This window comes from Heptranchias perlo, chromosome 4 (genome assembly GCF_035084215.1).
Source record: "Heptranchias perlo isolate sHepPer1 chromosome 4, sHepPer1.hap1, whole genome shotgun sequence".
Classification (NCBI taxonomy): domain Eukaryota; kingdom Metazoa; phylum Chordata; class Chondrichthyes; order Hexanchiformes; family Hexanchidae; genus Heptranchias; species Heptranchias perlo.
Genome location: NC_090328.1, coordinates 83,267,144 through 83,339,232, shown reverse-complemented (window position 1 = coordinate 83,339,232; position 72,089 = coordinate 83,267,144). Strand labels below are relative to the sequence as shown.

General features: G+C 42.7%; 2 protein-coding genes across 2 annotated transcripts; one reads left to right on the top strand and one right to left on the bottom strand.

The window, feature by feature from the left end:
• Nucleotides 1-46,855: 46,855 nt before the first annotated feature.
• On the bottom strand, nt 46,856-52,581 carry hint1 (histidine triad nucleotide binding protein 1). Its single transcript, XM_067983253.1, has 3 exons — nt 52,417-52,581; nt 51,338-51,442; nt 46,856-47,187 (listed from the first exon to the last, which is right to left on the bottom strand). The coding sequence occupies exons 1-3, from the start codon at nt 52,525-52,527 to the stop codon at nt 47,023-47,025; spliced, it is 381 nt and encodes a 126-aa protein (XP_067839354.1). The 5' UTR covers nt 52,528-52,581; the 3' UTR covers nt 46,856-47,022.
• Nucleotides 52,582-56,971: 4,390 nt separating this feature from the next.
• Nucleotides 56,972-70,990, top strand: lyrm7 (LYR motif containing 7). The gene is made up of 5 exons (XM_067983252.1): nt 56,972-57,437; nt 58,307-58,379; nt 62,565-62,635; nt 66,782-66,863; nt 70,470-70,990. The coding sequence occupies exons 1-5, from the start codon at nt 57,420-57,422 to the stop codon at nt 70,541-70,543; spliced, it is 318 nt and encodes a 105-aa protein (XP_067839353.1). The 5' UTR covers nt 56,972-57,419; the 3' UTR covers nt 70,544-70,990.
• Nucleotides 70,991-72,089: the final 1,099 nt, after the last annotated feature.

The window sequence follows — 72,089 nt, the reverse complement described above, 5'->3', positions numbered from 1 at the left end:
TTGGATATGGTCTCCTGCTCAGTGCCCTACCCCTCCTCCTCCTCCTCCTCCTCCTCCTCCTCCTCCCTCTCCTCGGAGCTTGACCTGCTCTGCGTGGCCTCTCTGCATACTTCCAGTCGTGTTCAATGCCCAGCGGAAGGCCTAGCAGGTCACCCATGGTTGCCAGAAACCTTGTGCAGCACACAGTTTTAAATGCCACCAACAGTATTGCAGGACCTGCCTCTATATACTATTCCAACTTGCTCCAAGTATAGGAAGCTTCAACAAACACGTACAATTGTACCAGCAGACAGAAGTAATAATCCAGCAACTAACTTGCCACACCTGCATGATCCCTTTAAATAGCACTGGCGGGGGTCCTCCAGGTCATCTACAACCTGTTCAGCTGTGCATGGTTAAGACAGTGCGTTGGCTGGAGCATTGAGTTCCATAATCGCATCTGTCCTTTTAAATCAATGTTGCACACTGATCTACCACATATTCTCTACTTTACGTGGTGCTGGCGTTCGTTAACACGTGTGCAAACGTCTTTACCAAGATGGCGTCTGGCGCACATCATGCTAGAAGTGTGCGCGCTTATTCCAGACACTATTTTGGGTCCTTAGGAGGCCGCGTAGCATCTACAAAACCGCCGCTACATGACCCAATTTATAGCCCAATCTGTTTTAATAGTGTTGGATGAGGAATAAATGATCACCAGAACACTGGAAGAACGCACATGTTTTCCTTCTAATAGTGCCACAGGATCTTCTACAGAGGACAAGTAGAGCCTCAGCTTAACATCTCATCCAAATATGTTGGGGCTGTGCCCATTCCACAGACCTAAGTGTCCAATATGGCAGGCGGCACTCGCCCGCACATTCTACGCCACCCTCCATATTGGTAAAGGCTCCAGTAAAGGCCTCCAAGGCCCACACCTGAAACAAGCGTTAGGATCCTTGCATATCAAAGTAGGGGGCCTCATGCCTGTTTTAGGACTTCTTCCCAAAATTGAACTACCCTGAATCCAGCTGCCGCCGGGCCTGCTGCCGCCGGGCCTGCTGCGTTCAGGATAACCAGGTTTACCAGGAGCAGGAGTGCTCCTCACGCTCCGCAGCAATCCCAAAGACCCTTATTGGCCCTGTCTCGGCCTCCTTCTGATCACCTCACCCCCCCCCGCCCCCCCACCTCCCCGGACTTACTTGAGGTACGCAGCCGGCGTCTCAGCCAGTGGGGGTATCTCAAACTTCTTTCAGGGGGAGGTGAGGGTAATCTTGGCACCTTATCAGGCAAAACCAGCACCTTTCACCACAATTTGTGGCCTGTTGGGCAAGTTGGGTGCCCTAGATGAGCGCCTAGCGATGCAGGCACCAACCATTGGTGTGGAAGTGAAGTGACCGCCCCCTAACCCTGCTAACTTTGGTAGGGTCAGTTACGGAGGTTTTTGCAGCACATCAAACATTCCCCCCGCCCCCAACTCAACCATGGATTTTGGGCCCCAATATTTTTAATTTAACAACGTATACTCATTCAGAAACCTTCCAGTTTACCAAAATATTCTTCACCTTTCATTTTTATAAACAATGTTTAGCATTGTTCACAATGGTTGCCACTGAGTCCATGTTAAGGAGATGCAAATAACAATAAATTATTGCTGGATCAATTGTAAAGAGGGTTCTAAACCACTAGTGCTAAAATGCAGGACGTGGCCATTATTAATCCAGTTAAACTGCCAGTATCAGCAGTTTTAGCCTGGCTTGAAATCCTCTAAAATAAAAGCTGTAACTAATTTATGTAACTGCCGAAGAAAAGTCTTGGATTTTCCAGTTAGCAAGAAACATGTATTTCAGGAACTTTGATGATCAAAGTCACATCACTTAAAATGTTTGTTGAGGTGTCAAGTATCAAGGGCCTGCCCAAAAGGTCACAAAATTGCCCTAAATCTGCATCTTTCATCAACCACGCTTTAAATGTAAGTTGATTTGTATTCTAAAACATGAAGGGGAGAAATGATTTATCTCCCACATAAAGAGTTGTAGTATGTGGTGAAGATGGAATGTCAACAACATTCAACATTATCTGGTGATGGCCTAGGAAATTGATGTTCCTCGTGATGCAAACACACTGAGTGCATTTAAGAAACAATTAAATATAGCAATGGTATGAATGGACTAATACAGGCCAAATGGTCTTCCTCATCCATAATTATCTTGTGATTTTGTGAAAAGGTTCAGATTTCTGGCCAGTTCTGGGGCAGGAGTGAGCTGTACTGGTGGGATGGTCTACACCTGAACAGAACTGGGACTAATATCCTCGCAGAGGTTAATTGCAGCTGGGGAAAGGGTTCAAACTAATTTGGCAGGATCCGTGGGAACGGTCGCCGGCACAAGGTAAATCCATTGGATGGCTCGCGGGGAGGTGGGGGGGGTGGGGGGGGTGGGGGTGGGGGTGGGGTGGGGGGGGTGGGGGTGGGGGTGGGGGTGGGGGTGGTGGGGGTGGGGGTGAGGGGGGGGGGTGGGGGTGAGGGGGGGGGGGTGAGGGGGGGGGGGGTGGGGGTGAGGGGGGGGGGGTGGGGGTGAGGGGGGGGGGTGAGTGGGGGGGGGTGAGGGGGGGGGGGGGTGAGGGGGGGGGGGGGGTGAGGGGGGGGGGGGGGTGAGGGGGGGGGGGGGTGAGGGGGGGGGGGGGTGAGGGGGGGGGGGGGGGTGAGGGGGGGGGGGGGTGAGGGGGGGGGGGGGTGAGGGGGGGGGGTGATGAGGGGGGGGGGGGGTGAGGGGGGGGGGGTGAGGGGGGGGGGGTGAGGGGGGGGGGTGAGGGGGGGGGGTGAGGGGGGGTGGAGGAGGAGGAGGACCCATCAAGAGAGGGGGAGGGGAGGGGATAGCCTGGACTTGGTAGCCCAAGGTTTCCTTGTAGGCCCGGAGAAGCACTTCTGCTCCTCCTGGCCCACAGGAAACTAAAAATCGAGGCCACAATCATTTTTTTTAATGAGGCAGGTCATTAGTTTGTAGTGAAGTTCACAATTCAAAGAAGCAGAGACTAGAGCACTTCCGTTGACTTTTTGAATCGATGTTAAGAACGCAAGAATTTCACAATGCATTGTGCTAGAACGCAATCGTGAGTGGCGAGTCACTAATCTCAGCTGTGTCACAATGGGCAAGCACCTAGTGGAGGTAACTTGCTTCCCACATAACACTGGAAAAATCACTGGATACATTCATACACATCCTAGTGGCAAGTTTTAGAGTGGCATCCTTTTGGTCTCTGAAAGCATCTACCATAGAGAGGGGAAAAGGGGAAAAATAGGAGCTAATTTATTCTCAAAACCAACAAATATATGATTTAAAGTTGAGCTCACTGTTTACCTGACCTTGAACTTCCTTGTGATATTTTTCTATGTTAAAAGCACTATATAAATGCAAGTTGTTTTGTAGTTGTCTTTTTACATTTCATTAGGTTGTCAACAATGTTCAATCAGCCAGCTACTAACGTAATTGGTATATCATTATGACAAATAAGATCGCACAAGAAATATGTCCCACTTTAGTAAACAAAGAAAATGCAGTGAGAAGACAAAGAAGTTGCTTTATCTGCATTCAAAATAAACAGCAAAGTTTTAGAGAAAGACAATTGCCTGTACTTTTGATTTTTTGTATGCAGCTATGCAGATCTCATTACCTCTATGACATTGAAACTAAAACGGGTAGATAAGATGGAGATGAGCTTTACAGTTGGGACATTGAATGAGAGATATCTGCTGTAATCAGTATCAGGCACACCGAAGGCTGATAATTCAGAAGATGTAATCACAGTTAACTGCTTTAACATTCGTTTGGATGGGTCTCCAAATCACCAAAAAATAAAACCTGTGATGTCCAATTACGCCTCATCTAATTTTTAGCCATTGTACTAATGACAGAATTAATCCCTCACAATACAATATTTCAGAAAGGACCATTAAAATATTACAAATCACCATCAGACATACTGCTGCAATAATCAGCTGCTATGAAAAAGTGTTACCCGGTTGTAAATATACTTTGAAGTATTGTAAGGTTCTTGGACTGGACACCAATTTGGTTGCAAATAATTTTTATTGCATTCAACCGAGTCTTGACACACTCAATGTCTTAAGCAATAGCCATACAGAGAAATAAACGATATTACCCACTTTAGCTCTGGATAGAGAACGTAACCTTTATCGATTCTTTTGTTCTTGTCTCTCTACAAATAGTGAAGGAAAGCTTAAGATCTTTATAGGACTGTAGTCATGCACAGCCATCCCTTAAAAGGAGTTGTTTTTCAGTTTTCTAACTGGTCTTTTGATTATTGTCCTGTTTGTTTGTGATATAGGCTACCCTCTTATCTGGGAGATCACTGACCCCTTATTCAGCATTCCTTGCTAACAAAAGGCCTCTCCTTGCTGACAAAGCTTTTTCTTGCTAAATGTCATCCATACCCTGAAGAATTCTGGGAATGAGCAACTTGACCATTTTATTATTTCTAGCTACACTACAAGTCCACAAGCTTTTTATAAGTGAAAAGAAAGCAAAAACTGTAATCATATAAGATTAAACCAAATCCTAATCCTACATATCCATGTATATAAAAATAGGGTATCTTACAGCATAGAAAATAAATTCATTCAGATTTGGATCATTCTGTCTGCAAACTTTGAACTGTGCAACACAAAGAGATTTTTCACCAAGTGATTGTTGTTTTATGAAGAGCATCATGAGTAATGATTCTGGCAGTCATTATCCATGTCATTTGACAATATAAAAAGTTTTCATTTCCACAAATACTTCAGATGTATGGCTAAAAGCATTGCTCAATATTGATTTGATTTATTTACATTTTATGGTAATCCTATGTGGAACCCTGCAGCCACAGATTAAATTCCGAAAATAAGGTTATTCGTTTAAAAAAGAAATGTAAAAGTAGTGAAGTGGATAGGATGTAATAAGATCCGTGAAAAAAATAAACAGAATAAATTAAATGTGAAATTATGTCATCAAGTGTGGACAAAAAATATCTAATGTTGCCAACTAATTAATCCCTGCAGGTAATAGCTCTCTGTAATTTCAGATTGATAGTATTCACATTTCCACAGTGGTAATGTCACTCATTTAAATATTCTCTTTCCCACCTCACATATCACTCTACCGCCAAAAACACACACAGGAAAGCTCTCTCTCCAGGTAACAAGCAGAATGCAAGAACCCAAATAGTCTAATAATACAAGTATGTTCAGTTCAGTGGATAGCTCTTTATCTAATATAATATATATATCTTACTCAGAATACTCATATTCTGAGCATTCCTGTTTGCTATGCAACAATTCCAGGACCTACTGGCCTTCTTTGCATTCAAGTGGTATAATAAGTATTACTTCAGGGACTAGAGATAGAAAGAGAGATAGATGTATTAGTGCCATACCTATTAAGTGCCCCTTGCCCTTAAGAAAACCTTTCGAACAGTGTAGACTTCGCCTCTCATTGGATTCTGCAAGTTACCATCATGAAATAAATTCTCTTCCTCTCAGTTCCAGTGTCATTGCTAGCCCCCTTTCATTCCCTCATTGCTATAGGCACAGCTACAGTGGGAACAGCTGCAGACAATGGAGAAAGCACCTACTGATGGCTTTCCGTGACCAGTGGGCAACATAGGGACTGGAGTGCATAATAGACACTGATAATAAAATTATTATTTAATTGTTTTTTAATTGATCTATCAAGATGACATGGGGTGCCCCAGTGTCATCAATAGAGGAACACATTTATATCTAACACCACCACACCCACACCCCTATTTTTAAGGGGCATAAACTAAAAAAAAATCACCTACTGCTGATAATCATCAACACCATTCTTCTAAATAAAGGTGTCTCATCAATTGCCCACTCATTGGGTTGCTGATGAAAACAATAAAATTCCTTGATGATACAATGGTACAAATAATTCAGACATTTTGTAAATTTCACATTGCTAAGTTGTAAAATTAGAAATCTAGAAGAAGTGTTTGGCCATGATGGTGTGGGGCAAGCTTGATGGACCAGTTGGTCTTCTCCTGCCCATCAATTTTGTATGTTTGTATATCCCTTTATCCCCCTTTCCTTCAACCAACAATGTAATATAATCTAACCTATTCTCAAAGGTTGATATGGGGGGGAATTTTAACCCCCCTGGCCCAGTGGAAATTGGACAGGGACAGTTAAAATATAACACGAGACTTGCTCGCTGGCCTGCCATCCCAAACTGGCTGAATGCAATTTTAAATTGCGGGCACTAAGGACACCCACCCGAAGCTGGAGGGGTCCTTGTTTAAATATGCAGATCAGATCCCGATGATTTATCGGGGGCCCGGCTACAATCTTAACACCGGGCCTGCATGGGGAAGCCCACGTGGCTTCCTGGATAGGTTCAGTTGAAGTGGATCCAGGACCAGAAGAGATCAAAAAAGGTAAGTTTTTAAAACAAATTTCAGGTTTCCTTGTGGGCCAGGAAGAGCCAGAGTGCTCCTACGGGCCCCATAACAAAACTTCGGGTCTCCCCTGCCCCAGGCTTCCCTCCCCATCCGTCGACCATGATCCCCTCTGGATGCCCCCACCACTTACCATAGTGCCGGAAACCATTCCATCAGGACCCCAGCGGCGGCCTCCTGCTGCCTGAAATCCTGCTCCCACCCGTTAGCAAGGTAGTGATTCCTGTGGGAATCCAACCTCCGATATGAAAATCAGGCCTGGGAACTAAAATCTCTCCGGGCCGCACATGCCGCCGACATGCGAGCTTGCCGCTTACCCCAGCCCACCATGCAACAATCCCACTCACTGGCATAATCATCTCCATGGTCTCTGCTTCAATCATGAACATTGGTGGTGCATTCCATACCCTCACAACCCCGTGCAAAAATGTTTCTTCTGCTCTCTATCCTAAATCTCTTACATTTAATTTTATATCTATGCCCCCCTTGTTCTAAACCCCTCAACCCATCATCATTTTAAATCCTTTTATTAAATCACCTCTTAACCTCCTCTATTCTAACAAAAACAGCTGCAATTTTTCAAGTGTTTATTCATATTAGTATTTCTTCATAGCAGACAGCATTCTAGTGAATCTGTGCTGGATCCTTTCTACTGCCTCAACATCCTTCCTATAGTGTAGAGCCCAAAACTACACATAGTACTCCAACTGTGGTGTCACTAAGGTTTTATATAGATTCACCATTACATCATGACTTTAGTATTCTACACCTCTTGTCAGAAAGTTCCCACTCAGGAGGAAGCTGTTAGTAAGTGAGAAGAGCTTTCACCGGGTGATGCATTGAGAACTATTGAAAATTGAAGACCTTGGAATGGAAGAGAGGGAGAATGACATCCCTCCACAGAGGGTGGAGAAATAACAATTCTCTGCTGAGGAGCCCAGGGACTCAGCTCACAGGGGCCAAGTCTTCAAAGAGCTATGATTAGGGAGCATCAATCTCATGTGGAAGCAGTGGTGACAGTTTCCATGCAAATGGCAACACGTTACAGAAAGTTTCCCCCAACATGTAGAACACCGTGTAGAGAGTGACAGCCCAGGAGATTTCTGCAGCAATAAGGCACCTGGAGGAACTATTAAGACGAGTGATGACTTCTGGAGTGGCAGTTATCACTACTTCAATAGATGCTTTGATCAGAATACTTTCACAGGGCATTCAAGATCTAGTTAGGACAATTTGGTCTGTGGTGACACCGACCAATAGCACCACTGAGCCTGTGCCCTGCACCAGTAGGCTGCATGAAGTGGTCACAGATGTCACTGTCTCTCCAGAGAGTTGCAATGAGCCTATGTCCTTAAGGATCTCTCTAATGACTGCACATGAGAACCAAGCACCCCTTGACACCAGGGAGAAAGGTTGCTGGAGGCTGGTTCTTCTCGGACAGCTACTTCACTGAAACAAGAGTCGCCTCTGGCCTCTAAAGCTCTAGGGGAACCTTCTCAGCCACCCACCATTCAATATCATCTCACTTTAGGGAGCAACTCGTAGAAGTAGTAGACCAGGAGCTAGAGCAAGTTAGCTAGCATCAAGGGTCGATACGGTGTTAAAAACTAGTTGTAGATAGGATGAATCGATTTTCCGGCACCTTTGGGTGAATATTGTTTTGCAAAGTAAATATGGCTTGACCACATAGAGTTCTGAGTTCATTTCTGTGTATGCTTGCTACTTCTGGAAGCTGTATGATAGCAGACTTTTGTCTTATGAAGGAAAATGGCAGAAGTGTTTGACAGTGAGGATCTTTGTGAGGTTGTGGAGGAAGGTGTAAAGTGACTTTACTTGGTGAGTCAACTGTTGTTTATTAAAAGTATTGGTCTATATGTTGTGTCCTCTATTCTCTGGCCGCTGGCTGTCCTGTTCCACATCCTCTCCTTCCTATAAGCCCTCCTAATGCTGTGAGGATGGAGGGGATTCCCTTCCATCTTTATCATCATCCCCTTCAACATCCAGAAGCAGCAAGCCTTACTTCCTTATATTATATAGTATACAGCAAGCTGCTACAATGAGTCTGGAGACTCTCACTGGCATTATGTGCCATAACAGCAAGAGATAGCCTTGATCACCAATCAGGCATCCTTATACATGGCTCCAAATCATGAGGGCTGGTATGGCAGATTATCACTGATGAAAGTGTTATGACAGCTTCCTAGGCATTAGCGTTCATGTGCATACCAGCTGCATGTTAATTGAATGAAAGCTTTTCCTCTTCATAAAATTAAGGGAGGGTGCACATATAAGGTTTTCAGTGCCACATGCATTCCCTCAATTGCTCCTTACACCTATGGAAACTTTGCCAGTCTGTAGAATTGGATAGCTCCCTCTTTGTTTCTCTGGTTCCCTTGGGAAGGATATGAATTGCTTGACCCTCCAGAATAGAGCATCAGTCATTTTTTTAACATACTGATAAGCTGCTACCTGTCTAATCTGGCAATATTCACCTAATGCTGTCTAGAAAGATCCGGTTGCAAAGAAATTCAAAGTTGTGGTTACCTCGACTGGTACAGACAATGCTGTTCTTCTGGTAGAAGTGGGCTGCAGATCTTCAGCCAGCAGCTGACATAGTTCAGTAGACTCTGGAGGGAACCACAGTCTTCTGATGCAGTGCAGAGAAATCTAAGTAAGAACTTCATGGTCTGTAAACCCTGGTGAATGGGTATCTACATATAGAGAAAAGATGCCTTCTGTAATCGCTCACTCTAAGATCCTCCAATTTTGCCTTTTTCATTTCCCCTTCATAACATAGGAATAGAGGGATTCCTATTGGGAAGTCCATGTCCCCATTGCAACAGTGAACTCTCTGCAGAGCTGACTAAGTAGGGCAGTAAAAGTCCTGACAGATCCTCTATATCACCTAAAAACTTAAATCAATATGCAGGCAAAGTAGAACCAACCTTTAGCTGTAACAATTAAAATGGCCTCCTCAATACTGCCTCAGGCTTACAGTCTCTTCAGCCCATACCATCACTTGTATAGTGGCAGTAATAATTTGGGGCAGATATTAGGTGGTGGTTGGGGCAGTTGCCATGCCCACTTGACTCTATTTAAATGTGGCAGGATGGCCTGGCCTACCAGTGGACTGGGAATGGCAGGTTTTTCAGAGGACAATTCGGGTGCAGTTTTTTAGCAGTGGACTTCGGGCTGTAACCCTTACCACCCCACTTTACTCTGTTTTGCAAACCAAATCTGACCCAAAACGGGCAGTAAATCATAGGAAAATTCAGTTCTATAAATCAGGGGCAGCAGTAAAATGCGATAAATTGATTTACTCTCGTGGCTGACTTTAACTCACTTGAGACAACCAGATGTACTAAAAAGCTTTCCCATTTAAGATGTACTCTGCAGGAGTTTTGTATTTCATCAACTACTCCCAGTATAGTTTCACTTAGAACCTTTAATATCTATCAAAGAAAGGAGACCACATGCAAACTGACTGGACTGGTTTGAACCCAGGCTCCAGAGGTGAAAGGACTTTCAAACTCATTGTTCCCTGCAGTAAAGTAAATTAACAGAATATAAATAAAGATTTCTGGTGCTGCAGATATGAGGTTGTATAAACTGTTCAGGTGGTGCATTTTTTTCTTCATTTTTTTCCCAGCTTCAGTGGAAGGATGTCAAAGTAAGAGCGGGGGAATTCTGCTTGTAAATAGGTTCTGTGACAGAGCATGAAATATGATCATTTCTACAGTTCATTTAATTTTAAAAATCCCATGTTTTGAGTTGGTGTAATCCTTGTGGATTTCTAGAAGGTGCACCATTTTATAAAAGATCTTTTACTACGCTGTACCACTTAGCCTCAGACCATATCTGTCAAAATAATCATGGATGAGTTTTAGTCAAAATTTTGCCATTTCTCCAACGCAATTATGATGCACCCTGTTATGTACCTTTTATGTACTCACAGAAAACTGTTTTAAAAAAATAACCTGAAAAAAAAATCCCATGGTATAGTGCAATGTATTTTTAAATCCAAACCTTGAAAAATTGGTCCACATGTTTTTAAGGATCCAGAAGTCCATTGAGATGGGGAAGGATTACATGGTGGATCAATCTTTTGAAAATCAAAAAAACTGCGAAGTGCATCTTCCAAAGGGAGCACTTTATCTTTAAAGATGCAGCAGGCCTTTCAAACATGAAAGCTGGAGCTGGCTTCAAAAACCGCTCGCTGGATACACTTCAGCTATCATTGAATAGTTCCAAGGCTAGTCTCACGGAATTAAAAACTTCAAAAGCTATCAGCAGCACTTTAGAAATATAGTATTGTGCCACTGAGCGGGGTCAAATTCAACTGAATAAATATTTGAAAAAGAAAAGAAAGTAACGGATGAAAATTTTAAAATTGCAATTACCTGCATGAAAGTGCTTCTGATATTATTGTGTGACAGGAATAGATTGACAGTGTGGAACTGTTTGATATATAAAATGCTTCAGTTGGTTTCTGCTCTCTGTATCAACAGCACGCCTTTACTAAGAGGGCATGCAGATAGGTTCCCTGGCCTCTTTTAATGTCACTCTGAACTACATGCTGGGAGGAGAGCAAACATAGCACAGTTTGGCCTTACCCTCTGATAGTCCCTCTCTCTTTTATGGGAAACTCCTACTTTTTGTCTGACACTTTTCAAGATGTCGGCCTTAGCTCAGTGGTAGCACTCTTGTTCCTGAGTCAGAATGTCATGGGGTCAAGCTTCATTTTAGGACTTGAGCCCAAAATTCAGGCTGACACTTCATTGCAGTACTAACAGAGTGCTGCGGTATTGAAGGAGTTGTCTTTTGAACGAGATGTTAAACTGAGGTTCTATCTGCCCACTCATGTTAAAGATCCCAGGGCTCTCTTCAAAGAAGAGCAAGGAAGCTGTCCTGGCCAATATTTCTCCCACAACCAACATCACTAAAACAGATTGTGTGGACATTTATTTCATTGCTGATTGTGGGATCTTGCTGTGCACAAATTCGCTGTCCTATTTCCCGACATTGCAACAATGAATACGCTTGAAAAGTATTGCATTGGCTTTGAAGCGCTTTGGGACATCATGAGATTGTGAAAGGTGCTAGAAATGCACGTTTTTTTACAGCATCCCAGGTGAGATCATCAACTCAATGCCGACGGATTTGTGGGAGAAAATCTATATCCTATCAATCTGTCCTTCACACGCTACTACACTATCATGGTGTGCCATCGTGGATATGTTCCTGTACAGGAATACAAGAACCTGTAATAGTTTATTCCAGAAAGGCATTTTTCTGAATTAAGTTTCTAATGCTGTTTATGAATACTACAGAGAAGAGCCTGTGTAGGACATCTTCATTGAATCCGCTGGTCTATCTAATTTTGAACTATATTGTGGGCAATTTTCATGTTGCTACTGCCCAATTTGCGTTTCAAAATGGAGCGGTATCGACATCAAAATAGCAAATCTGGTTGCAGTGCGACTTACTGCTTGGATTCTGCCCATTCCAGTTTTTTGGGTGGACCCCGATCGAAGCAGCCAGAGCTGCTGCCAGAAACAGACAGAGTCCTCATTAATATAACTAAATCGGGGTTAAATGAAGCCATTGAGACCCCAACACCACTTTTGTCTTTGCCCACATTGCGACTGCCAGTTGCTGCCCCCGCCACAAACCATGGCCGGTACAAGTCGGGAGATCACCATTTCCAGTGATATTTAAAGTGGTCCTTAGCTGCTCTCAGGTAAAACAATAGAAAGTTTTGGGAGACATTTTGCTTGTATTACATAGTTTATTTTGCTACTTGGCCAATTTCAAAATGCTTGTAGTTGTTGTAGAACATTTTGAACTCTTAAGGGGCTTCTGACATTGGACTTCTTTCTTCATGGGGATCCTTCCAGGGATTCCACACTGGCAACAGGAGGAGGAGGAGAAACAGGAGAAGCAACAGCATCAAGAAGGTGGAACAAACAGAGCTACAGCTGGAGAGAGAGCAAATCAAAGGAGTTTTTCTCACGGGAAGCCTTACCCTCCAAACAGAGTTTATAGGCCGAGAACAACATACTTGCAGTTCTCTGAGGAGCACTGCATAAGGAGGTTATGCATTTCAAGGGAGGTTGTGACAGGGTTGTGTCACCTCCTCAACAAGACCTACAACCAACTGCCCACCTAGCACAGCATGGTCTATTGCAGTCAAGGTCAATGCAGCCCTGAACCGCTACTGAATCATGACCTTGAACTTGATGAGGAAGAGGTCACTGATAACATAGAGGATGACAAGGAAGCAGGAGGGGTCCAACAGTCGCCTGAAGCCAGAGATCTTTGGTTGCAGCTCATTGAAGAGCGCTTCAGCTGAACAATGTGTTGTCATCATGAGAGCCGGCATCATGTTCCATTCCCATTGCACGAGTGCATCTGCTACTGGGCCGGAGCTCATTACTTCTACTGATTGTGGGAGAGCAGACTCTTGGAGATCACTGATTTAATTGAAGCCACTATCCATTTTTCCACCAAGGCTGTCCAAGGCAGAGCCCAAAGAATGCATTGCTCCAGTATGAGCATCCCTGAGAGATGCTATTAATGGTTCCACAGACCTTTAATGGGGGGCCCAATTGCAGCTTCCATTGAGGTAACCACATGCTCCATGGTTGACTGTAGAGTGTTGATGTCGTGCCACACAAGTTGGTAGTGGAGTCCTGCAAACTCTTCGACATGTTGCAGAAGCTCCCTGGCAGGAAGTCCAATGCATTCAGCAATTACTGGTGCACAGAAATCATCTGTCTTTTAAAGGATAGGCTTCTAAAGTCTGTATCTTTGCCCTTTTCTGCAGTTAGGATGCAAGCTGGCCCTCCAGTGAGCTGTTTCCTAGGTTATCATTTCCACCTGCTCCTGTTCACTGGTGCTCAGTGAAATCACCCAGTGCAGACTCCTCTAACTCACTACACATGCCAATTTATGTTCTGGTGCTTGGAAGGGTCAGAACGACTGGCAGTGCATCTTCTGGAGAGTGCTGCCCCTCAGGCTGTATGACTGCAACACCCAAGTCATCTGATGGAGTTGGAAAAAGGGGAAGGGCACAAGAGTTTGTACGTAGTGGCTAGGATAAGCAATAGCAGATGAGCGGCAGTGCAATACACCACCAGGTTGTCATACTGTGTGTGTAAGTGTGGGTGTGAGAGAGTTAAGTAGAAAGAGAAAATAAAGGGAAGATGCCCAAACACCCTGCTGTGCCTAGCCTCTAGTCTAGCCATCTCTGATGCTGCATGCTTTCTCTCTGCCAATAATGTCTATGGTGAATTGTTCCATTGGTTTAATGTCGCTGGACTGGCAGGAGCTCCTAAAGTTCTGGTTGTCGCCCTCCTGTTGTGTGTCGGCTTATCCTGCAAGAAGAGTGGAAGTGGTTTAATATGTGCTTTGTTTAAAGGTTTTCAAGATGTATGAGGCAGATTAGCATAGTGTGTTTCATAGCAGAAAGAAGCAGCACGGCTGGCTAAGAGGGGTAGGTAGTTGTGGGGGTAGTAGTAGGTTTGAGGGTATGAGTGCAAGCAAAAGGAAGTGCAGTGAAATGTTTCCTGCTGATTTGAGGAGAGTGAGAGGAAACAGGTAAAAGAAGGATTGATAGTATTGCAGCTAGAGTCGGGTCATACAGGGCTATGCAGAGAATATGAGAGAGTGGAGGAGAGTTTTATCTTGACAGTCTTGGTCAGATCATTATTTTTTTTTCCTGCACTACAGCCAGGTCCTGGGATCAATGCTGCTGGCATTGACATTTTCTGCCACTTCTCTCCATGCCTGTTGGCTAATTTTTCTTGGTACCCATCGCCTATTGGAGGGGAGGAGCACCTCCTTCCTGCTGCTCAGCTAGTCAATCAGCACCTCCACCATTATATCAGAGAACCTGGAGGCTCTAGTTGAAGTCTTCTTTCTTGCTGCACAATCTCGCTGCCCGCAATCCACTTCTATAAAAAGCACCTCTCCTTTAAGGTGCTTCAGGGTGCTTTTAAGTAGCAGTTGTCCGCTGGATTTAATGACCTCAGGACATCCAAAAGCGCTTTAGAGCCAATAAAGTACTTTTGAAGTATACCCAAGAGAATATTTAAGGCAGACCCCAAACTTGTAATAAAGATGAACATCCATTTAACATACCCCATATTTGTGTCCTCTGACGCTGTGTATCCAATTCAACAGCTCATTAGATACGTCACTTAAGGCCAGCCTTTCAATAAGGCCAGGATGCCATACCCCACCAAAGGATCTAGAAATGCCAATACCAACTGTTTCAGTTTTGTATAATGCATTGAAAGAATCACTCCAATTCTAAATCATGAGATTGAGAGAAAGCATGACAAGTCAATTCATTTGTTCTATAGCCAAATTAGCAACAATTTGGCAGGTTATTTGATTGAGATGCTGCAATTTCTCATTCAAAACCATTACCATGTGCTTTGACATGATTGATAGTAGTGATACTGGTTTTTGGCTTTGGAATCTTACATCGATCCCTTCTTTTGGATAGGTATGTGTTTGATGGAACAACCCAGGTTGGCAGAGACATTTTAAATTGACAAGTAATGGAAACAGCCATGTTCACAGATTTGGCTTTGAGAAACCAAATGCCAATACAATCAAAGCCTTTGGGTTTTCTGGGATCAAACTTTTGAAGGAGATGTTTAAATTTCTTGTGCTTGGTTTTGATTGTATTGATCGGGCTGATTCAATTGAACTGAGTGGTAACCTTTGATTCCATGTGACTTTTCAACAAATATGGTGGTTAGTAACTCCACCTTATTTACAGAAGTATGGTACATGGCTCTGATCTTCAATAGCAGCAATAGTGGAATATCAGAAATTAATTTGATTATTATTTCACTGGTCATTGATGCCTGTCCAATAATCATGCATTTCAGAACATCTTGCTTCTGATGAGCTGACAGAAGGGTCTTTTCACAATGGCACTTGGTCTGGAGATTGGGTTTCCTTGTTCTTTTGGTTACCTCATCCACCTCATTTAACAAAGCATTTTCGCTTTTTTAGCTATCGCTGCACAGATCTTTCATTAAACTAGAGTTGTGATGGAAGCTAATGTTATGCCAATGCTTTTCAAATTCAAATACATTTCTGATATTCCACTATTGCTGAATGGGAATGTGATGCGCTGCAGCATTATATGTGATCTGTTTGGACTAAGGAAATATTGACATTTTGACTGGTAGTTAGGACATCTGTCTCGGCAGCAACATCCCACTTGAGAATTCCATATAGCCAAACCTTGCATCTGGTATTCTCTTTAAGAAAGCTGGGTTACCAGAGAAGCTAGGATGCAAATCAAGTGGTGGTGAGTTGTTCCAGCTGATGCTTTGTTGAGTGCTTTCAGGTAATCAACGACATAATTAATGATAGACCTAAGTAGGCATTACTTTAGTTGGCAGAGCAAACCACTTAGGTGAGACCATTAGTAACAGCTGAGGAAAATGCAGTATTACTATTGTGCGTTTTTTTTTTGCTTTCTTGAGGTGTTTCATGGTGATCTAAGTCACCAATCAGAAGAATAGTTGATTAAGGAGTAGATGATGAAATTCTGTCAGTGGTATCAAATAAGTGAAAATGGTAAACTGTAGTCAAAAGGACTATTCCCTCTTTGGGACTACATCTTTGAAGTTGCTTGATTCCAAATTTTGACTGCAGAATATCACCAAGCTATGCCTGGAATATAGAGCAGCCCACGCCACTTTTCCAAAAGAGATCATAGACAGAAATGGATACTTGCTAACTTATTACCTGCTGAATTAAGAATCATTCAGAGTTAATATGTCAGGATTCTCAGACTCTATAAAAGTTATGAAAGATGCAAAATGTCACAAAGGTTTTCAAAATAAATCTGCATTCAATGTGCATAAACTAATAATAGAGCATTCTGTATGATTTTTAAAAATAAAAATGCAAATGTAACTTGCAGCAAATTACATTCTTGGAAAAAATGAGTATGTAATAAAAGGAATCAATGATAAAGGAGAGCATGTCTAAATATGGATTGTATTTCATCAATCTCTTATTGAATTGCATGCTGAATTCATTTGCATGCTGGTATTGCAACACCACAAATCTGGGCTGTCTCAAATTAAGACATTTTTAAATAGATCCCACTGCTGCGTTAGTAAGAACCATGCATCTTATTATAATATGCTATTGTGCTGGCATCTGAACAATATATTAAAATATTAACAAGAATATTAAGAAGATAATGAATACTTGTACATAAAAGATAAGGCACTACTGTCAGCTCCAGGACTGAACTATCAAAGAATTGGAAATAACTGACCTTTCAGCTTCTCAGTGATTATAGTTATGGTGAGTCTTTCTTTAAAGGAAAATGAACAAAATAATAAGCAAATAAATTTAAGAAATTAAAACAAAAGCAAAATACTGCGGATGCTGGAAATCTGAAATAAAAACAGAAAATGCTGGTAATACTCAGCAAGTTAGGCAGCATCTGTGGAGAGAGAAACAGAATTAAGGTTTCAGGTCGATGACCTTTAATCAGAACTGGAAGATGCTAGAGAATAACAATTTATAAACTAGTACAGAGCCAGGGAAGAAGGGGGTGGGGGGTAGTGAGAGAACAAAGGGGAAGGTCTGTGATAGCGTGGAGAGCAGGAGTGATTCAATGACACAAGGGATGATGGTGCAAGGCAAAAGGCAGTAATAATGGGATAAGTGAAGAAACAAAAGAAGGGTCCAGAGGAGGTGTAAATGGTTATAGCATAATAGCAGATGGGGAGAGAAGCATGGAAAATCTGGCAAAGAGGAGTAGGCTCCCCTGGCCCTGGAATGTGGCAGAGAAAGCTGGGTAGACCACAGGGATGCGGACCACCCCACAGGCTATGTACTGATAGGGGATCCTCACTCCAAGCACCAGCCCACATCTCCTCCACTCCCAGTGGCTCTGGTGAAGCCATCCTCCATTACCAGCACCTACTGTCCAAGAAAATGGGAGCGGTGGTTAAGATCTAAAGTTGTTAAACTCAATGTTATGGGCTGAAGGCTGTAAAGTATCTAATAGAAAGATGAGGTGCCATTCCTCAAGCTTGCATTGAGCACCATTGGAACAGTGTAGGAGGTTGAGGACAGAGGGGTCAGAGTACCCGGGTAAATTGGAATCAAAGATTGGCAGGCAAAACTGTAACTGAACAATGGGCGGCCTTTAAAGAGAAGATGGTTCGGGTACAGTCTAGGTACATTCCCTTGGGGTGGAAAGGTAGGGCAACCAAAAACAGAGCTCCCTGGATGATGAAAGAGATGGAGAGTAAGATGAAGCAAAAAAAGGGGCGTATGACAGATGTCAGGTTAATAACACAAGTGAGAAGTAGGCTGCATATGGAAAGTACGGAGGAGTGAAAAAGAAAATAAGAGGGGCAAAGTGAGTGTATGAAAATAGACTGGCGGCCAACATAAAAGGGAATCCAAAAGGTCTACTGTAGGCCTATAAATAGTAAACGGGTAGTAAGAGGAGGGGTGGGCCGATTAGGGACCAAAAAGGAGATCTACGAGGCAGAGGGCATGGCTGAGGTATTAAATGAGTACCTTGCATCTGTCTTTACCAAAGAAGAAAATGCTGCCAAAGTCACAGTAAAAGAGGAGGTAATTGAGATACTGGATGGGCTAAAAATTGATAAAGAGGAGGTACTAGAAAGACTGGCTATATTTAAAGTAGATAAGTCACCCAGTCCAGATGGAATGCATCCTAGGTTGCTGAGGGAAGTAAGGGTGGAAATTGCAGAGGTGCTGACCATGATCTTCCAATCCTCCTTAGATATGGGGATGGTGCCAGAGAACTGGAGAATTGCAAATGTTACACCCTTGTTCAAAAAAGGGTGTAAGGATAAACTCGGCAACTATAGGCCAGTTAGTTTAACCTTGGTGTTGGAGAAGCTTTTAGAAACAATAATCCGGGACAAAATTAATAGTCACTTGGATACGTGTGGATTAATAAAGGAAAGCATGGATTTGTAAAAGGCAAATCGTGTTTAACTAACTTGATTGAGTTTTTTGATGAGGTAACAGAGAGGGTTGATGAGGGCAATGAGGTTGTTGTTGTGTATATGGACTCTAAAAAGGCACTTGATAAAGTGCCACACAATAGGTTTGTCAGCAAAATTCAAGCCCATGGAATTAAAGGAGCAGTGGTAGCATGGATACGAAATTGGCTAAGTGACAGGAAACAGAGAGTAGTGGTGAATGTTTTTTTTTGGACTGGGGGAAGGAATACAGTAGTGTTCCCCAGGGGTCAGTACTGGGACTACTGCTTTTCTTGATATATATTCATGACTTGGACTTGGGTGTACAGGGCACAATTTCAAAATTTGCAGATGACACAAAACTTGGAAGTGTAGTAAACAGTGAGGAGGATAGTAATAGACTTCAAAAGGACACGGACAGGCTGTTGGAATCGGAGGACACGTGGCAGATAAAATTTAACACAGAGAAGTGCGAAGTGATACATTTTGGCAGGAAGAATGAGGAGATGAAATATAAATTAAATGGTACAATTCTAAAGGGGGTACAGGAACAGGGAGACCTGGGAGTATATGTGCACAAATCTTTGAAGGTGGCTGGACAGGTTGAGAAAGCAGTTAAAAAAGCATACGGGATCCTGGACTTTATAAACAGTAGCATAGAGTACAAAAGCAAGGAAGTTATGTTGAACCTTTATAAAACATTGGTCCTATTCTGGGCACCGCATTTTAGGAAGATTGTGTAGGCCTTAGAGAGGGTGCAGAAAAGATTTACTAGAATGGTTCCAGGGATTTCAAGGACTTCAGTTATGTGGATAGACTGGAGAAACTGGGGTTGTTCTCCTTAGAGCAGAGAAGGTTAAGAGAAGATTTGATAGAAGTGTTCAAAATCATGAAAGGTTTAGATAAAGTAAATAAAGAGAAACTGTTCCCATTGGCGGAAGGGTCAAGAACTAAAGGATACAGATTTAAAGTGATTGGCAAAAGAAACAAAGGTGGCATTAAAAACTTTTTTACGCAGAGAGTTGTTATGATCTGGAATGCACTGCTTGAAAGGGTGGTGGAAGCAGATTCAACCATGGATTTAAAAAAGGATTTGGATAAATATTTGAAGGGAAAAAATTTGCAGGGCTACGGGGAAAGAGCGGGGGAATGGGACTAACTGGATTGCTCTTACAAAGAGCCAGCACAGGCTCGATGGGCTGAATGGCCTCCTTCTGTGTTGTAACCATTCTATGATTCTATGAGTGGGATTGGGATGGAAAATTAAAGTGGCCTTTATTTTTATCTGTAAAGCACAGTAAGTTTGTTAAACACACGCAATCTATGAAATTAACTTTTCAATTTCCACTTGTTTCCTGACTAACTCACTAATTACTGTCAGTCAGGAATTATCCAAGTCAGTCTTACGCACGGAAATAGAATTCACCTTTCTTGGTAAAGTATTGAGGGTCCTATAATTGTCCTCTGGTCAGCATCATTCCCAAATTCATAGCAATCAAAGTGGCTTCACCAGAGTCTAAACTGTCATGCAACATTACATAGTAATTAATATGAGTCTTGTGGTAATAGCAGCCAAGTCTTAATCTGGCACATTCAGGATGTTTTCACGCACTCAGCAAAATAATCCTGTTAGGCGTGAAGTTTCTGTCATTCTATATGTATAGAAAGGACTGCTTCTGTAGAATGGGTAGTACTGCAATATTTGTCGTGGTTAAATGTGCAATACCCAGAGTGGTTAGAATTGCATTGCCTTTAGTTAGAACTGCAATACTTGGAGTATGTAGAACTGCAATACCTCGAGTGGGTAAATCAGCACTATATGGAGCGATTGGAACTACAATACCTGCAGTGGTTAGACTTACATTAACTGTAGCTAGAACTGCAATATTTGGAGTGGTGAGAGCTGCATTACCTGAACTGGTTAGAAGCTGGTATGTTGGGGGGCAGAAAGGGAGACAATAGTGGAAATGTGAAGTCTGCTGGGGTATAGTATGGACAAAAACATCAAAAGTGCATGGAAAGGGCTCACCTTCATTCGGGGAAGGAGTTAGAGTTAACTTGTATTTATTTAGTGCCCTAACGGTTCCTAAGGACGTCCCACAGTGCTTCGCGACTAGTTTCTTTTGAACCGCTGTTATTTCGGCAAATGTGAAGTCTATTTCTACACAGCATCACCTCAAAAGCAGTATGTGATAAATAGCCAAGACTAGATCATTCTCCTGTAACCAGTGCTCAGTAACCTACCACGGTCAGGCAGGGCTCCTCGACCCAGTCCTCAATAACCTGCCAGGGTCAGACTGGGCTCCTCTACCTGGCTCCTCCAATGACACCTGACTAGCCTGCGAGCCGTGGTTCAGTTGGTAGCACTCTCACCTCTGAGTTAGAAGGTTGTGAGTTTAAGTCCCACTCCAGAGACTTGAGCACATAATACCAAGCTGACACTCCAGATGGAATGCTGCACCGTCGGAGACTTTCGAATGAGATGTTAAACCAAGGCCCCGTCTGCCCTCTCATGTGGATGTAAATAATCACATGGCACTATCTCAAAGAAAAGCAGGGGAGTTCTCACTGGTGTCTCATCCAATATTTATCCCTCAATTAACATCAATAAAAAACAGATTTTCTAGTCATTTATCTCACTGCTGTTTGTGGGACCTTGTTGTGCATTTCCTACATTACAACAGTGACTACACTTGAAAAGTACCTCATTTGATGTAAAGCACTTGGGATGTCCTGAGATTGTGAAAGGCGTTATATCAATGCAAGTTCTTTCTTTCTTAAAAGTCTGCACCTCTGGCAATGCAGCACTTTCTCCATACTTCACCGATGTGTCAACTATGTGCTTAAGGCCTGAAGTGCAGCTTGAATCCACAACCTTCTGACTGGGATGAGTATGTTGTCAACTGAGCCAAACTGGGACTACAAACAGGGAGTTGATATTAGGGCAGACGAGGAAAAGCAAGAGGGAAAGTTTATGCAGGAGATGGAGAGGGGCCTGCAAGATGACCTGGGGGTCTCGTATTAGTTGGCTGTGGGGAAAATGATGACAGGTGGTGTCTTTATACTTGCTTGCATTAAATTTCATCTACCCACCTACATATTTTGTCTAGCTCAATTCTGTATTTTCTGGGCTTCTTCCTCTAATTCGACTGCTCCTCCTAGTTTGGTATCATCTTCAAATTTGATCACTTTGCCTGTTGACGATGGTTTCTCCAGCTTGATAACATTCTCCTTTCATTGCCTCTATAATATGTAGTTCAACATTCTGTTGGCTGTGTTATTTGCTGCTCTGCATTGGTTGGACCTGTTGTGTGAAGAGCTAACGGTGATGATATAATTGACATGATGTCAGGTTAGCAATTCAAATTCATTTCAGCCATCTCAGCATAGCCACTCACGTAGAAATATTCTGCCGAGTGTTTAGGAATTTGTTGGCAAGTATTCAATGCTACATATAGAGAGAGAGAGAGAGGAATCGAGCTTGGCCGCAGCAGCGGTTGTATTCGGACTCTGCATGGAGGCTGCAGCTAGGAACGTAAAACCCACAGTGAGCTGTTGTTAGTGCAGGAGCTCGAAGCACTATCCCAGGCATAGCCTGCGGCTCTCTCCTGCTGACAGCTCGGGCATAATATTATTCTTTTGAAGTAGAAGTGTGTAACTGGGGTTGTCACTTGAAGGCCTAATTGTTGTAAGTATTGGGCCAGAATTTGTTGCCAAAATAATGGTGAGTTTAATGCGCATGCCGTTATCAATGTGTAAACTGTCCAGCAACTTGTGGCGAGGAGGAGATACCCCATGAATTGCGAATCGCCACAAAGTGCTGGATGATTTGTGCCGCTCCGCCGTAAGCCTCGTAAGAACGGCAGCTCGCCCTCAACCTCCCTGTGAGTTTTATGAAATTGCTGCATTTCTACTTTACTTGTCAATTAAATTTGCTGCAGAAAGTTAGGGCTAATCATTAACAGCGTAAGTATCTTTTTAGTGAGGAGATTTATGTTCCTGTCATGCCATTCAACCTCTCCGGCCCAGAAATAGAACAAATGAAACTGTGGCATCTCATTCTTAGATAGTAAATTGTTGTTTGAGATTTTTATAATGTAAAATTTACCTTTTAAATTTTATTTTATACTTTACCTTTCTATCTTTTTTCTCTCTCTCTTAATACAATCTCTCTTTCCCTCTCTTTATTTCTCTTCCTGTACCTGATTTGACTCTAATTCATCCTATTTCCTTCTCAATGCTTAAAATCTCATTGGTTAAGGAGATAGACTATTGGTCCAGTCATTCACCAAGGTCCCAGATACCCCGTTATCAGCTCCTACTTCCAGCAACTTGGAGTGCAAAAGGGTGAGGGAAAAAGTCTATCTAACGGGACATGCAGTGAGATGCCCCACTCCAGCAAATTCTGGACCATTGACTTCCTGGGATGAATAACAGGGTAACTTGCTGAATTCAACAGAAGGCAATTCTTTCCATGTAGCTTGACAAATCTCTAACTTCTCTCATCCATTGTCTTCCCCCAGCAGAAAAATCAAGAATTGGTTGGCTTTTTTCTTAAGGTTGTTTTCAATCTTAACTCCACTGGTATGTAACTATACATCCATATGGTGCTGCTCATTTAAGGCTGAATAAGCACATTTACAAGCACAGGCATAAAAGCATGCATTTTTGGTGTTGAACAGTAGGTGTGCATTCCTTTAAAGATACAAGATATAATTTCTCTGCATTCTTGAAACGAATTGTCTAGTCAGGGGTAAGTTGATTATCCTGCCTTTATCAGAAGGCCAATTAAGCCGGAGACATTGCGGCTCCAGTTTTGTGGACCAGATATTTGCAGTAGTGTGTGATGTCTGAAGTGTTAGTGCAGCGCTTCTAAATCACAGAATATGCCACAGATGTGTGTCTTTGAAATAGTAATCTGGAAAAGTTCACTCCATAATGTTCAGATACTTGGGCACTTTTGCCAAGACTGGCAGATTTAGTCACTTTTTTTTTCATTGCAGATGGCTCAGAACTATGTTGCAGATGAAATGAGAAAGAATCATGGGGTAGAGTTTCCGCTTCAGTTGCAATTGGGAAATTGCACCCAAAATGCAGTTAAAATTGCACTGATTAGGTGACAGGTCAAGTTTCTGCTAAAATTCATTTGCATAATCACAAACATAATTTATTGCATGAACTAGCGCAATCGGGCAGCATAATAAAATGTAATAATTTCTTTTTTTCTTTCCATTAAAAAGTATTCCTTGATGTATTTAAGAGTGGTAACCCGGTGCAGTTTTATTAATACAGCTGAAAATGGGTTTATCACCAAAAATAAGCATTTTTAATAAGGGTGTCCAGTAACCTGATTTAAAATCACCGAAAATGACTTTAAAAAAATATTCTGAGCCATTTACTAGTTTCATTGGTGCACCCTAGTCAGTTTCTTATTAAATTAAATATCTTTTGATATGAAAAAAACTTTTAAAATATTCCTACTAGTGCCTGTGCGCCTCAGAAAATGAGCACAATTTGAAGAGCCTTCCCGAACCAGCGCAACTGGTGGGATCTTGCAATTTCAACCTGGGGGTGTGGCCAGTTTTGTGGGTGGGGCCTGATTCGGGCAAATTGAATCTTGAACCAGCGTAAAAGATTGCAGAAAACACAAGCGTAAGTTGCTTGGGCGTAACTCACTTACGTTTAAAATTGCCCGATCTTTTCCATTGGTTCGGCCATTTTCAGTGATTTTAAATCAGGTTACTGGACACCCTTATTAAAAATGCTTATTTTTGGTGATAAACCCATTTTCAGCTGTATTGCGCTGATATAACTAATGGAAACAAGCGGAAACTCGACCCCTATATATCTTGTAGCATCCATTATAAAGTGATTCCAAGGTTAGAAATCCTGGCCACATGTTTGGATTAAGTCTCTTGGATCCTATCCTGTTGTTGAGAACTGTATAATGAGAACCTTATGAGGAGCTCTAAATGTCACAAGTGAACAGGTGGTGGCACCCAAGTGTTGTAGTGACAGACAGCTGTAGGATCAAATCTTAACAAGCCTGACAAAGGATTTCTGAATGTGCAATAGAAGATATTACAACTGCTGCATTCAGTTTCTGTTTTTGTGGACCAAAATAGCTGTACCAGTTCCCATCTGCACAATTATCTCTTGTGATCAATGTAATGTAGCAAGCACTGCTTTATTAGAAAACTCGAGGATCAGGTATGAGATTGAAGCAGGCTAGAAAATGAGGTTAAAATTGAAGTCTATCTTTAGACTAACATTGAAAGATGCCTAGGAGAAAGATGAGATTGCTCATGAAGCTTGTATTAAGCTGTGTTAGAACAGTAAGACCAATCAGTGGGAAGGCCCCACGTTTTCCATCTCTCACTTCTCTCTCACTTTCTTACTTGCCCAAGGCTCCCACTTCCTTAGCATTCAATGCACTCTTGATTTCATTAGTGCATCTGTCCATTACTTCATGATCTTAAGAACATACGAACATAAGAGCATAAGAAATAGGAGCAGGAATAGACCATCCGGCCCCTCGAGCCCGCTCTGCCATTCAATAAGATCATGGCTGATCTTTTACCTCAACACCATTTTCCTGCACTATCCCCATATCCCTTGATGCCTTTAATATTTAGAAATCTATCGATCTCTATTTTGAATGTACTCAATGACTGAGCCTCCACAACCCTCTGGGGTAGAGAATTCCAAAGATTCACCACCCTCTGAGTGAAGAAATTTCTTCTCATCTCAGTCCTAAATGGCCTACCCCTTATCCTGAGACTGTGACCCCTGGTTCTAGACTCCCCAGCCAGGGGAAACATCCTCCCTGCATCTACCCTGCCGAGCCCTGTAAGAAATTTGTATATTTCAATGAGATCACCTCTCATTCTTCTAAACTCTAGAGAATACAGGCCTAGTCTACTCAGTCTCTCCTCATACGACAATCCAGCCATCCCAGGAATCAGTCTCCCTCTATGGCAAGTATATCCTTTCTTAGGAAGAAGACCAAAATTGTACACAATGCTCCAGGTGCGGTCTCACCAAGGCCCTATATAATTGCAGTAAGACATCTTTACTCCCGTACTCAAATCCTCTTATAATAAAGGCCAACATACCATTTACCTTTCTAAATGCTTGCTGCACCTGCATGTTAGCTTTCAGTGACTCATGTACAAGGACACTCAGGTCCCTTTGAACATCAACATTTCCCAATCTCTCACCATTTAAAAAATACTCTACATTGCTGTTTTTCCTACCAATGTGGATAACTTCACATTTTCCCACATTATATTCCATCTGCCATGTTCTTGCCCACTTACTTAGCTTGTCTATATCCCCTTGAAGCCTCTTTGCATTCTCCTCACAACTCACATTCCCACCTAGTTTTGTGTCATCAGCAAACTTGGAAATATTACATTTGGTCCCATCATCCAAGTGATTGATATAGATTGTGAATAGCTGCGGCCTAAGCACTGATCCCTGCGGTACCCCACTAGTCACAGTCTGCCAACCTGAAAAAGACCAGTTTATTCCTACTCTCTGTTTTCTGTCTGTTAACCAATTCCCAATCCATGCCAGTACATTACCCCCAATTCCATGTACTCTACTTTGTTCACCAACCTCCGTGTGGGACCTTATCGAAAGCCTTCTGAAAAATCCAAATACACCACATCTTTTGGACCATTCCACTTATTATTCCTCTCTGGATTTGTCTCATAGCTATACATTTTGTCCCCTCTCCTTTTTCTGATTGTATTAATATGGCCATCTACCCATTTAGGTTTTGAATAGTCTGTAACCAAAAAGTTTAACTGGTCTGTTTTCTTCACAGATGCTGATTAACCTACTGTGTGCTTCCAGCATTTGCAGTATTTTGCTTTTAATACCATCCAGATTGAGTTTGTGGCAGGAAATTAGGACAAATTCATGGTAACTGGTTTTAAAATGGAATAAGTTGAAAACTAACATGACTTCTGCCCAGACCCACCTGAGGAATTCATGCAGTCATGGCAATTAGAACGTTGTGATTCAAATTGTGTCTGAGTATTGACTGTTTAAAGTGATCTGTGCTTTGGAATTCCCTGTAATCTCTTTCCATGTTCCTGGTTTCTTTTCATTCAATAACATAGTACAAATCAATTCAATTGACGTTTGAGCTGAAGTCCCTTTTGAAATAATTGATTGAAGTTTCCTTGTTTGCTACAGCAGCTTGTTCAGATTCCACCCTTCAGGGAGGAGCAACTGAGAAACAGAATGCAAATGGACATGATGCAGCTACTCTTGGGAAAATGGACATGCATAGAGGCAGCATTGTAGTACAAGTGACCCAAGCCTTTTGTCTCCTAAATTGCTTTGCTCCAGTTGCTATGAAGTTAAGTACCCAATGTTAGAACTGTTGACTCTTCTTTTTTTGTGACTCCTTTTTTTGTCTTTTTTTCTTTTTCTTTTTTTGTGTTTTTAGGCCCCCCTTTTATAAGAAGGGGGGTTTAGGGTGTGTTTATGTGTGAAAATCCAGAAGAAAAACCAAAACAAGTTCAAATTATAATTTTATTATTCCTGTCCAGGATGCACTCCAGCCCCTGCGGTGCCCACCGGTCGCGGAAAGCCTCAAGCGTACCGGTAGACACCGCGTGCTCCATCTCCAGGGCCACCCGGGCGCGGAGAATTCCACAGAAGAGAGGCAGACAGTCCGAGCGACCGCCCCCACCGGCCATGACCAACCTGGACCTGTGGATGGCCACCTTGGACAGGCCCAGGAGCAGACCCACGAGGACGTCCACCGACCTGCCCGCCCCCCCGCCTCACCGGGCGGCCAAAGATCAGGAGCGTGGGACTGAAGTGCAGCCAGAACCTGAGGAGCAGCCCCTCCAAATAATCAAACAGGGGCTGCAGTCTCCCACACCCGGTGAACAAATGAAACACGGACTCGTCCAGGCCGCAGAAATTGCAGGCGGCCTGGGAGTCCGTGAAGTGGCGTAATCGCCTATTGGACACAACTGCTCCGTGCAACACTCTCCACCCCAGATCCCCAATGGAACACGGGTGGATCCCCGAGTAGAGAGCCCTCCACTGGGGACCCCCGCCTCTACCGGACGGCAGGATCTGTTGACTCTTTAATGTCTTATTGTAATGGTACTGCAAACAGATAGGATAAAGGTATAAACTGACCCAGAGGCTCCTCAAGTCACAGCACTGAGGACATGTTGTACAGACCAGAAAGGTGGTCTGTGAGTTAGCTGAATGGCAACTAGATAGTAGTTGCAATACTGTGATTACCTCTATTCTGAGGTCAATGAAAGGGTAAATCAGTCTGGTTTCACATTGCTTATGGCTTTTATTGACACTTAGAAGTGAACATTATCTGAAAACTGAACCACGGTCAGCCCCTGTGGTTGGATGTGCTGCCAACAGTTGGCAGGTTAACAGTAATTCACCACTTGGATGACTTAATGGAGGGAAACTAGAGCCTGTAGAACTGTTCTACAGCAAGGAATAGATGCCTTGTAGAAGAATATATAAAAATAAATTTGTAAAATTGATAATTAAAATTAGCACAATTTGTAGATGGAGTAGTGTTGAAATACTGAGACATGGGATTAGATCCAACTCAGTCATGTCTGGTCTGTCTTTTGTCTAATAGTCTAAGAGGAGATGAGTTTGTGTTAGTTTGGAACCAGTCCTTGTGGGTTGAGTCCCTAGTAGCACTTGTGCTATTGGCCCTGTTTGTACTAAATTGGCATGCAATGTCCATTCTGAAGGAAGTAACCATGGTGCTTTGGTCTATCATACCAGTTTTATCCCTGTGCTGGGAGTTCCTGATGCTAAGGCTACGCATGAAGGATGTTGGTGAGTGACAAGTTGAGCAACAATTCATTTTCTTTGGTAATTTTAAAGCAGGAAAATATTGACATGGCAGTTCTAAATCTGACAGTGTGATCCTTCTTTGATGTCTGGGTCACAGCCCCTCACTGAACCCCACAGCATGAGACTTCAAAGAATGATGGCTAAAATCTGCAACAGCCTGCCTGTTGGAGGGAGGGCTTTTAGTCGTTGCTTCAATGAACCCTTTCTTGAGATGAAGAGTATATTCAGGATGGACTTATTCGTGCCTTGGGACCACAGGAATGCATATTACCCTGAGGGAAGGGAGACGATGGAGCAGATGGAGTTATGAGTCCCCTAGCCTTCTCCCACTGTGTGCCTTAATCCTGCCTTCAGATTAACTTTTTAGCAATGACTCTGTGACTTTTCTATTCCCTGCACCAGTCACCATGGCCTCTTCCCTGAAATAATGGTGCTCATTAGATGCTGGAGTCAGGCTGTTCTTGAGGACACAGGTTTCCCTGGGAATTTGGTTAGGAAATACAATGTTTGTTTGAAAAATTGATAGAACTCAGATTTATCTGAATCAAACTGCTGTCCTGTAATTGCTCACTTGAAGGCAACTGTGAGCATAGACCATAGTAGCAGTTGACAGCAATGTCCAGACTAATTGAGTCATCCTTGTTGAAGACACAATTAAGTTAGATTAGAAACTTCATTGCATTGAAATTAGAAGCAACACAAACTCAGTGTGAATCTGAGTAATTCTGTAAATGTAATTGAAATTAATACATATAAGGGAATTCATTTGACACATCTGATTCATTCTTCTTTAGCTACTTACCAAAAAAAAACCTCCCCAATCACAGCATTTAATTATTAATTGAGTGATTGCAGAGTTTATGCTGCCATGACTCTACCCAAAAGTCCACCCCAGGTAGTATCCTGTCATCTGTTCTAAACCATTTGTATTGGTTTCTTCATGTCTAATTGTCCTGCAGATATATTGTAACTTAATAGTGCTCAGGATTAAGCTTCTTTTTGGGTGCACTGACAATACGGTCAGTGTGAAGTGGTTTGGCTTCACTAACTCTCTAATTGCAGTATGACTGTAGTCTGAAAACAATATCAGGGCCTGAACAAATACCTGAGGTGGACGTGTTGGAGTGATGCTGACTAACCATGAATTCCTTTATTGTCTAAAGTGAGATTTTCCCCCGAGTTTTCAGGCTGTATAGAATGATCTGGTAAGGTTTTTGGGCTTCACGCTCAATTTTGATAGGCAAATATCCCACTTACCCAATTCTGAGGAATTTAAGTGTAGTTGTCTGATCTTAAGCTCAGAGATCCTCCTACATCCATTTAAAGATCAGGAATATGAGTGGTGAATTAGGTCTTCGGTGGTAATGCAAAACAGGAGATAGTAACTCGGCAACATGTTTTACAACCGGCCCGATGGTCCCGGGTAGACGCCTAAAACAGGCGTTAGGACTCTTAAATTAGGGGCCTAGCGCCTGTTGAAGGACCCTATCAAGAAATTTGTCAGTGATGAGCAGGGCAGGCATCGAGCCTGACCAGCTCAGGATTCTTCAGCAGCTCCCGTAGCCGCCAACGGAAAAGTAAATGAATTTTTAAAAACTATTCCCCCAACTCCACAGGAGTTGTGATTAGCGCCCATAGTCCACCCCACCCCCCGCCCCTGCCTATGGCGGCGTGACCAGCCAAGTATGATTGAGGCCCAAGGACCAATTTCCATCGATTCTTGGTTCAGGGTGCACACTGTTTGCGCCTGGGCCTGAAAACGGACGCAGACCAAAATCTACCCCTAAGACTCTTGCATTACATTTAACAGGTGCTGAAAGCCATCCCACTGACACAATAGTGATCCTCTTGGAGAAAAGTAACTCTGCTCTGACAATTCTGTTAATAGTTGTTATTTGAAAAATATAATGCTAAAGCAAGAGTCCCCACAAATGTTTTCCATGGATGCAAGAAAATGAATACAACCTTTAAAAATGTAGTACTGTGAGCTTAAATATATCATTGTCCATCAACATAAATGTTGCAGTTTGTTTGTGTCTGCTTTTTTGTAGGGATGGGGAAAATATCCACTTGGAAACCCTATCCTACACCCCAAAAAAACACATGGGAGTAATTTTGAAGTTAATGCAAATGATAATCGGGAGAGATATATAACGGGCGGCTGACCTGATATCACTGTTTTACACGATTGTCCAAAGGTCAAAATTACCCCCATTATTCTTTGCTCAAACTTTCTTCTCACTACTGCACTTTCCAAATGACTCTCTCTTTTGCTGTTTGAGTGTAAGTAATTCTATGAAATCCGTGGGTGGTGGTGGTGAGAAATCACCCAGAGTTGCTACTACAGATCGCTGTCCAGTGACCCCTGCTAGAACTTATATGTGTGTGCGTGCATGTGTGTACAAATTAAGTACAACAAAAGAAAATAGGAAATGCAGGAGGAACATTTGTACTAAAATGATGTTAAGTCCGTGGCATAGATTACCAGTATGGGTGGTGGAACAAGAAATCGTAATGTTTCAAGTAGGAACTGGACAGGTTCTTGTCAACAAATGGGATTCAGGGTTATTCAAAATGCCCCAAGGAAATGATAGATTCCAAGTAGCATGGAGTAGTTGTATGGTCAGAGAGCGTGAGATTTCTTACTCTGTAGCAGGGAAATGGGTGTTTGTGGTTCACGAAATGGCCAGGTGAATGATTTCAGCAGCTGTCAAGAGAGTTTGTGATTGTAATTGTTTCTCCTCGCCTGCCTCCAAATAAGCCAAATTGCAAAAGGCAGATGGCACAGTATTGAACATGGCATCCTAAGTTTAAAGGAAGAACAGCATTCTGCAATAAGTACTAAAGTGGCAAAACCATTTTTTAATCAAAAAGTCAAAAATAAAGACCTTTCTTGGCAATACCAGCCTGTCTCTTAAGGCAGATAGGGGGTGTAATTGGTCATCAGCAGTAGCGCAAAAAGGGCTGATAGCGAATCGCAGCCTGTTTTACACCACCCCTGATTTTCTTTCCATTTACTTCAATGAAAAAGAAAATCGAGCATATTGTAAAACGAGGCTGCCGACTTATTATCAGCCCATTTTACGTTACTGCCGGTGATCAATTTCACCACCGAAGTGCCTAAACAGCAGCTCTTGAATCAGTAGCACCAGGTTTTTCTGGGATCAGTTTACCCTTCACTGCACATGGTGCTAAAAGGGAAAGTTTGAGTGCCGAGGTCTCTGACTTTGATTTGCATGAAACTTACATTGTTGAGCCTCTTCAAATACAGTCAGGTGCAGACTCCAGAAAAGCTATAAGAGGAAGTTTTGTGTGCAGTACTATTCAAGAGCAAGGGATTAGGACCCATTTTTCCTCTCGCATCCAATTTTGGGGAGCTACTTGAAGAGCAGGGCAAAAGAAAGTTGGCCCTAACAGGGACCTTCCTGGTCTGTATGGCTTAGCTATTCTCTGGATAAACTCACTGAACCATCAGGAGAACTGTTAAGTTAATATTTCAGAAAGAATGAGATAGTTCATTCCTATTAGGGTCAGTTTTTTATTCATAACATTTAGAACCAACATGTAGATTGCATTCATAAACGGTTGCAAATACTAACAACATTTCCTTTTAATGCTCAAGGTACATTCTGCCAATTTTGAAACGACAATGACACCTAGTGTCCAAAACGCAGAAAGAAGCCTGAGGCGGAGAGAGCTACTCTGCAATCCATTTCAATGATTTCTGGCTGTCGTCTTCTACCATTTGACCTATAGAGAGTAGTTATGGTCTGTCTCTAAGGGTGCCATCAATCAAAAGGAAGAAGTGCTTGGTAAGGAGCCATTATGTGGAACTCAAGTTAACTTGAAGTAACATATTGTTCATCGACATTTGATTCAATTGACTAAAGAAAAATATTCTGGTAAATAAAAATTAACAATGTACTGTGGAAAAATGACATTTTTTGTAAATAAAAGACACTCCCATGCTATATTTTGGTACAGTACTAAATATTTAAAATAGGTCATTTTTTTGTTAACTATATTAATCACATTTGCATAGTTAACAGAAAAAAATCATATGACCTATATTAAATATTTAGTACTGTACCAAAATATAGCATGGGAGTGTCTTTTATTTACAAAAAATGTAGTTTTCACAGTACATTTAGTTTTTATTTTCCAGACTTTTTTTCTTCAGTCAATTGAATCAACAAAGGATGACCAAGAAATTGAAAGAGGGAGAAAATTGAATATGAAAGTAAACTAGCAAGAAATATAAAACCAGATTGTAAGAGCTTTTACGAGTATGCAAAAAGTAAGAGATTATCGAAAGTAAACATGGGTCCCTTAGAGGCAGAAACAGGAGACGTTATAATGGGGACAAAGGAAATGGCAGAAATGTTAAACAAATATTTTTGTATCTGTCTTCACAGTAGAAGACACAAGAAATAGTGGGGAACCAAGGGTATAATGAGAGTGAGGAACTTAAAGTAATTAAGGTTAGTGGAGGAATTATTGGGACTAAAAGCCAAGAAATCCCCTGGACCTGATGGCCTACATCCTAGGGTTTTAAAAGAGGTGGCTACAGAGATCGTGGATGTATTGGTTTGATCTTCCACAATTCCCTAGATTCTAAAACAGTCCCCGTGGAGTGGAAAATAGCAAATGTAACCCCTCTATTCAAGGAAGTAGGGAGAGAGAAAACAGGGAACTACAGACCAGTTAGCCTGACGTTAGTAGTATCATAGTAAGTTACGGCACAGAAGGAGGCCATTCGGCCTATCATGTCTGTGCCGGCCGAAAAAGAACCATCCAGCTTGATCCCACTTTTTTTTTATTCATTCATGGGATGTGGGCGTCGTTGGCGAGGCCGGCATTTATTGCCCATCCCTAATTGCCCTTGAGAAGGTGGTGGTGAGCCGCCTTCTTGAACCGCTGCAGTGTGGTGACGGTTCTCCCACAGTGCTGTTAGGAAGGGAGTTCCAGGATTTTGACCCAGCGATGATGAAGGAACAGCGATATATTTCCAAATTGGGATGGTGTGTTACTTAGAGGGGAACGTGCAGGTGGTGTTGTTCCCATGTATCTGCTGCTCTTGTCCTTCTAGGTGGTAGAGGTCGCAGGTTTGGGAGGTGCTGTCGAAGAAGCCTTGGCAAGTTGCTGCAGTGCATCCTGTGGATGGTACACACTGCAGCCACAGTGCGCCGGTGGTGAAGGGAGTGAATGTTTAGGGTGGTGGAAGGGGTGCCCATCAAGCGGACTGCTTTGTCCTGGATGATGTCGAGCTTTTTGAGTGTTGTTGAGTGTTTCCAACACTTGGTCTGTAGGCCTGTAGGTTATGGCACTTCAAGTGCAAAACCAAGTACTTTTTCAATTAGTAGGGAAGAAGCTAGAATCTATTATTAAGGATGTAGTAACAGGGCACTTAGGAAATCATAATATGATTAGACAGAGTCAACACGGTTTTATGAAAGGGAAATCATGTTTGACAAAGCTATTAGAATTTTTTTGAGGGTGTAACTAGCAGGGTAGATAAGGGGTAACCAGTGGATGTAGTATATTTGGTTTTTCAAAAGGCATTCGATAACGTGCCTCACAAGAGGTTGTTACACGAGATTAGGGCTCATGGGATTGGGGGTAATATATTAACATGAATTGGCAGAGGGGGGCGAGGAGTGAGGCCCATAAAGGAGGCGGGAGCGGGGGCGAGGCCCGTAAAGAAGGCGGGGGCGAGGGCGAGGATCGAGGCCCGTAAAGGAGGCGGGAGCAGGGGCGAGGAGCGAGGCCCGTAAAGGAGGCGGGAGCAGGGGTGAGGAGCGAGGCCCGTAAAGGAGGCGGGAGCGGGGGCGAGGCCCGTAAAGAAGGCGGGGGCGAGGGCGAGGATCGAGGCCCGTAAAGGAGGCGGGAGCAGGGGCGAGGAGCGAGGCCCGTAAAGGAGGCGGGAGCAGGGGCGAGGAGCGAGGCCCGTAAAGGAGGCGGGAGCGGGGGCGAGGAGCAAGGCCCGTAAAGGAGGCGGGAGCGGGGGCGAGGATCGAGGCCCGTAAAGGAGGCAGGAGTGGGGGCGAGGATCGAGGCCCGTAATGGAGGCAGGAGCGGGGGCGAGGCCCGTAAAGGGGGCGAGGGCGAGGATCGAAGCCCGTAAAGGAGGCGGGAGCAGGGGCGAGGAGCGAGGCCCATAAAGGAGGCGGGAGCGGGGGCGACGATCGAGGCCTGTAAAGGAGGCGGGAGCGGGAGCGAGGAGCGAGGCCCGTAAAGGAGACGGGAGCGGGAGCGAGGAGCGAGGCCCGTAAAGGAGACGGGAGCGGGAGCGAGGAGCGAGGCCCGTAAAGGAGGCGGGAGCGGGGGCAACGATCGAGGCCTGTAAAGGAGGCGGGAGCGGGAGCGAGGAGCGAGGCCCGTAAAGGAGACGGGAGCGGGAGCGAGGAGCGAGGCCCGTAAAGGAGGCGGGAGCGGGGGCGACGATCGAGGCCCGTAAAGGAGGCGGCGGCTAAACAAAAAAATAAACAAAAAAAAGGAGTGGCGTCACAGGACAGCAGGTAAGTGATTGGTTGGTGAATATTACTGGTTTTTTTGCTCTCTAACTTAGGGCTGGGAAACTATAACTTGCTATAACTTTATTAAATTAATAACTTAAACTAGATAAACTAATTAGTTAATAAAACTAAAAATAATCGATTGAATATAAACTTTAAATAAATAAATAAATAAATGCAGGTTAGATAAGGATGGCAGGGCAGGTGGTATATCATAACTGCAGCATGGAGAGTTGATGGAGACCAGGTGAGAGCCCAGGCAACCACATCTGCAGTAAGTGTCTGCAACTTGAGGAACTTCGGCTCAGAGTTGTTGAGCTGAAGCCGAGCTGCAGACATTGTGATGCATCAGGGAGGGGGAGAGTTACCTGGACACTTTGATCCAGGAGGCAGTTATACCCCTTAGGTTAAATAGTGGTTTAGATTTGGTTAGTGGTCAGGGACGGGAGGGTGTGATTGCGAGACAGGAAGATATGGGGACCCAGGATGCAGTGATGGAGGAACCTCACCCCTTGACCTTGTCCAACAGGTACGAGGTACCTGCTACCTGTCTGGGTGAGAATAAGGACTTCAGGGAGGATGGGCAAACTGACCACAGCACCATGGTACTGGAGGCCATTCAAGTGGGGGGAGTAAAAAGGAATGTGGTAGGGGATAGTGTAGTCAGGGGGATAGTTAATGTCCTCTGCAGCCGCGACCAAGAGTCCCGAAGGCTGTGTTGCCTGCCCGTGCCAGGGTTAAGGAGACATAGGTAAAAATAGGAATGAGGTTCTGCTGAGGGAATTTGAGGAGCTCGGGTCTAAATTAATAAGCAGAACTTCAATAATAAAACCTGAGCCACGCGCAATTGACATAGGATCAAACAGATCAGAGAGTTAAATAAGCAGCTCAAAGTCTGGTGTGGGAGATAGGGGTTTCGATTCATGGGGCATTGGTACCAGTACTGGGGAAAGAGGGGGCTGTTCCGTTGGGACGGGCTCCACTTAAACCGGGCTGGGACCAGTGTCCTGGCAAATCGAATAACTAGGGCTGTAGATAGGGCTTTAAACTAAAAAGGGCAGGGGGAGAAGGATCAGGTGAGGGGAAATTCAGAAATATAAAGAGAAAACTCAAGGCAATAGAGCAGAGTAGTGATGTGGGTAAAGATAAGCAGAGGGTGACAGGAAGGGACAGAGAGTTTAATGGTAATAGATCATCAGTGAATAAGGTCAAAGCAGGGAATAATGGTAAAAAATTAAAGGCGCTTTATCTGAATGCATGAAGCATTCATAACAAGGTAGACGAATTAATAGCACAAATAGAGATAAATGGATTTGATCTAGTAGCCATTACAGAGATGTGCTTGCCAGATGACTAAGGTTGGGAACTAAATATTCCAGAGTACTTGACATTTTGAAAAGACAGGCAGAATGGAAAAGAATGGGGGGTAGCTCTGATAATAAAGGATGACATAAGGACAGTAGTGAGAAAGGATATTGGCTTGGGAGATCAGGAAGTAGAATCAGTATTGGTGAAGATAAGAAATAACAAGGTGCAGGAAACACTAGTGGGATTAGTTTCTAGGCCCCCTAACAGTAGCTATATTGTTGACAGAGCATTAATCAAGAAATAATAGGAGCTTGTAACAAAGGTAATGCTATAATCATGGGAGACTTTAATCTTCATATAGAATGGACAAACCAAATTGGCAAAGGTAGTTTGGAGGACGGATTCATGGAAAGTATTCGAGACAGTTTCCTAGAACAATACACCGTGGAACTAACCAGGGAACAGGCTATTTTAGATCTTGTCTTGTGTAATGAGACAGGGTTAATTAGTAATCTCATGGTAAGGGATCCTCTCGGGAAGAGTGATCACAACGTGATCGAATTTCACATTGAGCTCAAGGGTGACATACTTAAGTCCGAAACTAGAGTCTTAGACTTAAATAAAGCCAATTACATAGGTATGAGGAGCAAGTAGGCTAAGGTAAATTGGGAAATTAGATTAAAAGGTATGACAGTTGAAAAACAATGGCAAACATTTAAAGAAATATTTCAAAATTGTCAACGAACATACATTCCATTGAGAAATAAAAACTCCATGGGAAAAGTGATCCATCTGTGGCTACCTAAAGAAGTTAAGGATAGTATTAGATTAAAGGCTTACAATGTTGCCAAGAAGAGTAGTAAGCCTAAGGATTGGGAGAGTTTTAGAAACCAGCAAAGGATGACCAAAGAATTGATAAGGGAGAAAACAGAATATGAGAGTAAACTAGCAAGAAATATAAAAACAGATTGTAAGAGCTTCTACAAGTATGTAAATAAGAAGAGTGTAGCAAAAGTAAACGTGGGTCCCTTAGAGGCTGAGACAGAAGAAATTATAAAGGGAAATATGGAAATGGCAGAGAGTTTAAACAGATATTTTGTATTTGTTTTCACAGTAAAGACACAAAAACATACCAAAAATAGTGGGGAACCAAGAGTCTAATGGGAGTGAGGAACTTAAAGTAATTAATACTAGTAAAGAAAAAGTACGAGAGAAATTAATAGGATTAAAAGCCAACAAATCCCCTGGACCTGATGGCCTACATCCTAGGGTTCCAAAAGAGGTGGCTGCAGAGATAGTGGATGCATTGGTTGTGATCTTCCAAAATTCCCTAGATTCTAGAGTGATCCGAATGGATTGGAAGGTAGCAAATATAACACCGCTATTCAAGAAAGGAGGGAAAGAGAAAACAGGGAACTACAGACCAGTTAGCCTGACATCGGTTGTCATAAAAATGCTGGAATCCATTATTAAGGAAGTGGTAACAGGTCACTTAGAAAATCGTAACATGATTAGGCAGAGTCAACATGGTTTTATGAAAGGGAAATCGTGTTCGACAAATCTATTAGTTTTTTGAGGATGTAACTAGCAGGATCGATAAAGGGGAACCAGTGGATGTAATATATTTGGATTTTCAAAAGGCATTTGATAAAGTGCTACATAAAAAGCTGTTACACAAAATAAGGGCTCATGGGGTTGGGGGTAACATATTAGCATGGATAGAGGATTGGTTAACGCACAAAAAAGAGTAGGAATAAACGGGTCATTTTCAGGTTGGCAGGCTGTAACTAGTGAGGTACCGCAAGGATCCTATTAATAGCTTGGGCCTCAGCTATTTACCATCTATATTAATGACTTCGATGAAGGGACCGAGTGTAATGTATCCAAGTTTGCTAATGATACAATGCTAGGTGGGAAAGTAAGCTACAAGGAGGACGCAAAGAGTCTGCAAAGGGATATAGACAGGTTAAGTGAGAGGGCAAGATGGTGGCGGATTTAGTATAATGTGGGGAAATGTGAGGTTATTCACTTTGATAGGAAGAATAGGAAAAAGGAATATTTTTTAAATGGAGAGAAGCTATTAAATGTTGATATTCATAGGGATTTAGGTGTCCTTGAACGTGAAACACAAAGTCAATGTTGGCCAGGGGCTGCAGAAAACTACTGAGCTTAATTCGAATTGCTAGCAAAGACACTGACTTTTGAACTGAGGTGACCTGGAGTTCAGTCACTGGTCTGAACTGGCCAGAACCAGTTTGAATTCGTTCCGCTTCTTAGAGGGACAAAAGAGCTTTGATGAGACACCAGGCCTTATTTAGAAAAGGAGTAATGAGGTGATGCTACCTGGCCCCTTGGAACAGAGCCAATCAGGGGATGACACTGACCACTCGAAGAACTTTAAGCCAACCGGAGAAGACAGCATCATTCGAAAAGACAGACTTGGGAATAAAACTGAAGAATTGCAGGCTTGGTGCCAGTGTGTGTTTGTGAGGGAGACTCTGGAGACTAACCATCGTGGAAGTAGGGACCCTACATCAGGGACGTAGAGATGACGTCGAGAGGGAGAGAACAAATCGCCTGCCCAGCATTATCTCTCCTTTCCGGGTAATATAATATCCTTTCTATTCTGTGACCACTCAGGGAGTGTTAGTCAGAGAAACCTAGTGGGTGTGCGTTTAAATCTTAATACTCAGGGAGTGTTAGTCAGGGAAACCTAGTGGGTGTGCGTTTAAATCCTAGTTTGAGTATAAAACTGTATAACCTGCTGTAAACTGCATGCCTATATCTAACCAGACGTATAAGCGGTATGTACATGATCTAATAATGTTAATAAAGCGAATTGAGAATTAAGAGAGAATTGACTCTTCTCTGTGTACTAAGCCAAAACCGTTAACCGGTAACTTCCAGTCAACATCAACATGCAGGTACAGCAAGCAATTAAGAAGGCAAATGGTATATTGGCCTTTATTGCAACGGGATTGGAGTACCAGAGTAAGGAAGTCTTGCTGCAATTGTACAGGGCTTTGGTGAGACCACACCTGGTGTACTGTGTGCAGTTTTGGTCTCCTTATCTAAGGAAGGATATAATTGCCTTAGAGGCTGTGCAACGAAGGTTCACTAGATTAATTCCTGGGATGAAAGGGTTGTCCTATGAGGAAAGATTGAGTAGATTGGGCCTATTCTCTCTGGAGTTTAGAAGAATGAGAGGTGATCTCTTTGAAACATATAAGATTCTAAGAGGACTTGTGAGGCTGTCTCCCTTATCTGGAGAGTCTAGAACTAAGGGACATAGTCTCAGGATAGGGGGTCGCACATTTAGGACTGAGATAAGGATGAATTTTTTCACTCAGAGGATTGTGAATCTTTGGAATTCTCTACCCCAGAGGGTTGTGGATGCTCAGTATATTCAAGACTGAGATCGATAGATTATTGGACTCTAGGGGAATCAAGGGATATGGGGATCAGGCAGGAAAGTGGAGTTGAGGTCAAAGATCAGCCATGATCTTATTGAATGGCGAAGCAGCCTCGAGGGGCCGTATGGCCTATTCCCACTTCTATTTCTTATGTTCTTATGGATTGAGGATTTGTTCAAGGACAGAAAACAGAGAGTAGGAATAAACGGGTCATTTTCGGGTTGGCAGGTTGTAACTAATGGGTTGCCACAAGGGTCGATGCTTGGGCTTCCGACTACGTATCCGCTCCATCATCAAGACCGCCTACTTCCACTTCCGTAACATCGCTCGTCCCCGCCTCAGCTCAACTGCTGCTGAAACCCTCATCCATGCCTTTGTTACCTCCAGACTGGACTATTCCAATGTTCTCCTGGCAGGCCTCCCATCTTTCACCCTCAATAAATTTGAGCTTATCCAAAACTCTGCTGCCCATCTCCTAACTCGCACTAAGTCTCGTTCTCCCATCGCCCCTGTGCTCATTGAACTACATTGGCTCCCAGTCCGGGAACGCCTCCATTTTAAAATTCTCATCCTTGTTTTCAAATCCCTCCATGGCCCACCCCTCCCTATCTCTGTAACCTCCTCCAGCCCTACAACCCTCCAAGATCTCTGCGCTCCTCCAATTCTTGCCTCTTGCCTATCCTTGATTTTAATCGCTCCACCATTGGTGGCCGTGCCTTCAGCTGCCTAGGCCCTAAGCTCTGGAATTCCCTCCCTAAACCTCTCTGCCTCTCTAACTCTCTCTCCTCCTTTAAGACGCTTCTTAAAACCTACCCCTTAGACCAAGCTTTTGATCACCTGTCCTAATATCTCCGTATGTGGCTCAGTGTCAAATTTTGTTTGATAACGCTCCTGTGAAGTGCCTTGGGACGTTTTACTACGTTAAAGGTGCTATATAACTGCAAGTAATTGTTGTTTTTGGGCCTCAGCTGTTTACAACATACACCAATGGCTTAGATGAGGGGGCCGAGTGTAATGTATCCAAGTTTGCTGACAATACAAAGCTAGGTGGAAAAGTAAACTGTGAGGAGGACGCAAAGAGATTGCAAAGTGATATATACAGGTTGAGTGAGTGAGAAGGTGGCAGATGGAATATAATGTGGGGAAATGTGAAATTATCCACTTTGGTAGGAAGAATAGAAAGACAGAATATTTTTTTAAAAGATGCAAGACTAAGAAATGTTGGTATTCAGGGGGATTTGGGTGTCCTTGTATGTGAATCAGAGAAAGTTAACATGCAGGTACAGCAAGCAATTAGGAAGGCAAATGGTATGTTAGACTTTATTGCAAGGGGGTTGGAATATAAGAGTAAGGAGGTCTTGTTGCAATTATATAGGGCTCTGATGTGGCCACACCTGGAGTACTGTGTTCAGTTTTCGTCACCTGATCTAAGGAAGGATATACTTGCCTTAGAGTGGGTGCAATAAAGGTTCACTAGATTGATTCCTGGGATGAGAGGGTTGTCCTATGAGGAGAGATTGAGTAAAATGGGCCTATATTCTCTGGAGTTTAGCTGAACGAGAGGTGATCTCATTGAAACATAAAATTCTTGGAGGGCTTGACAAGATAGATGCTGAGAGGCTGTTCCCCCTGGCTGGAGAGTCTAGAACTAGTGGTCATAGTCTCAAGATAAGAGGTCGGCCATTTAGGACCAAGATGAGGAAATATGTTTTCACTCAGAGGATTGTGAAACTTTGGAATTCTCTACCCAGAGGGCTGTGGATGCTCAGTCATTGAATATATTCAAGATTGAGATCGACGGGCCACGTGGTCTACTCCTGCTCCTATTTCTTATGTTCTTATGATAAATGCAGGGAATCTACTTTGCTAAAAGTAAGTAGCCTTGTATATGTTGAATGATTTTTGTTTTCTTACCAAGGCAAAAAGTGTCAATGCTGGAGAATGGAATATTTTTTTCCACCTTCAACTATCTAAGATATATTTTCCATTCTGCACGGCCAGTGGTGCCAGTGTGGATCAGACATGTGGGGGCAGGGAAGTCAGGCAGAGATCTGTGTCATTGGATTTTCACCCATTTTAGTCAGTGTACAATCTTCCAGCTGACTTTTAGGCTGGGATAAAGTATTCTCAAACAATGATGTGTGAGAATGTAATTTAAATATTATAATACATTAAAATCATCGAAATTGCAACACAGAAGGAGGCAACTCAACCCACTGTGCCTGGACCACTTCTTCAACTCGAGTCATCCACTCTAATCCCTTTGCCCTGTCCTTTTTCTGTATCCTTCTATATTCTTTCTTTTCAAATATGTAGCAAGTTCCCTTTTAGTTGACATTATAGGGAATGATAATGTGATGCTTGGCACCCATTGCAGAAGATCCCCCTCACCCCTCGTGACACAGGTTTCAGGCCAGCTGATGGCCTGTCTCCACTTATCTCCCCATCCTCTACTCTTTCCCCCATCTCTCCCACCCATCCACCATTTTTCTCTTTTCTCCTCTCTCCATCCCCCTTTCCCTTCTCTTTCAACTCCTTCCTCTCCTCCAACCTGTAAAATCCACCCTCTCCACTTTCTTCTCCCAAAGCCTCCTCTGCTCTCCCTTTTCCCGCATTCTCCACTTGGGCCCAATTATCACCCTGGCCTGAACCTTGGGGAAGCTAGCAACCCTGTAAAAGTGGATGGCCCAAACTTGCTGCTCCCTTGCTGTGATGCCAAAGGCAATGAATTTCCCAGCTCTCCTGTAAAATGCATCAGTGACCTGACCAATGCATGCCTGTACTGCAGCCTGGCTGACATTACAAAGATCACCTGTGGCTGCCTCAAATGAGACACTACCACAAACTTTGAGTGTGGTGGTCGCCTTTGTAGCCACAGAGAGCAGTTTGAGAAGTCGAACGTGGCTGCAGGTCATCGTGCATTAGGTGACAGAGCGTCATTGGTGAAGTGTATTCTTCTTTTACACATATCTCTTCAGTAAGTCCTCATATGACCTGTGCTACCATGTTTTCAATGTTGGGGTGGGGATATCTGGTGGAATGCATCCACCTTAAAGCGCTGTAAGAGTCTCCTTTGCTCCATCCTGTGCTGCTGTTATTCCTCCATGATAATGGCATACCTGCTCCTGAGAAGCCCTCTCAGGCAGGGGGTGGGGGTGGGATTACAATTTGCCGGTGACCTGATCCTGTCAGAAGTAGTTGGAAGCAAGGTAGGTATGTGTGGGCAAAATGGCAACAAAAACAAATTTGCTGCAGAAAGCATTTCAGTAAATTGCAGCTTGACTATGTGCCCTGCTAGAGTATGGATCTGCATGAGTATCAGTAAACCGATTATAAGCTTACGTGAGGGCTTGGCATAGATAATAGTAAAAACACAACAGGCAACAATCTTGGTTTGGATACTTGGGCCAACCACCTGATAATTGGGTAGTCTTCCCTTGGCAGCTATCTTAAAGTATGGCATCTTCTGCATCTGTTCAAATCCTCCTGGTCATGCACACCGGTATTGTGCCTGACTGCAAACCTTCTGCTCGACATGTTGCAATACCGAGTACTTCACTTCTTTCACCACACAAACTTATGCTAAATTATGGACAGTTTTAAGCGCTGCACCTGTACTCACTCAGGACTGAGTTGAGACTGGTTAAACATTTCATAAGATCTTTCAGTGCCAACAGAGGGAGACTCTCATCCATTATACTATGCTGGATTTGAACGGTCTTAGAGGTAAAAGGTTATAGTGTTAACGTACTGAGCCAACTCGGCACCTTTTTTAAAAAAACGAAAGTTACAAAATATTATGATTAACACCTTTTTTATTTACATCAGTTCTTACTTTTTTCCCCCATTTAAAAATATTTAAACAATGAATGTCTGTGAAAGAACTGTCTTGAAGGAGATATTGAGTTTGCTAGGATGTGAAGGAGCAGAATTTCTACTACTTCATTGCATGAGCCCATAAGAACAGCATGATTTTTATTGTGAAATTGTTTTTCCATATGTGAGCATTTGAGCTTAAAAGTTAATCAGAACTACGTACCACAGAAGAAATGTGGCCTTTATGACACCATGGACTTCAGTGACATTACAATTCACTGTACCTCAATCAGCTGATGATTTTACTGTTGTTCATATATGGTACATGCATTTGGTGGCACATGCATGTTGGAACTTTATATAGGGAATTTACTTGTTCCATGGCATTGTTATATCAATATTACTGCTTTTGCCACAAACCAATTGGACCTTTTCTTAAATTAAATGCCTAGATCAGCTCTTGCCCTTGTCCAACCTTGTTCTGGTTGCTTTTTTTAGGTGTAGAATTATTGTAGTGTTAATAAAACATTTTCTCAAGTCTTGACCTATTAATTTGCCAGGTAGTTAAAAACCAGGTGACTTAAAGATCATTTATCCAAAAAAGCTTTCCAACCCATGGAAACATTATTGTTGCTGATCATCACAACTGAAGAGGATGCATATATTGTCTGACTGTAAGAAACTCTTTGGACCATCTGGAATCCAGCTCCTATAAACACTATGGGGGAATTTTAACCCCACAGCACCCAGCAGAAATCGAGCAGGGGGTAGGGGGGGAAGCAGTTAAAATGGAGCAGGGGACATACCCACTCCGTTTCCATCCCAAACTGGCCGACTGCAATTTTAAATTGCAGGCAGCAAGGACATCCACCCCAAGCCAGCATGATCCTCTTTAAATATGCAGATAGGACCTGAGCAGGGGAGCACTGGTGGCTTCCCCGCCTGGCCAAATCTGCCGAGAACAGGAGCCAGGGTCAGAAGAGTTCCAGCAAGGTAAATTTTTATAAATTATTTTTATATAAGTTTCCATGTGGGTCAGCAAGAGCAGGTGGAACTTCATGTTTTCAATGTTGATTAGGCCTAAAACACAAATTTTAAGCTCTTAAATAAGCAATATGATGTCTACTTCATTTACTAGATTAATTCATCAAAATAAATTTTATTTCTCATCCTCCCCTTGTTACTGGGTGAGGAAGTAGTGGATTTATGTTTTTTCCATCCATGGATAATTGATGGATTAAAATCTCGTTTTCTGTGGGGGACAAATGTACTTCATCTTCAAAACTGAGCAATGGATTTTTTTTAAATTAAAGACTGCATTTTGATCTAGTAACTGTTAAGGGTTGAATTTCAACCTAGACTAAAACTGAAATTTATTCAACGCAGCGTGTGAGATTTGCATTTTTCAAACATAGCCACTAGATGAAAGTAATTCAGTAGAGAAGTGTCTTGTGCTGTGTGGGGAGCAGAAGAAATCAAAGGAAGGTACAGAATTTGTTTACCAACAGTCAACTTCATCCTAGCAGAAGTTGAAAGTTTGGTTGTGATGAGGAAAAGCTTTCTAGAGTTCCAGTGTCACTTTCTGTTCAAGCTCCATATGCCAGTTTGTGAAGCTCTGAGTTACACAAATGATCAACTTATCGTGGATCAAGTTCGAGATTGCATGTGATTTCTTCAGGGAAGGAGAGAGCACAATGTTAGCATTCTCTGTCTTCTATGCCCCATGCAGTTACAGTCCACACCCAGAATAAGATCTTGCTTTGGACCATACTGGTGATGTGAATATAACTGAATTTAGACAGGGGGTTAACAGTCCTCCCAGAGGCCATCCTGGGGCTCATGAAAGCTTGTTCCTCTGGCCCAATACCATTTTTTTGTGATGGACCCAGTCTCTTGAACACAAAGCATCTAGGACAATGTAACAGTAATCTCCAGTTCTGAACTGGAGAGTGATAAGTGAAATTGTACCCTAAAACTCAGAAGAGAATGTTTGACTAGTAGCTATCAACCTGAAAGATATTTTGTAAACGCCCTCAACAATCTACACACTTCTGCAATTTCAAGTGTTAAGTAAATGTTCACCTTAGTTCTATCTCCACAGACTTTTTTTTTTAAAAATGCCTCAACAACTTGCATTTATATAGAACCTTTAACGTAGTAAAACGTCCCAAGCTGCTTGACAGAAGTGTTATTAAACAAAATTTGCTACCAAGCCACATAAGGAGGTATTAGGACAGGTGACCAAAACCTTGGTCAAAGTGGTAGGTTTTAAGGAGCGTCTTAAAGGAGGAGAGAAGTAGAGGTGGAGGTTTAGGGAGGGAATTTCAGAGCTTAGGGCCCAGGCAGCTGAAGGCATGGCCACCAATGGTGGAGTGATTAAAATCAGGGATACGCAAGAGGCAAGAATTGGAGGAACGCAGAGCTCTCGGACGGTTGTAGGGCTGGAGGAGGTTACAGAGATAGGGAGGGGTGAGGCCATGGAAGGATTTGGAAGAAAAGGATGAGAGTTTTAAAATGGAGGCGTTCCTGGACCGGGAGCCAATGTAGATCAGCGATCCCAGGGTTATGGGAGAATGAGACTTGGTGTGAGTTAGGATACAGACAGCAGAGTTTTGGATGAGCTCAAGTTTATGGAGGATGGAAGATGGGAGGCTAGCCAGGAGAGCATTGGAATAATCCAGTCTAGAGGTAACAAAGACATGGATGAGGGTTTCAGATGAGCGGAGGCCGGGGCGGAGACGGGCAACGTTACGGAGGTGTAAGTAGGCAGTCTTGGTGATGGAGCGGATATGTGGTTGGAAGCTCATCTTGGGGTCAAATAGGACACCAAGGCTGCATGCGGAGTGGTTCAGCCTTGGACAGTAGCCAGGGAGAGGGATGGAGTCGGTGGCGGGACAATGGCTGCGGTCTTTCCAATTTTTAGTTGGAGGAAATTTTTGTTCATCCAGTAATGGATGTCCGACAAGCGGTATGACAAATGAAAGACAGTGGAGGGATCGAGGGAGGTGGTTGCCAAAGAGTTTACTAACTCTCAGCAGCTCACCGATGTTGCATGTACCTTGACTGGGTCATAGACCTAGATGGGTGTAAACATCACCACAATAGGGTCTCATAGGTGAACTGCACACTCTTAGGGGTTGATTTTATCTCCTGGCTGGAACGTGGCCAAGCGAGGATCTGGGCTGTCTGCAAGTGCAACCGGGGAGGCTCAGCCGATTTTAACGACCAAGCCTCATTACGTACCATTTTCCGAACCAAAAGGGCTGGAAAGTCGCCGGGAAACAGCCGCCCAGCTGTTAAAATCATGCAGCTCAAAGGCCGCTGCTGGGACTCACTTGTCCTCTGTAGAAGGTAAGTGGCTGCGAGGGGAATCTGGGGGGGGGGGGGGGTGGGGGCGAGAAGCCTGGAGCGTGGGAGGCCCGTGATTTCCTTGTAGGACATTACAGTTTAAGTAAACACCATTTACACAAGATTCCTTATGAACTGAATTTAATTTGTAAGCTTTACAGCAAATGATACATCGAAAGTAAACAGTAATGATATTTAGAGATTGGCGCACTGTTATTCTGCGTGCAACATGTTCTTTATTTAAGAGACTGCATTAAACATTCCAAAAATCAAGTAGCGTTCAGGTAGCAATTAACCTGGTGGCCAATGCATTTGACGCCCACCACAGATGTGGAGGTGAACATGGTAGACAGACTGTCCACCGTCCCGGCCTTCATTCAGAATGAGTCGGTAGCCATTTGTTAAGCCCAACTTCACTGCACATTTTTTACCAACAATCATCAGGTGTCCCAGAAGCTGCAAGGTATTTGAAACAAACAAAATTGAATCAGTATAGTTCACCATAAAATTATCAAACTAGTTTTACTGTACAATTATTAGCATCTAATATAGAGGGCTCCAACAATAACTCAATGCATAAATGCACTACATGGCCTGGTTCTAAAGCCATAAAGATAACAAAGACCCAGCTTTGATTCCCATTCTGATCTCTTTTAACACATTAGGATGCTACAACTGGTCTCTGACCCAGGGTAGAGAGGAAGAAGCAGGATTCCAGGTACTGATTGGCCTATACTTTGATATCCACCTGAACCCTATTTGACAGAGGACAGATAAGACACAACTGCAATGCCTCCACAGTAGCATAGCTGGCTGACACTCACTATAGGCTCACACAGGGAGAATTACTTTGGGTGGTGTATGAGTGGTTCTGGGCCTATAAATTTGTACTTCGATGAGTCACCACCTTCAGGAGACAATTGAAAATTTGGAAAAATATATAACCATGTTTTCTCCCAGTAATCTACTGCCGATAATCTCAATTTTAGTAGTGATTTTTTAAAAAAATAGCTGGAGTATATAAACAGATGTTTTTAATCAGTTTTTTAAAAAGACAATTTGATTTGCATTTAAAGTTAGTCAGTTTTTCGCTGCAATACTCTCCAATTTTGGAAACACACATTTTTATTCATGGCTCTTTCATTAACAATGCTATACAAACCATCCTCGAGCACATCACTCCCTTATAATATGCTTCTTGTTCAGCTGCCAAAAGATGCAACATTGCTATATTATAATACATCTCTTTAGGAGGCTCAAATTGACAGCCATGATAGGACTTCTATAAACTCCCTTTTATAACACATTATATAGCTCCCAAAGTGCACTACTTTAAGACCTCTACTGTATTATTTAGAGGAGCCCACTGTAAACATTAGGCACCAATGCTATTTCCTCACCAAAGCAGCCAAATTTTGACTATCATTGGTTCTTTTTGTTATGTAAAGATATGCGAGAGAACGTTGCCTTAACAGCTGCTGCCTTTTTCATCCTATCACAACAGAATCATTGCTTGAAGGCTAAGGCTAACAGCACTGTAACCAAATACAAATATGGTATACATATACATTTAAGGGCAATATTTCAGCCCAACGGACTGGCCTTCGAAGGCTCGTTCAGTCCCCTCTGTTCCCCACCCCTTTGCAAGTGGCCCTTCTGGGCGGGCCTCCCTCCCCCACACACACTCCTGATGGAATTTTTGGGCAGTGGTTACACCCATCTACTGGCACAACCATAGTCGTAGCCGTTAAACATACCAACAGACATTGGCAAACCAAATACAAAAATAAACCAAACATGCTTAAATGCCCAGTTTTTGGGGTTGTCACCCCTCGACAGACTTTTCCCACTCCTCTCCTCCATTACAATTCTTTCCCCCCCACTTTGCGCATCCTATTCTCCCTCTCAACGATCCTCCTCCTCCTTTCCAACTTCCTAGCTTCTCCCTTTCCTCTTCCATTATGGTTCAGTTATCCCCCCAACCCTCTAACTTTACTGGATCGATATAAAACGCCATGGGAGATCAAATTAGGCAATTTACAAGTGATATCACAAGCTGCTTCAGCTTCACTTGCATTTCATCCCATCTCAACTATGTTAATAATTCTAACAAACTCAACCCACTTTTCTATGTATACAACCCATATATTTTTGTGTCTGTATAAATGGTTGTACAAGTCCTTTCTGGTTTCTAATTGATCCCTCCTAACTACGTGAATGATAATGCAGACAGAAAGCACTTACTTCACTTCCACAATAAAAGGAAATTTTACAGCCAGATAACCAGCTATACAATTTCCCAGGCACCTTTGCCATCAAATTGCTTCCTTAAATCCCTCTCCTCACCACCACAAAATGCGAGAAACTCATGGATTACTCCATTATGAAGATTGAGACTGACTGTGCAGCTGCTTCTGCTGTGTCATAGAAACATAAAAAATAGGAGCAGGAGTAGGCCATTCGGCCCTTCGAGCCTGCTCCGCCATTCAATATGATCATGGCTGATCCTCTATCAATACCATATTCCCGCTCTCTCCCCATACCCCTTGATGCCTTTTGTGTCTAGAAATCGATCTAGCTCCTTCTTAAATATATTTGTGTCCTCCCCTACCATTTGGCCTCAAGTCCTAATTTCCCCCTACTCAACAACAACTTTCATTTATATAGCACCTTTTACATAGAAAAATATTCCAAGGCCCTTCAGAGATGTAATCAGACAAAAATGGTCTAGTTCTGAACCCCATCTATCTACAGTTTCACCTCCATCTCCTCCTACTGCCGCATCCAAGCTTATCTCATCAACGAGATCCAAGTGCTACTCCCACAATCTCCTGCTCAACCAACTCCTCTTCCTGGTCCCTTTCTAGTTGACACTGTCAACAGTTCCCTCTCTTCGGCCCCATCTCTTTTTTTCAAAACTACCATTACAACCTCCTTCCTCAAAAATCCCAAGCTTGGCCCTTCCTTCCATCCTTGCCAACCACCACCCCATCTCCAACCTCCCTTTTCTCATTAGGTCCTTGAGTATGTTGTTGCCTACCAATTCATATCAATCTCCCTGTTCAAATCATTATAGTCTGGTTTCCATCCATCTTTGCACCAAACTGTGATCATGGTGTTTTATTCCTCTCATCCTTTATCTGCAGGGTTGACCACACAATCCTCCTCCGATGCCTCTCCTCTGTTGTACAGCTCTGTAGGACTTGCATGGTTCCACTTCTACCTACCTGAATGTAGCCAGACCATCTCCAACAAAGGCTTCATTATCTCTACAGCCACCACCCGTCCCCCGCACCTCCCTAGAAATCTATCTTTGGCCCGCTCCTTTTCCTCATCTATACGCAGCCACTCTGACATGATCCGCAGACACAGATCATTTTCCGTGCGTACATCAATGACTTCCAGCTCTAGCTCTCCACCACCTCTCAACCCCTCTGTACCGTCAGACTGCCAATCCAAAATCCAGTCTTAGATAAATCTCAATCCCTCCATCTCAACAGTGGGAAGACCAAAGCCATTATCTGCAAACCCAGCAAAAACTCCACACATTCACTAATTCCCCTCCCTCAGCCATTCTCTCAAGCTCTTCACAACCTCAGCATCCTGTTCAACTCTGAGCCAAACTTCAAGCCTCATACCCTCTCCATCATAAAGACCACCGACTTCCACCTCCGCAAAATTGCTCTTCTCCAATGCTGAAACCCTTATACGTTATTTTGTCAACTCCAGACTTAACTATTCAAACACCCTCCTTGCTGGCCTTTCGTCTTTTACCCGCCATAAACTCAAGCTTGTAGAAAACTCTGCTGCACACATCCTGACTCACTCACCCATTACCCCAGCCCTTGCTGACCTACATTGGCTCCCAGTCCCCTCAATTCCTCAAGTTTAAAATCTTGTCCTCGTCTTTAAATCCATCCATAATCTCACCCACCTCCTCCAGTCCTTTATCTCCCCTCAAATTCTCCATTCTGACTCGAAGATTTGTGCATCTTCCTTTCCTTTGCCCCACCACTGTCAGCCGAGCCTTCAGCCGCCTGGGTTATATTCTATGGTAGCTCCTCACCCTCTCCGCTTCTCTCCCTTTAAATCCAGTTCTTCAACTAAACATTTGGGCAGCTCTCCTAATTGCCTTTACTAGCTTGGCATCCATTTTCCATAGATTCCCTGTGAAGCACCTTGAAACATTTTTTATGTTAACTGTGTTGTATAAAGACGAGTTGTAACAAAATTTAGCCAAGTGATTTGAAGCAACTCTAAACATTCAAACAAACATTCTATTTTTAACAAAATGAAAAGGCCCAGGCAGGTCCTGGACTCCCAGACCAAACCTAGGACGCAATTAATGAGCAAGTCCAGAGATGGCAGCTGCTGAGATCTACCCAATTCTAATCTTTTTTTAACGTTGTCCATAGCATTACAACATAACATAGCCTCCTCCCACTCTGCTTCATCTAATCCTATCATTATATCCTTTCAGTTGACAGAATCCTGTTCAAAGCCACCTAATAAAATGATCTTCCAATAAAATGGTGGTTACAATATACACTTGATTGATAAACAAAAAGTGATAAATTACAAACATGCAATTGTAAACTTCACTCACCGCTGCATCTGAATCTTCTGCTTTAGACAATTGGGCAATAGGCTTCTTGGGAACCACTAGGAAGTGTGTTGGAGCTTGTGGTTCAATATCATTAAAAGCGATACACTGTGAAAATATACATTTGGTTCTGATGAAACATTAACTCTGTTTCTCTCTTCAGATGCTGCCAGATCTGCTCAGTGTTTCCAGCATTTTCTGCTTTTATTCCATTTAGTACATGTTAGTAATGTCAGTGTTTATTTAGTTATTACTAACTCCTCCACTGAGGCCAGTTCTGGTATAGCCTGGTTTGACATGAAACCCTGAGCAAACCTCCCTTGATTAACACCTACCTTACTTTAACATTATTTATGAAAATGCAAGTGTAAGGCTGCATTTAACTTCACGTTAGTTATTTGAAAAGTTCAGCAAATCCATCCTCAGCTTCCAATTATCTCAAAAATCAGCCTGATTCTGGTCTGCACACGAGTACTGAAAGTAACCCTGGGGCCCAGGTTCTTGAGTCAGCACAGTGCAAAGGTCATGGGGCTTACTTGGGGGGGGGACGATCATTGATCGACTTTGATACAAGCTTGTTGTTAACAACACACAATATATAAAAGCTAATGCACGCTTCGTGCTGGACCAGAGAGAGATAGCGGGGCACTGGCATTAGTTTTAAGAGACAGCACAAACACGATGGGCCCAATGGCCTCCTTCCGTGCTATAAACGCATATGATTCTAACCCTGCAGAATTTGCCGAAATAGTCCCCAAGCCCACCGGTAAAAGTCGTGGTCTTTAATAATTAATAACCCCTCCCTCCACAGAAAATGGGGTTCTCATTAACAAGTGGAGGCGCCATTTCCAGCGGCCACTATAATAACGGGAAGGGCTGTAATAAAATTGAGCAGAGGGAATGGGGGAGACGGCGATCGTCAATCTCCTCCCTCCCCAAAACTCCTGGCAGGTTCACCTTAAATGCTATTTTAAAAGTCCGAATCCAGTGACAGGTGACACAGTCCGGAGCTCCTGGGTGCAGCAGTCCTTTCCATTCATTTACATTTACAGCAGTTTCACACCCACTCCACTCCACTCTACCTTATCGTCTTCGTACAGCAGTTCGCAGGGGATTTCTTTGCGAATGATTTTACCAAAAATGGTGTCGCCGCCCGCTTGAGCAGTTTGCGCCCTGACAGTCTCCGCAGCCATGGCTCGGGGTTGCACGATGTCGGCTCCCAGACATCGGCTCGAGGGCGGGCTCGCCCCGGACATCGGAGCTGTCAATCATCGGAGATCCGATGGCCGATTGGATGAGAAGCTTTGATTGACGGCTGACTGGGGCCAGGATCCATGCCCTGCTGCGGCGGGGCGCCGGTCACATGGCGAAAGTGATGCAAAAACTATGCGGCTGTTTTATTTCCAAATCGCTGATTATATGGGAGGGGACATGTATTGTGTAGGGCTGTAACCAGGATAAATGTTTTATTGAGCCCGCCTACAGCTTTAGATGTTTTGATATTACTCTACAATATAATATGCAAGTTGTTTCTTTAATTCTTACTTTTATTGTGCAGATGTAATAATTTTTTTTTTGCGTTCAACCTTTTTGCGTTTATTTACCCATTCATTTGAGATTGAGGGCTCCCAAGATTCGATTTAACTGGTCTTTTTGATAGCTGGTTTTCAGAGCTTCCTTGTCCCGGTTGTTTAACATTTGGCTTGCAGCTACTTGCACATGTCCCACACTTCAGCAACCCACAGGATTCACATACAATATAAAAGCATCTTTAATAACCTCAATAATGAATGCTTCCATATCATAGGGCATAAAAGTACATGGGGAATTGATTTTTATTGTAACCTTGGTATCCACATTACACCAGAAATTTCCTGACTCAAAATGTACTGTCCATATTAAAACCAAAAATCGGATAGGTGACAACTGCAGAAAGAACATGTGGAATGAAGGAAAGCTGTTCAGCCCATTGAATGTGACACAGTATACAATTTGCACTGTCGTGGACCCTACCCAATTTGTTTAATGTTCTAAGGAAGGTAATGCAAACAGGATGAACCGCTATGAATTTTCTCCCTGACCAAATGTAACTCCAGGATGTTGGATAATTCCTTCCTTATCCTTTTAACTGATTCGTAAAGCTAGAGACAGTAATATGTCTGAGAATTAACTTCATTTATTCTTGTTTCAAAACATTCATCATTTAACATTTCATTCGGTATAGTACACATTTAGCCCTACATCTAAAACCATCTGTGCAACTTATAGAGGGAAATTGCAAGAAAGGCTTATCTAAGTCTATGCAGGTCCCTGGTCTAGAAGGTCAGCAAAGCAAAGTTCCTATTGAGTGAAACATTGCATCTCTTTTTATACCATTTTCTACATCCTGCTGGATGCAACACTATCATCTATTTTATGACCCCCAGTTCTTTGAACAGATTGCTAGACAGGGAGAGGGACCTCATATCTTTTGATGTATGCTCTATAGCAACCAATTGTCTTTTTATATTGCAATAATCTCCTTTCTTACACTACCCTGTGCTGTGACCAAAAGCCTGAGTTTTAAAAGCTTATGTGCTGTAATCCTAACAACCATTTTAGCTTATTTATTTAATAATCTGTATGTACCTACCCTTAAAGTACAATGTTTCGGTCCTTCTCCAGTGTTATCAGCGTCATTGAGGGGAAAGACAGTTTAAATCAGTTCTATCTACATTACTATTTTGTATTTATTCTATATTAGAATAATGTAAAAACATATCTATTTTCTTACACAGGACATTAAACATTAAGGAAGGGCTGGAACTTTAGTTTTTCTCAAATATTTGATTACTTAGGTCAATATTTATCCCTATAACTAATAATCCTGTTCTTAATCAGACATTCCTCCTTTTTAAAGGAAATAATCAGAATTTTATTCGTTTATTTTAATAGGAGTTTAGTACAGGAGCGTTCTCCCCACTGTCCTGGCCAATATTTATCCCTCAACCAACACCTTAAAAACAGATTACCTGGTCATTATCACTTTGCTGTTTGTGGGGCCTTGCTGTGTGCTAATTGGCTGCCGCATTTCCTATATTACAACAGTGATTTCACTTCAAAAGTACTTCATTGGCTGTAAGGCGCTTTGGAACAGCCTGAGCTCGTGAAAGGCGCAATATAAAATTCAAGTCTTTCTTACGCCTATTTTTCAATGGAAGAAAAATAAATGTTGCAATCCTAACCATGCATTAACTTTGGTAAGGATCTACACATGTCCTCTACGTCTGCAATAACATAGAAGTTACAACACTGAAGCAGGCCATTCTGCCCAACCAGACCATGTTGACGTTTAGCTTCCACTTGGCCAACTAGCTTGATGCCTTCAGCCAATAAATGCTGGCCTCACCAGCGACGCCCACATCCCGTGAACGAATTTTTAAAAATCCATAATCCACAATAAATTAATATCCTTGAGTTGGTAACACTTTCATGCTCCTATTCCATCAAAATCAATGGGTGACACTGTAACAATTACATCTGTTACTCTACAGTTGGTGCTTTTACAGTATTTCTTAAAAAAAACAAGGCCACCTGTTATTTATTCTTGCTTCAGAGGTGGCGATGTAACGATGTCCAGCCATTTACAACAAACGCAGTTCAAAGATAAAGGGGGTGAATTTCCAGAGGGGTTCTCCCACTCAGCCGGCGAAACATCAGTGGATAATTATATACTTAATAAGGTTAGTAATATACTAGCCACAAACTCTGTCTCCTTCCCACCAACTCCATCCCCCTTCTCAACCTCTGTCTCAGGCTGAACCAGATTGTTCACAAAGATTGTATCTTATTTGACCCTGAGCTAAGCTTCCAAAACCATATTCTCTCCATCACAAAGACTGACTATTTCCACCTTTGTAGTATCACCCATCTCCGTCCTTATCTCACTCCATCTGTTGCTGAAACACTCATCTATGCCTTTGTCACCTCCAGACTCGACTGTTCAAATGCTCTGGCCAGCCTCCCATCCTCCACCCACTGTAAAGCTCAACTCACCCAAAACTCTATTGCCTGTATCTTATCCCACATCAAGTCCTACTTGCCGATCACTACTGTCCCCACAATGCCTTACATTTAAAATTCTCATCCCTTCATGACCTCACTCCTCCCTATTTTTGTAATCTCCTCCAGCCCTACAACCCTCTCTCTTCCCAGAACTCTCCATTCCTCTGATTTTGGCCTATTGTTCATCCCCCTTCCCTTCCAATAGGGAATTCAGGAGAAACTTCTTTATCCAAAGAGTGGTAAGAATGTGGAACACGCTACCACAAGGAATAGTTGAGGCAAATAGCATAAATGCATTTAAGGGGAAACTAGATAAGCACAGGAGGGAAAAAGGAATAGAAGGGTATGTTGATAGGGTTCGATGGGAGGGAGGAGGCTCATGTGGAGCATAAACACTGGCATAGACCAGTTGGGCCGAATGGCCTGTTTTTGTGCTGTAATTTCGATGTAACTCGATGTAACACCCTACCATTGGTGGACGTGCCTTCAACCACCTAGGCCCCAAGCACTAAATTCCCTCTCTAAATCCCTTCACCTCCCTCTCCTCCTATTAGACCCACCTTATCTCTTTGACCAAGTTTTTGATCACCTCTTCTAATATCTCCTTTGGCTTGGCATTCATTTTTTTGATTAAGCCTCTGCGAAGCACCTTGGGACGTTTTCTATGTTAAAGGCATTATATAAATGCAAGTTGTTGTAATAATATGATAAAATGTGGGGGGGGGGGGTAGAATTTCCATAGGGGTTTGCACAACCATCTGCCATAACTTAAGCAGAAGATCTGTGGTTTCTGTGGATCTTCTGCTGAAGGTATGGTGGACAATCGGGAGAACCCCTAATAGAATTTAATGACGAGTATGTTTAGCATGCATTTTCTATCCTTCACAGTTCTTCATTACCTGTCTGACAAACTTCAAAAGTTTAACATCAAATTTCTAGGTCACACTTTTAAAAAGGTAGAAACTGACTAAGACAGTCATTTGGAATATAGAGCTAAACTCTCTAGGTAGTACAATTATTTTTACACTTGACAAAATCCCTGCATTGTCCTCTTCATGCTCAACTGATGTACATGTCTTGGTCAAAAGCAAAATACTGCGGATGCTGGAAATCTGAAATAAAAAACAAAAATGCTGGAAATACTCAGCAAGTGAAGCAGCATCGGTGGAGAAAGTAACAGAGTTAACGTTTCAGGTCGATGCCGAAGGGATGTAGGGAGATGAGGAAGGGTCATCGACCTGAAACCTTAACTCTCTTTCTTTCTCCACCGATGCTGCCTGACTTGCTGAGTCTTTCCAGCATTTTATGTTTTTATTTCATGTCTTGGTATTGGCCTGACTCTGAAAACTTTTCGGAATTGCGATTTCGACAACGTTGTTAAGTAGTTTGTCCCCGGGCAGCGACGGTACGGAGGTGGATTTGGTGCAGTGCCGAGCCGAGCCCGAGCACCCGAGTCCCCCGAGCCGAGCCGAGCCCGAGTCCCCCGAGCCGAGCCGAGCCCGAGCCCCCGAGCCGAGCCGAGCCCGAGCCCCCGAGCCCCCCGAGCCGAGCCGAGCCCGAGCCCCCGAGCCCCCCGAGCCGAGCCGAGCCCCCGAGTCCCCCGAGCCGAGCCGAGCCCCCGAGTCCCCCGAGCCGAGCCGAGCCGAGCCCCCGAGTCCCCCGAGCCGAGCCGAGCCGAGCCCGAGCACCCGAGTCCCCCGAGCCGAGCCGAGCCGAGCACCCGAGTCCCCCGAGCCGAGCCCCAGCACCCGAGTCCCCCGAGCCGAGCCCCAGCACCGAGTCCCCCGAGCCGAGCCCCAGCACCGAGTCCCCCGAGCCGAGCCCCAGCACCCGAGTCCCCCGAGCCGAGCCGAGCACCCGAGTCCCCCGAGCCCGAGCCGAGCCCCAGCACCCGAGTCCCCCGAGCCCGAGCCGAGCCCCAGCACCCGAGTCCCCCGAGCCGAGCCCGAGCACCCGAGTCCCCCGAGCCGAGCCCGAGCACCCGAGTCCCCCGAGCCGAGCACCGAGCACCCGAGTCGAGCCGAGCCCGGAGAGAAGCGGCATGGACACGCGCGGCAAGGTGAGCGTGGCGCGGGTTTCACTCTGAGCCCGGGTAACTTGTTCACTGCTTGAAAGGTGGGTGAGGGAGGGGGGAGAGCACGACTCACCCAGAGATCGCTCACCAGAGTTAGTGACACTGACATTGTGTCCGAGCTGTTTTTAACCTAACGCTGCGAATACTGAGATAGAGAAGGCGCAAAGCACCGAATGACCTGAGACAAGGACAACAACAAATAGTCAGGGTATGTGCTGTGAAGGCTGTTACAGGGATGCGCTGGGGGCGACAATTATTCGATTTGCTTTAAAAATGTAGGCTATTTTAATACAAGCTACATTCACATAGATGGTTTGCAGTCTGCTTCACTCTTTGACCTCATTCTCAATATTTATTTCTTTGGCTGCTGTTGGACTACACATTCTGGTTTGATAACTGCTGCCAGCAATGCAGAGCCAGCAGGTCTGAATTATATTACCCGCTCAAGACTGCTGTCGAGTCAGCCAAGCTATGCTCCTCAGTTTAAATTTAATTTTAATAAATTGGCACTTTACTAGTATTAAGCAGTTTAACAAGTTCCCAGGTTATATAGCAGACTGCCCAGGAACAATTTAAAGCTTGTTTTGCAGCTGCAAGTGTGAAGCTGAAGTAGGCTTGCACCCCTTTGCAGTATTCAATGTGGTCCAGAGTTATATACTAGTTGTCTGGATGTAAAACCAAAACTCCTTTATGTTGACACCAACTGTGTAGTAAAACTAGCCTATATGATGATGATAGACTTGTTAATAGATTGGTAGAATTTTTTGTAAATTGATAGTTATGATAAATTGTAGGCTGTATATTAATACTTTATTGGAATATGTCTGCCTTCTTGTATCTTTTTGCTTTGGAAGGTATTGCAGCTTTTCAAGGCTTTACATAGAACAAGAAAACAGGTGTTTAGAGATGACAATCAAGCTCTAGAAGGTAAGCTACATTAACTGGTAATACTATTACTAGAACTGGTGTGGATGTATTTCTTTAAAGTAAGTACATTGATGCACAATAGAATAATACAAGATGTCCCATCTAGAACTATCTTTTCACCTCTGCAAGTAAAAAGGAAAAGTATTGTGAACTTGCTTGGTAGGTATCACAACTGCAGTCTACATTTGTGTTTCACAATGCAGCCATGAGCTATATATTATAGTAACTGTTCATTTTATGGAGAAAAGATAACCATACGGAGTTAATCTGCTAAGATCCAATATATTAAAGGTTGAAAATATAACCCTTTTCACAAAATGTATGTATTTCCCTACTTTCCTCACCCATAGAAAAGATACAGCACAGAAGGGGGCCATTTTTTTTTTTTTATTCGTTCACGGGATGTGGGAGACACTGGCAAGGCCGGCATTTATTGCCCATCCCTAATTGCCCTTGAGAAGGTGGTGGTGAGCCGCCTTCTTGAACCGCTGCAGTCCGTGTGGTGATGGTTCTCCCACAGTGCTGTTAGGAAGGGAGTTCCAGGATTTTGACCCAGCGTCAATGAAGGAACGGCGATATATTTCCAAGTCGGGATGGTGTGTGACTTGGAGGGGAACGTGCAGGTGGTGTTGTTCCCATGCGCCTGCTGCCCTTGTCCTTCTAGGTGGTAGAGGTCGCGGGTTTGGGAGGTGCTGTCGAAGAAGCCTTGGCAAGTTGCTGCAGTGCATCCTGTGGATGGTGCACACTGCAGCCACAGTGCGCCGGTGGTGAAGGGAGTGAATGTTTAGGGTGGTGGATGGGGTGCCAATCAAGCGGGCTGCTTTATTCAGCCCATCGTGTCCGCGCTGGCTTGAAGAACAACCAGGTGCCCATTCTAATCCCACCTTCCAGCACCCGGTCCATAGCCCTGCAGCTTACAGCACTTTAGGTCCAGTTCCAGGTCCAGGTACTTTTAAAAAGAGTTGAGGCTCCCTGCCTCTACCACCAATTCGGGCAGCAAATTCCATACACCCACTAACCTCTGGGTAAAAAAGTTTTTCCTCGTCCCCTCTAATCCGTCTGCCAATCAGCTTAAATTTATGTCCTCTAGTTCTTGAACTCTCCAGTAGGTGAAACAGGTACTCCCTGTCGACTCTATCTGGGCCTCCTCATAATTTTGTACACCTCAATCAAGTCTCCCCTCAGCCTCCTCTGCTCCAAGGAAAACAACCCTAGCTGATCCAATCTCTCCTCATAGCTGCAATTTTCAAGCCCTGGCAACATTCTTGTAAATCTTTTCTGCACTCTCTCCAGAGCAATTTTTTTTTATTCGTTCATGGGATGTGGGCGTCGCTGGCAAGGTCAGCATTTATTGCCTATGCCTAATTGCCCTTGAGAAGGTGGTGGTGAGCCGCCTTCTTAAACCGCTGCAGTCTGTGTGGTGAAGGTTCTCCCACGGTGCTGTTAGGAAGGGAGTTCCAAGATTTTGACCCAGCGACGATGAAGGAACAGCGATATATTTCCAAGTCGGGATGGTGTGTGACTTGGAGGGGAACATGCAGGTGGTGTTGTTCCCATGTGCCGTCCTTCCTGTAATGTGACCAGAACCACACACAATTCTCCAGCTGTGGCCTTACCAGCGTTTTATACAGTTCCATCATTACATCCCTGCTTTTGTATTCTATACCTCGACTAATAACGGAGAGCATTCCGTATGCCTTCTTCACAACCTTATCTACCTGTACTGCCACCTTCAGGGACCTGTGCTCATGCACTCCAAGGTCTCTCACTTCCTCTACCCCTCTCAATATATTCTGGTTACTGCGTATTCCCTTTTACTAAAACCTGTATTGAGTCTGTTTTGTTGAAATTAAGGTCATTTTTTAGAAAAATGAAGACTTTCCAATTAATGCCCATTCCCACGATAAATGGCATATTGGCTATGAATAAGGAGGTGGATTGGTATATGGAGTTAATGAATTAAACACTAAAAATTGGATGGTGTTCCATTCCTTGTATTTTAATGAAAAACAAAGCATGATTCAGAGATGTAATTCCAAATGTTCTTGGCAGTTGTAGTGTCAGTTTTGCTTTGTTGCGAGCACTCTTGCCCCTGAATCAAAACCACAATTGTGCCAAAAGCACAAATCCTTAGCCCTACTGGTGTCTACAGCAAAAAAGAAGCCAGGTACCATTACCTGGCATGTAGGTAATGTTTGGGTTTATTAAGCAAAGCTGGTGGCAGCAACTGTGTCAAAATAAGAAAGGGATGGAAGGCAAGGAGGAGTGAGAGGGAGAGACATGAAATGGGAGGGATAGAAGAATGAATGAATGAATGAGAGAATCAGGGAGCAAAGGAATGGGACAAAGAGGCAATGACGAGTAATGAGTGAGGGATTGTGAGAGGGAAGGAATGTGGGAAAGGGAAATGAGAGAGCACAGTCTCAATTGCAAGTAAATCATTGAAAACAACAAATATCAAAAGTCACATTTTGCTAGGTTAAACATTTCTTGCGTGGTGTGTATGTGTATATGTATGTATATGTATATCTGCAGTAATTAGACTATATTTAAACTTGTAGGGTTCTTTTGTTGGTATACAATTTTTTTTTAGTTCATATTTTAAAAGGTTGACCATACCCGCAGCATGACAACAAACAAAATCTTCAACAAAACATTAGAAGCTATGTACTAATGTAAGGTTTAAATATATTGTCAACATTTTTTGTTCACTCTCTGGGCTTCAGTTGTGAATTGGTGCGAACCAATCCAGTTCTTTCCTCTGTCAAACTTTGACTTCTGCAAAACTTGATTTGGATGATCTTTTAAGAAAAATATCTAATTTCACAGACATGGAAGGCAGACATTTCACTTCCACTGAGAGAACTGGTTATTCCAAACTTAATTTAACAGAAATTTTAATCGAGCTGGCCCTGGTCAAGCTCTGAGCCCGTATTTTGAGTTCTTGATAGTTTTGAAAGTCACAGTCTATATGCTGCTGTGGACACTTTTATTTTAAATTGGGTTCCAAGGAGAGTGATGCTCAAATGAGCCCAGTGACCCCTTAAACGCAGTCATGCTTCGTACATGTCTAAGTTTCACAACTGCCAGTGTGCTAGGGCAAGAGATAGAGATCATGATATTGCTGCATCTGGAAATATTTGTTCTCAGTTACTTCTAAACAAACAACAGTTAATGAACAAGAGAAAATTTCAGTTTGGATCAAAAATAAAGATATAGCAAAAGCATCACAGAGTGAATTCTTTATCCACCCTTCCCACTTCTGATTATCATTTTAATTTTACACATAATTCACTTTAAATTTGCGTTATCATGTAGGTAATAGGGCCTTAAGAGTCAATATGGAGCCAATTAATTCTGTACACTGGAGTTTAGGAGGCCATAAGAAGCGTTTAATCTAACAACGGCTTGCAATATTCAAAATTCCAAATCCAATGTATTTTCCAAATTTTGGCGGGGAGGGTATCCAAAGCATTGAGCAAAGGAAAATAAAGCTGAACGTTCACACCGACCATTTTGTCTCCTTTCCCCTTTTTGCCACTAGTAGCAATAGTCTTCCTCATGCTCAATGTGCTTTTGAATTGTAGATACACTGTATTTCTACCTATTCAAGCAACCCACTTCTAACTCCACTGATCTGTTATCCATGCTCCAATTATCTGCAGCCCTGGTTATCTGTCACATTTTTCACAGGAAATCTTGCACATGACAGTGCCTCATTGCAGTCTACCAATACCAACCACCACCTGATTAACTCAAATCAATCTCACGACCTAAGAAAGTTATTTGTACTATGCAGGACTTTATTCCCTCGTCAAGGGTATTGCTTTATTGTGCGTATAAGATCAAAACTTAGGGATTGTGAATTATGTACCCATTTCCATTATATACTTGGGAGAAGGAAGGTCAACATTATGATAGTAAATGGAGTTTCCATTATATTCTATTCACAATCATGTTTGTTAAATTGGAATTTCCTGTTCCATGTGTTTCCATTATATTTGGTAATACTGAGCTTTGTCTTTAGAGGATATTTAATATTTAGAAAACTTCTGTGATGTTTCTTGGGACCCTGAAAAAATTACTCAAATCTAGATCATTGTAATACATCAGACTTAAATTTATGAATATTTGTGTTTAGAATTTGATAGTATACTGAAACTAATTTTGTGTTCTGCTGTTTAGCTGCAAGACAGAAAATTAATTCTGAATTCCGGAACAACCTTACTGTGTCCTCTCCAGAGCAAATAACTGAGGTCCGTTCAATATGGCAATCTTTACAAGTAACCTCTCTTCTACCAAGTATTCCCCTGACTAAAGGCTATTTATCAAGAACTCAATGGCCAATTGCACCAGGATATGTCTGGGTTACTCATACATATATCTAGGATGTGTGCGTAAAATTTTTTTAAAAGACCAAGGTGACTAATGATCAAGTTCTGTTATTGGTATGAGCAGCTGCATTGATGTAGTGTCAGTAATTATTTACGGTGAAAAATTATGTTCTGTTCAGCAGTGTGTCCCTGTAATATGCATTATTGTCTCTTACATTTCGCTCCTCCAGCTGCTACATTAATTATAAAGCGGTGAAAGTGCTTGAACTTCCTGGGATTGGCCAGGAATATGCCTTGGCCACTGTGTTGGGAAGGTCAGGCCAGGTGAGGGGGGGGGGTGCATTTATTGAAAGGGTTTCCTCAACAATGGAGAAACCTTTGTTATGGTCTGATTTTACAGCCTAACATTGGTAGTGGGTAAGCTTCTGGAGGCCAAAATACAAGATAAAATTAATGCTCTTAGAAATGGGAAAATTATGAATAGCCAACATGAGGGTAAATCAGGAAAACTATTTCCACTGGTCAGTGAGTCAGTAACTAGAGGTTATAAATTTATCATAATCAAAGTCAGGAGAGATTACAAGAATTTTTTTTTTTTGCAGAGGGTGATTGAGACATCCATAATGGGTTTTAAAAGGTAATTGTATAAATAGTTCAAAATAAAAAAAAAGGGCAGAGGAATTGGATGAAGGATGTCAAGGCCTTGGAAATGGTGCAGAGGGGATTTAGTAGATGGTACCAGGGATGAACGACTTCAGTTTTGTGGAGAGACTAGAGAAGCTAGGATTGTTCTAGCAGAGAAGGTTAAGGGGAGATTTAATAGAGGTGCTCAAAATTATGAGGGGCTTTAACAGAGTAGATAGGGAGAAACTGTTTCCATTGGAAGGAGGGCCGGTAACCAGAGGACACAGATTTAAAATAATGGCAAAAAAAAGCCAGTAGGGAGATGAGGAGAAATGTTTTTACGCAGCGAATTGTTACGATCTGGAATGCACTGCCTGAAAGTGGGGTGGAAGCAGATTCAACAGTAACTTTCACAAGGGAATTGGATATATACTTGAAAAGGAAAAATTTTCAGGGCTATAGTGAAAGAGCAAGGGAACGGGATTAATTGGATAGCTCTTTCATAAAGCTGGCGCAGGCACAGTGCACCGCAGTGGCCTCCTTTGCTGTATAATTCTAAGCAGCTAGCTCCTTTTGAGAGATGGGTCACCATTGACCAGAAACTTAACTGGACCAGCCACAAAATACTGTGGCTACAAGAGCAGGTCAGAGGCTGGGTATTCTATGGCGAGTGACTCACCTCCTGAGTCCCCAAAGCCTTTCCACCATCTACAAGGCACAAGTCAGGAGTGTGATGGAATACTCTCCACTTGCTTGGATGAGTGCAGCTCCAACAACACTCAAGAAGCTCGCACCATCCAGGACAAAGCAGCCCGCTTGATTGGCACCCCATCCACCACTCTAAACATTCACTCCTTCCACCACCGGCGCACTGTGGCTGCAGTGTGTACCATCCACAGGATGCATTGCAGCAACTCACCAAGGCTTCTTCGACAGCACCTCCCAAACCCGCGACCTCTACCACCTAGAAGGACAAGAGCAGCAGGCACATGGGAACAACACCACCTGCACGTTCCCCTCCAAGTCACACACCATCCCGACTTGGAAATATATCGCCGTTCCTTCATCGTCGCTGGGTCAAAATCCTGGAACTCCCTTCCTAAAGGCACTGTGGGAGAACCTTCACCACACAGACTGCAGCTGTTCAAGAAGACGGCTCACCACCACCTTCTCGAGGGCAATTAGGGATGGGCAATAAATGCCGGCCTCGCCAGCGAAGCCCACATCCCATGAACGAATAAAAAAAAACTTGGAAAAATATGGGTTAATAAATGAAAGTCAGCACGGATTTGTGTTTGACTAACTTGAGTTCTTTGATGAAGTAATGGAGAGGTTGATTTTTTTTTGGACTTTCAAAAGGCGTTTGATAAAGTACCACATAATAGAACTTGTTAGCAAAATTGAAGCCCATGGGATTAAAGGGGCAGTTGCTGCATGGATACGAAATTGGCTAATGGACAGAAAGCAGAGAATAGTGGTGAACGTTGTTTTTTGGACTGGCGGGAAGGATACAGTGGTGTCCTCCAAGGGTCGGTATTGAGACTACTACTCTTTTTGATATGTATCAATGACCTGGACTTGGGTATACAAGGTATAATTTCAAAGTTTGCAGATGACACGGAACTCGGAAATGTAGTAAAGAGCGAGGAGGATAGTAACCGACTTCAGGAGGACATAGATTGGTGAAATGGGCAGACCGTGGCAAATGAAATTTAACGCAGAGAAGTGTGAAGTGATTCATTTTGGTAGGAAGAATGAGGAGAGGCAATATAAACGAAATGGTACAATTTTAAAGGGGGTGCAGGAACAGAGGGGTGTATGTATTCAAATCTTTGAAGGTGGCAGGACAAGTTGAAAAGGCTGTTAACAAGGCATATGGGATCCTGGGATTTATTAATAGACATGATGTGGAGATGCCGGTGATGGACTGGGGTGGACAAATGTAAGGAATCTTACAACACCAGGTTATAGTCCAACAATTTTATTTTAAAATCACAAGCTTTCGGAGATTATCTCCTTCGTCAGGTGAGTGAGAATCATAGAATGATACAGCACAGGATGCCATTCAGCCCATCGGGCCTGTGCCGGCTCTTTGAGTTATCCAATTAGTCCCACTCCCTGCTCTTTCCTCATAGTCCTGCAAATGTTTCCCCTTCCAGTATTTATCCAATTCCCTTTTGAAACTTAATGAATCTGCTTCCACCACACTTTCAGACAGGACATTCCAGATCATAACAACTCGCTGTGTAAATTTTTTTTCTCCTTCGAAGTCACCTGACGAAGGAGATAATCTCCAAAAGCTTGTGATTTTAAAATAAAATTGTTGGACTATAACCTGGTGTTGTAAGATTCCTTACATTTATTAATAGAGACATAGAGTACAAGAGCAGGGAAGTTATGCTAAATCTTTATAAATCACTGGTTAGGTCCCAGCTGAAGTATTGTGTCCAATTCTGGGCACCACACTTTAGGAAGGATGTCAAGGCCTAAGAGAGGATGCAAAGAAGATTTACTAGAATGGTACCAGGGATGAAAGACTTCAGTTATGTGGATAGACTGGAGAAGCTGGGATAATTCTCCTTAGAGCAGAGAAGGTTAAGGGGAGATTTGATAGAGGTGTTCAAAATCATGAGCAGTTTTGATAGAGTCAATAAGGAGAAACTGTTTCCAATGGCAGAGGGGTTTGTAACCAGAGGATACAGATTTATGGTAATTGGTAAAACAGCCAGAGGTGACATGAGGAAAAAAAATTTACACAGCGAGTTGTTATGATCTGGAATGTCCTGTCTGAAAGTGTGGTGGAAGCAGATTCATTAAGTTTCAAAAGGGAATTGGATAAATACTTGAAGGGGAAACATTTGCAGGACTATGAGGAAAGAGCAGGGGAGTGGGACTAATTGGATAACTCAAAGAGCCGGCACAGGCCCGATGGGCTGAATGGCATCCTGTGCTGTATCATTCTATGATTCTATATTCTGGGTCCCCTCTCTTTCCCCCTACACCCCTACCTATGCTCCATACCCAGATACCCATCTCCCATTCCTACTAGATCCTACATCTGCTTTCCTAATGCTTCCATGACTTTTGTGCAGTCCTGTAGTCCATACTTCTGTTCTTGTTGAAATTGGTAATGTTTCCCATTCTCCTGTCTACTATAATCTAACCAAATGTAAATGTTGATCCTATTTCACTGAGCAGAAATGTTGAATTGTATTATCAAGGCAAAGTGCTTTTCCACAATTTGCTTTTATACTATGGCACACAACAAGAAGAATGAACTTCCATTTACTGAATAGATGGAGGTAATAGCATATCTAATATGCCTAGCTCTACATTTATATACATGGCCAGAGGTCTGATTAACTGTATTGTTAGCTTGATTAGATGCATCAAGAGTTTATTTAGTAATTGTTTCTGTATTAAGTGTCTTTGTTTTCTTCACAGTTACTTAAATTAGGTTCAGATGTAGAAGTTATTCTCAGAAAAACGGTAATCCAGGGAGTTCACACAAACCATAACACAATTTGTAAGTAAGGTACCTTCTTTTAAGTATAAAAATCTAGCCAAATGAATGTATTGTACATTAAAACAGCAGTTGCATGATTTAGGAATTTTATATGATCACATATTGTGGCTGAAACCAATGCTAAAATTGAGTTTGATTTGGAGATTTCCTTTTTCTATTTTATCAATGAAAATATGAGAAGTTCAGGCCACTTTCACATTTGAACCTGTCCTGTGGAACTCCACCGGAATATACTCCTAGAATAATAAAACAGAACCATAGAATTTTACAGCACAGAAGGAGACCATATTGGCCATTGTGCCTATGGCAACTCACTGAAAGATCTATTGGCTTAGTCCCGTTCCTCTGCCTTTTCCTTTTTTAAAGCTACTTTAGGTTTTGCTTTCACCACCGATCGGGTCGGACATTCTGTGTTCTAACACCCCTCTGCGTTTTTTAAAAAAAAATTATTTTCCTAAGCGCTCCCTTCGTTCGTTCAATCTTAAATTTATGCCCTCTAGTTACCGATCTTCTAGTGTAATTAGTTTTTCCTGAACACCTCTATTCGATCACCTCTTAACCTTCTTTGCTCAAATGAAAAGAGGCTCAGTTTCTCTTGCTGTCCTCAAAACTAAAGCCCTGTATCTCTGGTATCTTAGTCAAGCTCTTCTGTACCCTCTCCATGGCCGTGATATCCTTGTATCTCACACATAGGGGCCACCACTCTACATCCTTTCCAGTCTGAAAAACATCCATTACCCACAAATTTCTTTTGTTTGCCCTTTAGCTATCTTCCTATCCATGCTGCCACATTCACTTTTTAATACAATCAAACAAAATACTGCGGATGCTGGAAATCCAAAATAAAAACAGAAAATGCTGGAAACGCTCAGCAAGTGAGGCAGCATCTGTGGAGAAAGAAACAGAGTTAATGTTTCAGGTCGAAGACCTGACGAAAGGTCTTCAACCTGAAACATTAACTTTTTTTATCCACAGATACTTGCTGAGCTTTTTCCAGCATTTTCAGTTTTTATTTCACTTTAATACAATGTTCCTCGATTTTTATCACCAAGTCTTTTATATGACACCTTATTGAACACCTTTTTTGAGCATTATTCCATTACAGCAATCACCACTGACCCAAATTAGTTGTTTAGTGGGAGAATTTACTATTCCCTCCCAACAGGATTGCTTTCTGTTTGGTAATTCAGTTATTGCATTAGCAGCCTAACTTAGACTCATCTGCCCAGATGCACCTAAGCACAGCACACACACAAGACACCCATCCCCAGTCTGGTGGGTTTTCCATTGGAAGTGCCAGTAAATAATTTGCAATTTTGCTGTTTACTTCTGATGTTCCTAATAATAATAAGTACAAGTGCTGGTAGATCTGAGCCGTGGTAGATCTGAGAATTCTGCTTTAATTAGTTTGGCCTCTGTTTGGGAAGCATATCGCCTAGTATTGAAATCCTTATTGTTAAGTGTTAGCCATCATATGTAAATAGTCTTTTTCTGAATACAAAGGTTGCTTTGGATTGGTTAGGATTGAGTACTTGTAATCCAAACTGAAAAGATCTGTCATTTAAAGGGATACTACTCTATTATAGTGTTCTAAAGTTAATGGCTTCAGGTCATAACTCTGCAAAGATGAACATTTTTAAAAACCTATTTCTCTGAACAGTGATTAGCTTCCCAGTTGAAGGAGATTTTACTTTCAGAGCAGTCTGGTCACCTAAAAAGTGATGTTATAACATCTAGCCAGGTGCTACTAAACTCCCATCAATACTTGCCAGTTTGTATGAAACATTGCTTAGAGTAGTGATGGATGCACTAGCCAAGACCGCATAAAAGATGTCTATCCTATTAAAAATCTGATTAAAGTAATAATTACCGTTCCAAAAACATTTTATTTTATTTGTTTCTTTAATGGATTTTCTTTTTGTAATAATATGTAAATAGGGCACCTTCTATTGGGAACCTGGTTCATAGGTAACTACAGTGAAACCTGTACAAATGGACACTCCCAAAAAACATATACTTATTGACAATCCCAAATAACTTGCATTGTAATAGATGTACCTCGAAACCACGGACACTCGCAAATTACGAACTACGGACAGTCTGCGATGCACCAAGTCCGTTTGCAACTTAAAACACTGGTCTCGCAGGTAAACGGGAGGCGGCAACGGGTGAAAGAAATGGCTTTTGTGGAATGGAGATCTCTTTACCCAGCATCCGTAGCGGCAGAGAAACCACTCTAATCTCTGGGATTGAACGCTTGCATGGTCCCATCCCGGGGATAGAGCGGTTTCTCTGCCGCTATGGATGCTGGGTTAAAAAGAACTCCCCATTTCACAAAAGGCGGGAACGGCACTCCTTCAAACTTCAGTCTGTCGAGCAGCGCGCCATCTGACTTCAGGTAGTGGAATCCAATTTTTTCCATTCGTGTCAAATATCAGGTATTTCTAATTTAAAATGGTATTAAGTGCAGAGCAGAGGGTGCAGAGTGTGAAAGCGGCCGTGTAGGAGGATAGCTCCGGGCAGTCTACGAGCAATGAGCCAACTTAAAATGCATGAGCGTTGGAGAGAGCAGGAAAAAGTAAAGCTGTAAGTGGAGGATCACATCTCACTCCACCTGTACATCAGGTACTGATGAGTTGCTAACAGCCCCCTACCCACCCTCCAGCACTTCAAACATTAGCAGCTGCAGCACACGGAGGGCGGGGGCCCTGGACAGAGGTCTGCAGGATGTTAATTCCCCCAATTTGGCTGGGATCTCTCAGGCACTCCAGCCTTACAGCAGCTACCTGGCCCTGTGCAGGCTGCCAACCTAACAGATACCAGGATCAGGACATCCCTCCCTCAATGGAAAAGGACCCGGAGATGGCAATGATCTGGGAAACCCAACGAACTGAAATCACATCCCGCTGGCAAGGCTTCAGAATTAGGCATGCTCCCAGGTGAGGACGAAAGAAAGAAGGAATGCTGCAGGAGATAGAATCAATCCTGAGATATTTGGCTCATCTGGTTTACTGTATGTACAATGACCATTTTGAAAATAAGGACACCTGCAAATAAAGGATAGCTGATGCAAGTCCCTTAGATGTCCCTAATTTATAGGTTTCACTGTAAATCCTTTTCATCCATTTTTAAAAATCTTTTTGTTTTGGTTTATGATTTTCAAATAACCTCCAGGCTAATAATAAGGCCATCACAGACTTTGGTGTAGGTCTTCCAACTGTAACACCAGTGGGTTACCATCTGCATAACAATCGGAAAACCTAGTGCATAATCTGTAATAGTCCTTTAAAAGGCCCACAGAAAAATGGAGTTCAATTGCAGCCTTAGAGTAAATGCAGATTGTTTTTTGAAAACATAATTATTTGTAGAGAAATAAAACATAGGAGTGAGAGAAAGCTCCATTCAGAATATATGTCTCATTGTTTTATCATGGACTTGACTTTCCCTCACAACTTGCTGATCCTCTACTCAGGGGAAGGACCTCAGTATTCTTTTATCACCCACGAGAAAAATCTCCAACAGTTCCATTAATATCTATAGTCCTCAATTTCCCTTCTCAAAAAAAATACTGATTCAAATAACTAACCTTTATTTCTTTTTTCACAGTTCTTAGACCCAGAAAAGAGGTTCTTCTAGATAACATACCTTTCAATGATAATCCTACAAAGAAAACTACCTAGAATAGGAAATATTTCAGTGATGGATTGAATCTATTATTGTATCTCTAGTTTGACATTTTATTGAAACAAACAAGGTTTGTCTTTTTCTGAAGTTGTTAAAAGGCTGGGTCCAAATTATATTTATATTGAAAGTAACTACAATGTTATTCAACATCTGATTTGTTTTCCTCTGGTGGACAAACTAAGTTAGTAATACATATAGATGCTTAAGATTTTGAAGAAAATTGCGAGATTACTATTGGTGTATTTTGAACTGTAATTGTGTACAGTAATAAATCTGACTGTTATACAGAAGTACCACAGTAGGGTAGAATATTTTATATTGTAAATTTTGGGGAATTTCCTTTCCCCTGGCCTCAAAAGTCCCTTTTACTGCTTCCTTTAGCTGAAATGGTCTGAACTATGCACTTAGACGGTGTTACACTCCAGAAACCAGCTTGTGAAAAATTGCTAAATAAATTATATTATCGTGCTCCTAAGAACATAGGAATTGCTAGACGAAAAAAGACCAAGGTCCATCTAGTTGGCCTTCTACCATCCTGGTAGTCAGGATACAATGATAATGGATTTGGTGACTAATCATAGCAATCAATCTCTATCAATTAGTCCACAACAGACCCAGACATGATGTGAGGAAAAACCCCAGTGAAGGAAAGCTTTGGGAACCATAGGTTCAAAGTCACCTGTTCCTCCCAAGCATGCTACACTTACCACACGTCATGTCTCAAATTACTAATTTACTGTATCCCAAAATGTTATTTTCTAAATTAATCTATCTAATTTGAATGAATCAATGAACTGCTTTCACCGTCTTCCTATGGAGCCTGTTCCATTGATTGACCACTCGATCAGTGAAATATTGTTTCCACAGATTAGTTTTGAATATACCTCCTTCAAGCGCAGGCTGTGTCCTCTGGTTCTGCTGTTCTGGACAAGGTGAAACAGCTTGTCATGGGCTACATTATCTGGTCCTTTTCCAACGTGAACATGCCCACTTTACGTAATCGCTCCTCGTAATCCAATCCCATCATACCCTCAATCATTCTGGTTGCTCTCTTCTGTATCTTTTTAATAGCTGCAATATCCTTTTTGTACTGTGGCAACCAGAACTATACACAATTCTAAGTGCAGTTGCACCAATGATTTATAAAGTGGCAGGATTACCTCACTATTTCGGCTCAATATTGACCTTTTAAAACATCCCAACATCTGATTTGCTTTACTCACTGCCACCGAGCATTTTTGCGATAGCTTCAATTTATTGTCATTCAGGACCCCCGATCTCTCTCGTTTTCTCGTGTATTGATTTATTTTTTTTTACTAAGAGGAATAGTCTGTATTTCATCCTTTGCCTGCACACTTGTATAGGCCATTGAAGGGTGTTGCAGGGAACGGAGAGTCTGTCTTCTATGCATGCACGGAATACCAGGTTTCTGTTTTCCAAATCTACCTCCAACAGGCCTATAGGAGAACAGAGGCACGGGACAGTATAAATATAGAACAAAGATTGGCTTAACATTGTTCTTCTAAATCTGGAACTAGTGTT

Excerpts from the sequence above, each read along its gene's own strand:
- lyrm7 (XM_067983252.1), top strand. Across the intron at positions 62,636-66,781 it reads CTCCAGAGCAAATAACTGAG|TTACTTAAATTAGGTTCAGA; the intron begins GTCCGTTCAATA and ends TTTTCTTCACAG. Across the intron at positions 66,864-70,469 it reads CACAAACCATAACACAATTT|TTCTTAGACCCAGAAAAGAG; the intron begins GTAAGTAAGGTA and ends CTTTTTTCACAG.
- hint1 (XM_067983253.1), bottom strand. The coding sequence starts at position 52,527 with ATGGCTGCGGAGACTGTCAGGGCGCAAACTGCTCAAGCGGGCGGCGAC. Across the intron at positions 51,443-52,416 it reads TGCTGTACGAAGACGATAAG|TGTATCGCTTTTAATGATAT; the intron begins GTAGAGTGGAGT and ends ATATTTTCACAG. Across the intron at positions 47,188-51,337 it reads CAGAAGATTCAGATGCAGCG|CTTCTGGGACACCTGATGAT; the intron begins GTGAGTGAAGTT and ends AATACCTTGCAG.